Genomic DNA, 53,122 nt, shown 5'->3' with positions numbered 1-53,122 from the left:
AAATCCATTCCAATTAGTACATCATCGCGAATGGGGGCAATGTACACTTTCTAACTGGTAGTCGACTTGCCCCAAGTTAATGCTTTCACTAACATTATTTACTGCTATCATCTTATTGCCAGTTTCTGCATTAAGAAGTGTAACTTTGTCAGAGCAGGAATAATCCAAATCTACTTTTTTAACAAAGTCTTCAGACAGGACTGCGATTTCTGCACCAGTATCAATTACTGCTTTTGTTTTATGACTGTTTATTTCAACTGGAACTCTGATTGAAGATTCCACTTCCTCCATTCCAATTTTGAGCATCTTTTTTCAGCGTCATTCTCAACCGGTAGTTCGGCTTTTCGTTTTGGTGAGCGTGATGGTGATCTTGGGCAATTTCTCTGAAAATGGCTTGTATCGCCACACTTAAAACAACCTCCTTGTAGAGATGACGATCTCGGCGATGTTTTGGATAATGCTATTTTCCTCTCTATTAATTTCTTAAGTTCCATTATCTCCCCCTTTTTTTTCTCTCCAGATGCAGCAGTTGACAAGGCTCTGACTTTTTCACCAAAATCCCCCTCTTCTTGACTGTCAGTATGCGAGTCGTCATACCAGGATACTCTCCTAGAAAACCTACGGTGCTGGGAATCTTCACGGCCTAAATTAGCCCGTAATAGTTTTAGGCATTTTATTCAGGGCATCGTATCCTATTCTGGCATTTTTATACCCCTTCAAAAAGGATTCAGCTGCAATTTCTCCTTAAAGTTCAATGCTCACTGATGGGAATGCCCTTGAAACCAAGCGTCTGACTTGTTCAGCAAATTCATCATCTGATTCTGATTTTTGCCTGACTTCCTCCAATTGCTTTCTTGCAGTGGTCGGAAGGTCTTTTCTATTAAAGCGATCTTCCATATGCTTAAGTAATCTAGCATAATCATCTGAACAGAAGATGGCAGGCTACATAAAAATTTTGATGCCTGGCCTCTTAAGCATTCAATGAAACGGTCCATTTTCTCTTCTGCAGACTACCCATAACGTTGAGCCACTCTGTGGAAGGGAACTAAGAATCCTTCCCATTCCCAACTGCCATCAAATGTTGGTAATGTCTGTCGAGGTAAATATTCCTGCCTTACTTGTCCCACAGAAGCTGGGTGACGGCTAGACTCAAAATTGCTAATAGTGTCCAATACTGGCCGAAATGACACATCACCTGAACCAGGTACAGGAGTACAGATAGTTGGCCTTAAGTTATGGCCTCCCAGTGTGCCTGAGGTTCTCGGTTGATTTGTTTGGTCTGATCGTGGCAGTCTAGGGCTGTCCGCTCGACTGCATCAGTCCCGACATGAGATTTTGACTAGGTATTGGCGCCTGCCTGGGGCTGTCCTCTCGGCACATTGAGCGCTGTGTGCAAGTCTCGGTCATTTCAGAAAACAGTCGTACCTTGTCTTGCATCATTTCAGATTGTTTTTCCATTGCTTCATCTTGCCTTCGTAATAAGGCATTGGTCATTTCTCTGACGTGAATTGAGAGACCCCCTAATTCTGATTCAACGCTCTTTAGCACAGCAATGGTCCTTTCTTCCACTAATGGCGTTAATGTGTTTTGGTCTTCTTGCACTTCTCCCATACTAGTCTTCAGTGTTATTGTATCCTCCTGAATGGACTCGGTTTTTTTTGACATTTCTACAAGTTGAGCAACTCCTGTGGGTCGACTGAAATTGTTAACACGTCAGGCGTAGGGTCACTCTTACACTCTTTGACAATGTCTAATTCTAGTCGTATCGACCATAGAATTTTACGAAATGATGACTTTAAACGAGACAGCTGATATTCTTGTTTCATCAACTTGTTTGTCAATAATTTACCTCGTTTTAGAAATTGTACATACGTAGAGCATGCTCTTCGTATCGAATCAACTGAGAGATATATACATGTATCTCATATATAAAATTATGATTTTTATTATGTTATAAAAATTACACATGAAGACAAGTCTCAATGAACTGTCTGCTAGAAATAAAGAAAAACAATTATCCCATGTTTACCCTTTTATCGCGTTGATATCACTTATTGCATTCTTTTTTCATATACCACTACTGTGAAGTCACAATGGGTTTTGCGTGAGAGGGATGAAGTAAAATGAAGTGCATTCCTAATAAAAATATTGATAGCGTAAAATATTTTTGATAGTGATGTATATCGTCAAGGCTCGGGGATAAAAAAAAAACCATTTATATATATATATATATATATATATATATATATATATATATATATATATATATATATATATATATATATATATACAATAAGGTGTGCATATGTTTTTTTTTTAATTTATAACTAAAGTTTGTTTATCTTTCCTACTTCTTTGAATATATTCCTTAGGAGTACGCATATCTGTAAGTACTAGAAATAATAAAAGCTAACTTTGTTATGGTGGGAAGATACATTTGTTATTTGTGTTTTTAATTTATTTTCTGTAGGTACACATGTAAATCAGCTGACATTTTTTCTATAGCTGCCATCACGGACTTCGTACCATAATATTCTTCCCAGGACCAATCGGTCATTATACTCGATAGTACACTTGTATTGATTAGAGCGTTTCGGATTTTACAGTATTGAAACTTTGTTCATGATTATTTTAACAATTTTTAAAAGGGAAATACTATATTCACGAAACATTTTCTATCATTCTATTTAAATATTGAAAAGTTTTAAATATAGAGCGTTCCACTATAAATAGGTGCTACATACAACGACTTCCATAATTAAACAAAATTAATCCTGCCCCTCTAATCGAGGAAGTTTCAGTGAATATCCCCTGACTTAAATGGAAAATCATTGACAATATTAAATATAGGACAACAAAAAAGTGAACAAAGTTACGAAGTTTTTGTTGTTATTCATCATTTTATCTTCTACTTTTGTTTAAATGGGTTATCTATAGATACTAGTACAGTCATGTGTATCTTTATCAAATCTTACCTCTAGGGAATGTTCACATATTTCACTTTCGCCAACCTCCGAAGCTAGACGACCAATCTAGGACAAATGAAAATCCACAGGCATACATGTATACTGTTCTAATTCTTCATTACTCAATTGGACAAGGTAAAATATAATTGAGTTTTCAACATTGCTTTGTTTGGAACAGATTTATAAATGAATGAGAAAGAATGGATTTGTCGAAACCACTGTAACGTGAAATGAATAAAATGTAAAAATAATTAAGTTTAAGGATGATTTGTAGAATGCTTTACTTAGCTCATCTTTGCCAAAGTCAAGGTGATTCACATTCATTAATATTACAGGCCACGTCGACTTCCCAAGGATTTAAAATCAACAGTTAATAAAATAAGGTTGGGTGTCTTAAAAATCCAAGAATCACCGGGGCAAAAAATAAAGAACTTTCGTGAAAGCTTTGATTAGAACAAACTGGAATCTACATTACCTGAGTGTGATTCTGTATAAATATGAATAATATAATAATTGCTATTCTTGAGAAGATTTTTAAAGATATTCCCTATATCTTCTTATGTAAAAGTTGATCCTCTGTTGTGGCACAACCCAACCCCCCAGCGGTCATGATTTGAACAATATTGAATCTCCACTTCCTGAAAATGCTTACACACACACACACACACACACACACACACACACACACACACACACATATATATATATATATATATATATATATATATATATATATATATATATATATATATATATATAGCTTTGATGTCAACTTTTATTGGGGTTACATTAGGGGCGCTCTGCTTATTTAGGAGTGTTATATAGAAAATCTTTTCAGACTTTTTTCTCAAGAAAAACATTGTCACGAATAGTAAAATTTATATGCAAATATTTCAATTAAGATAAGATATAATATCAGTTAATTTACAGCCAATTGGTTTAGAAAGGGCCACTATAGTCTTTCACACAAACAACACACAAAAATATTGGACCAAATTTTTTTATTCCGCTCATGAAGACAAAAGGCCGTCAATGAAATGAATTCACATGCAAGCATCTCCAATTAGTTGGGTCTATGGTATTAACAAGGTGTCGGTGTTTATCGTAATAAATAATCATTTATAGCTCAGCTTTAAAAATCTCTCTCATCTTCAGCAGGACAGCAGTTCGTGAAAAAGGGTAGTACTCCATGTATTTTCCAAAGTTCCATTTGCATAACCCTTTAAGCAAGGTAAAACTGGGAGCCCAAATTTCGTATAAAATAGATTTGATTAAAGAAACAAAAAAAATGACAGGAGAGGTCGTTAATTGCAGGACTAGGAGTAAAATTTGGGACATTACATCAAATCTGAATTGCAATGAAAAACTGCAATTAAAAACTAAAGGAATAAAAGAAGTTTAAATTTGAATAATTATTGTCTGTTGGGACTGCAAAAAAGTCATATGTACTAGACTAAGTCAAAAATGTTATGACATATACTTTGCTCCTGAAGATTCAGTTTCAGCATTTGTGTGGTTCACTGAACTGCAATATGCTCATTGCTATCGATCTCTTGATGAGAGCCTATACTTTATAGAACATGCACCACAAACCCCAATTTTCTTGCTTACGCTACCTAAAAAACAAAAGCATGACAAGTAATCATATATTGAAACTTCATGCGAGTGATAACATTTGTTGCTTTAGAAAAACACTACTTGTATTCTTTCACCTTTTCACAAGAGAATGGAGAAGACAAAGCTCATTATCGATTGTGATGCCGGAATAGATGATGCACAAGCCATAATGCTGGCAGTGTCTAGACCGGAATCGGAAGTCCTGGCAATAACCTGTGTGAGTGGAAACACGGAAGTGGATTATATCTGTCGAAATGTATTACGCGTGCTTACTGTGTGTGATCGCCTGGATGTAAGTTCTTTAATGCTTTCTTTTATTTGATATATTTTATATATACCCCTCACTTTAAACTTTGTTCATGAATATTCCAAAAATTTGTGTCTGTCGGTACGTCCTTCTGTCTGTGCGTCCTTCCTTTGGTACGCCTTTCCGTCCGAAACGCTTGGGGGTATCCATCTTTTATCCGCATTCCTCCTATACCATAGAATGAAATTTAATAAAACTCTCACAGAATCTTCATAATATAGCTGATCCCATTGTGCACCTCCTATTTTACGTTTGAATCAAACAGGTATTAGGGGTTTACCATAGCAAAACATGGACACATCCATTCTTTCTATAACATTTGGAGGTACCCATCTCTTACCCGCAAACTTCCTATACAACTGAATAAAATTTAATGATACTTTCAAAGATTCTTTTTTAAAAAGTATCATTGTGCATCTTCTTTTTTATGTTCTCCTTGGACAGATATTTGGGATTTCCCTTAGCAAAGCAAGGACATTGCCATTATTTCTATGATAATGGGGAAACCTATCTCTTATCCGCAACTTAAGTCAAGAGCTCAAGTGAACTTTTCTGATAGAATAGTGTGCAGCGTCCGTCTGTCCCCTGTCTTATCTCGAAAACCCTTTTTCCTGTGTGTATGTTTTTTGTTTGTTTTTGTTTTGGCATCATCGTCAAGGCAGAGAAGGCTTAACTCAAAACATTTGCTATTTTTGACTCTGTTTTTGAATTCATCTTGTTGTTTTAGATTCCTGTATATAAAGGTTGCTCAAAGGCCCTCGTGGACCATGGAAAAAACGCTAAATTTTACCATGGAAAAGATGGCTTTGGAGACATCACAGGCCTTCCGGAGATAGATCTTAATCTGCTTCAAAAGGAGCATGCGTCATGTGCTATAAACAGGATAGTTGGTGAACATGAGGGTAAAAAGGAGTTCTTAAAACTCATTATTGTACATGATGTTTCTAGATACTAATAGTAAATAGCAAATGCTTTTATACCGATATTAAGGAACTTTACTCTACAAAAAATATCATTCTGTTCATTTTCGACAAATTATTACATATTTATACTCTTTTTTTCCTGAAGGCGATGTTACACTGGTAGCCATTGGTCCACTTACAAACATTGCGGTGGCTATAAGACTCAATCCAAACCTAGGAAAACAACTTAAGAAATGTGTTATAATGGGAGGAAATATAGAAGGTATGATTTTCAAATCCCTCACTACATTTCACAACAGCTAGTTAATATTAAATACACCTGTAGTACAATGTAATATTTTGTTACTGGAGAATAATCAAGTTCTTCATGTCACATTTTTTTTCTGAGATTCATTTTTTTGTTAAATGCTGAATAAAATTTTCGAGATGAATGGAATGCGGAATCTTGAGAAATTACAAAGAAGTAATCTCGTTAAAGTGAAAATGATTAACCAAGGAGGTAGTTCTAGTTTGAATTGCACAATGATTCTGTTATAAGGTCAAGGCAACATAGAGGATGGCACTGCAGCAGAGTTCAACTTTCACTGTGATCCCGAAGCAGCTTATATGATTCTACATGAGTTATCATGTCCTCTCACTACTTTTTCATGGGAAGCCGTTCTAAAGAATACATATTCCTGGGTAATTAAATGATATTTCATATACATCAATTAATTTGTGAAATTCTTTTAAAATGACCATTTTACAGCAATAAACGGAGCAGTCGTTGTTAATTATATAAATTGCAGTTCTATAGCTGTGATACTTTTTTTTGTACATCATTATTTTTGTAAAAAAAAATTCCCTTTGTCGTTTGTTTATTTGACTTTTTTCTTTCTATAGTTTTGCTTTTTGTTTATATGTTTGACTTTTGCATGTTGTTTTTTCGGGTTTTTTTTTTTGGAAGGGGGGGGGATATATTGATGCTGATTGAATATCTCTGGGCTTCTATACTATTTTAACAAAGACTAAAAAAACGGAAAAAGAAATATTTATCTAATACATATCATCTAATCTAGTTTATTTTACTACGGTCGTTTATTTTATGTATCAAGTTCTATGATTTGGACAGCTGTGATCTCAAAATTTAAAATAAACAAATTTACTTCTTTTTTTTTTTAATCCAAATGCATTTTGTAACATTACAGGAATGGCTGAAAGATATTTTAAATATAAAGACTCCAAAAGGTGTATTCCATAACTCTATACTACGGTCTTCACTTGATAAACACAACGAATGGAAATATCCTGCGTACAACTTTTGTGACCCTACTGTTGTCGCGATTGCTTTACAGGAAGCCATCGTTACTAAGTCGCGTGATGTTTTTGCCACAGTAGAACTTCATGGTAGATTATCTCGAGGACAAATGATTTGTGATAATTTAAATTTACGTAACGAGCAGCCTAATGTTAAAATAGCATTAGAAATTGACACAGACCTTATGAAAAAAATGTTCACATCTGTGTTTAAAGCATTATAATTAAATGAATGCCACAAAATCGCATCACATAGCTATCGATGATTTGTCACAAAACATTTTTTTGTTTAGTTTGTTTGTTTTTAATAAGGAAATTCATTAAAAAGTAATCAGAAAGCAAAACATAATAATAAATAAATAATTCAATAAATTGCCCAAACCAAGGTTGACGAAAACATTTTGTCTGTGTGTCCAGCAAATTGCATGCTGCCTAATATCAATTATTAATTGTATTGTTGCTCATATCGGGTCGCCATTATATGAAAAGACAACTCGTGTGCATTCACTTCCGTCACGCCGGAAATTATGAGATTTTATTTTGAACCATATTTTATTTGAAAATTCAAAAATTGAGTCCGGGTATTCTCTGGCGGATGGAAGCGATTGCTTTAAGAACTTAACCCTACAGGCGCTGACTTAATCTCAGCGAGGTCCGTAGAGACTAAAAATTTTGGTCTGGTGTCTCTAAGGATCTCGGTACAGTATCACACAAACTGATTCGGGCTTTCTTGCCCCAACTTCGACCGCCTGTTTCAATCAATACGGGCTGAAATGAATTAGCTGCCCGCTTCAACTTTTTCCTTTGGACATCCTTTTAGGTCTCTATCACTATAAAACATTCATATCTTACCTTTAAAAGGTTTAAATCCAACAAAACATAAAGTTGTATATTTTTCATAGCTATGTGCTAATCGTTTAAACCTCCGACGCTGAAGAATTCCAGTCAAGGTCGCAAATAGTCCGTTTCAAAATGTTTCGTACTATGATTTATATAGAAAACGGTATCCAGAAGAACAGAACTTTTTAAAAACGCCCTCAATTTGCAATTTTTTTTGCACAAAACATTGAACACGGAAATTATACGCAATTAAAAGGAAACTTTGATAATTTTATACAGTCCACTTCATTTATATACATATTCTGGAATGCAGTTTTCTCAGTTAAATTTTTCTTTTCTATATCTCAAATCAAGGTATATAAAATGCAATTAAAGCCTCTCAATGAAATTTATACATACAAACAAAGACACACTTAATTAAGATTAAATTTTAAAAAAAGAATTTTTGAAAAGCACACATTTAGTATACAACTGGCTAATCTCAGTACATAATAATGATAATTTTATGATTTTGATTACTGAATTATGTACTTGAAAGTCTGAATTAAGGACCCAAGTCTGCATATCAATATGTAATGATATCATGGGATACCAAACTCATCTCCAACTTTGGATTGGTTACCACAGCTGCACTTCAAGGAACAGAAAGTGCAACACCTAGAAGCTAGGCACTGATCTTCATTTCCACTGCAACTTTGACCATTTTCCTGTAGGTGAGACAATGCCATTCCTTTTATCTCCATGTTCTTCAGAACAGAATATCGAATGCATGCATTTTTCTGCAAAGATGACTTGGCAACTGATATCATCTTCTCGTCCGTGATTTTCTTAATCAATGACCTGCCATATGCATAGCATATAGCATACGCATCCCTTCCATCCCTTCCTCCTCTTCCAACTTCCTGCCAATAACAGAGCACAGACTTGGGAACTCCCCAGTGAACTACAAGTTCCACATCTGGAATTTGAACTCCCATCCCAAATGCCACAGTAGAGAACAAACATTTAAGTTCACTGTCATTATCTTTAAAAGACTGTAATATTCTTACACTGCTGTCTTCATCGATGTTACGATGAAACATGTCAATAATTTGTACAGATTTTTTCTGCAGAAGTAGATGGTCTTTTACGTGATTGTAGAGAGTAGCAGTTGAAGTCACAGACATGAATTTTATAATGAAACATGTATTAATTATACAATTTCAGTAATGTCAACAGATTTAAAAATTCAATAACATATATAATAGTCATGCTTACCTGCAATACACAATTATTTTCTTTAAACAAATGGTGTCTCTCAATAGGTAGTCCAAAAGCTATTGTAATTCCTTTTCATGGTCCTGTTTGGATTCCCTAATGTCGAGGTATATGTTAGGTCTGCAAATATAACATAAAAGGCAAGGCAGTTCTCAAAAAATCAATGCATAACTAAAAAGCTTTGAACTCACATGAACAAAATTGAAGTTGATAACTGCACAATGGCATTATATATATTTGAATATCTTCCTACGTGTCAGGGACCACAGCCACTGTTAAAGATTCATCATCAAGAGCCAATGATGTGAAAATGTCTTTACGGACCTTTTCATCGCAGGTTGCTGTTACTCCAAGAACTGGAACATCAACAAACATGCTTCTCAAGTGTAAAACATCCTTATATGCTGGTCTGAAATCTTCTCCCCTAGAATAATTATGACAAATATGCAAGTATATACAGAGTTTCAACAAGTTGGTCAACTTCAAGAGCAATTTATATGTAACAATCTTTTCTGTAAGATAAAACTTCCATTATAATGTAATACCATTCAGATATGCAATGGGCTTCATCACAGGCCAACAAACAAACTTTCTTCTGCATACTACTACTAAGGAATATCTCTCTCCAGAATTTTGATCTTACTGACTCAGGGGATAAGAATAATATTGAGAACATTCCTTCCTTGATACCTGTAAAAAGAAATACGCATGTCAGTCAACCTAAATATCTAATTTGATCATAGATGTGATTTGGAAAAGTACATGCTAAAAAGATATTTACCAGCAATAGCTTCCGTGGACATATCTGGTTCTACAGCAGTTGACTGGACATTCATCTCCTTCAGCGTGTTTACCTGGTCAGCCATAAGAGATTTCAAAGGTGACACCACAATGGCTATATGGCGAATGGTCCAATCAAGCTGTGAAATGGACATTTTTTCATTATTTGTCTACACCATCAAACTTTTTTGCGGGGGTGGGGTTACATACTTACTTAGAAAATTCAAGTGAAACTTTCTTGACAACTCCCCCCCCCCCAAAAAAAAATTGTTCAACCTAAAAACCTTTCATGGGGGTTGGGTGGGGGTTCCTTCAACCCACCCCCCTTACCCCCCCACACACAAATGTATATATATATATATATATATATATATATATATATATATATATATATATATATATATATATATATATATATATATATATATATATATAGGGGCCAATGATTTCAAGGGGGTTAAACATTTTGACATCTCTAAAAATTTCTGGGACCACTGGATTAACACATTTCGTAATTTATTCGGATTTTAAATGAGAAAATTTGTAGAATAAAGAGTGTTTGCACATAATATAAGAACAAAATTGCTAATTAAATATAATTACCTCGTCAAGCAACAAAGGAGGTAGAGTAAAGCACATGGATTTTCCATAACCGGTAGGTAACAAAGCAAAAACGTTTCGCTTGTTCATTAACCCTTGAATGACTGCTAATTGTTCTTTTTTGAGATGAAATGGAAAATTGTACACGCTTTTCAGTGACTCAAAAGTTTCAGTTATATTCTTTACGTCCATAACTCTTTTAATCTTGACGTCGAACGTCAAACGTATTCTCATGACATTTGGCGCGAAAACACGCGTGTAACATAGCAGAGATGGAATACAAACGAAGGTTGACGCCGGTAAAGACACCGCGGAAAACAAAGGTTTTTCGACCGGTTGGCAGTACTCCTTCAAAGTTCAAAGATGTTAAAGTAAGATAATACGCACAATGTCAAAGAAATACTGTAATCACATACCGGGTAATATGAAAATGGTTTTTACAAAAGAAAATTAAATAAACTAGATGCGGATCCAAAAATTACTCAGAGTAATTAACTCAAAAAATATTTCTGAGTTGAAAATTTAGGCAAAGATATAAGAAGACAGAAATTAAATTTGCAATATTCAAACTTGAAAATCTAATTCTTGGGCCTCTTAGATTCCACAAAGTTACAAGAAATCTTTTTTTCCCAAAGGGAGTTTCCAAAGTAATTTTTTATGATTTCTTTTAATTGTTGCACTTTAATAATTTGTTTTATCTTGCCCATGAAAAAAGGGGGCAGTGTCCCCTTCCTCCGCATGCATACTGTAACAACATATTATCTTAAATACTTAATTTTACAAATGGAAAGTGCGGACAGTGAAAATTTTTTTAAAAAAGTGTCCAAATGGCACTGATACCCTTCAGAATAGTAATGTAAAATATTATGCTAATTTTAGATTAAAAGTGTCGGATATGCCTGTAGATGCATAGAGCATTATGAATATAAGAAAGCCTTCACATATTTATACAACAATTATGCTGGTGCCAGAAGAGCAGTGGAGAACTTGGTAAAGAAAGAAATAAGGAAAGGTGTAAAGAATCTCCTTAATGACAAAGAGGGAAGTCTTCTTAAGAAATGCAACTTGGAGAACATAAAAAAATTCAGTTGGTCAGCTATTCTGTCTGATGTTGCGAAGTACATTCCCATTCTGTATTCAGCATTAATTGCCACCGTTGCCAGTCCATCCAATGAGAAAAATCTTCGATCAAGGTTAATATAAATTCCTATGACATTAAGTATAATAGTAAAGCACTTCTGCTTTATATACCTGTACATGTATTTTGATGAATTAGATGTGTTTAACATGTATTACTACCAGGTGTATATCTTAAAATTGAGAACATGGAATTCTAGGTCCTGTTATAGTAACTGATATATATTATATTCATTTCATTTTTTTAATTGTTTTATAGATGGCAAACATTTCAACATTTTTTTTAGAGTTCGCAATAAACCATTGGCTCCTGGTATTGGACTAGCAGTTTCAGTCCTTCTCCATTTGTATTCCCCATTGAAAGTGAAGTTTGTGCAGGGGTTGAATTCTATTGAATTATGGAGATGTGGTGCACAAAGAAAGGTATTTAAAATTGTAATTTTTTTTATTATCAAGTCAATTTATTGTGTCAATTAACAAGAGAAACTAATTATGAAATAAAATTTCTTTAGGCATTTCTGCACTTGAATCAGTTGGGATTCTGCACAAGCAAGAACACAGCTTTGAGACTGATATCTCAATTAAGAGTGCATTCAGATGAGGATTTGTTGTATTTGAAAAGGGTCATTGAGGTATTTAAATTTATAATTTTTTGTTATGATTTATACTAACGTATTCTTTACAAGAACATGCTGCCCCTTTTTAACATTAGTAAACTCCTGTCATTTCATTGTGATTAATAGCACCAGATGGAAGCAGGTACTTTGGGAACATGTTTAGAGAGTGATACTGATATAGATATCAGTGAACTGAGCTCTGAGGAAGTAGTTCAGTCCTCAGGGACTGATGTAGGTACCTCATCAGGCTCTCTTCAAGAGCTTCCACGAATGGAGGACTCTGAGGAATCTGTTTCCGGAGATGATGAAGAACTGAACACAATTGAAAGTGTTTCGGATTTAGGTAGTACATGTATTAAATAAAGAATTAATTTATTCATTAAGAAAACCTTGTATGAAAATAGGAAACATTAAATTTAGCATGGTGTTCAACCATTTTTTAGTAAAAGTTATAAAATTAATAACTTTAAACAATGCAAGTATTTGTATTCCAGTTCCATATTCACGGGGATTTTGTATCACATGGGACAATGTTGGGAAAATGGTAAAGGCCTGTCATCAGAGTACAGAACGGCAAAATAAAATGATGCTATGGGCTTTGGCTTACTGTGCGGAGAACAGAATTCCTACAACACACTTAACAAACAGTTATGTGAATGCTTCAGATATACCGCTCCAGAAGTTTTTGCCAATGGAGGAAGACATCACCGAAATCAAACAGCGCATGGAGGTCATCGTAGCAAGGATCATACAGAAGGAGATGCCTTACTTTAATAGCTGCAAAGTTGTTCCTCACATCAGACACAAATTCTGGAGAGAGTCTAGCAGGAAGAGTAAAGTAGTAAGTTCACTTTTCAACTGTTGATTATGTGTTTTCAGTAATATAAATTTGCTTATTTTATCATGAAAAATTAATTCTGAACAATTACTGTCTGCATAAGAAGTATTTGAAATATATGCATACTTGAATGCAGATAAATCTTGGAGTCTGTCAGGAAAATCCCTCAACCACCACTGGGACCATCAAGATTATGGAACAACTGCATGAGTATGTTCCACGACAGGGGGATGAACTCTTCCAACTGATATGTTTTGGCGATGGATTGTCTTGTGAGAGACACAATGATGCTCACATGGCTCGTTCAAATGGAGAATCAATGCTCTCAAGACTACAGGGATTGCAGCCTCAGGTTCAAGAATTTCACAAGAGAATGCTACTTATGCAGGTAATTTCATCTCAATGAAAACTAAATGAAACTTTTCTCTAATTATATGGTAGCAAATATGTGCTATATCACTGTCTGTGCATTAACAGGATCTAATGGACACATTTTTCCATGGAAGCAGTGCAGCAGTAAAGGGAACTCTTTTCCATCTGAAAAATGTTTTTGGACACAGGTCTGTTAAGAAAGATGTAGGAGAGACATTTAACCATGCAGCAGACTTTATAAAGTTTGTAACGCATGGTTATGTCCTCCTGGCAACGATGGATATGTGTGGTATGGAGAGCATAGGGGACCCTCCTAATCTACCGGAAGATGGAGATGATGACACCCTCCTGACAGATGTTGCTAGAAGAGTTGTCCAACTCATCTGGCATAGTCCTAGAGTGGAAAAAATCCTTGGCAGCGATGCAGATGAGGAAGACAGCTATATTTACTGCCTTTGTAAAATAGGTAAGTTATACTCTCTCTCTCTCTCTGTTTCAATGTCTGAAATTTTCTTTCCCATTTTCCCATCATTTTTTTTTTTATAGATCTTGGAGATGATGTCCCAATGATCTACTGCTCCGGTATTCATTGTCCAGGGAATAACTGGTTCCATCTACAGTGTTTGCACATGGAGGATGATGATGTTCCTGATGAAGAGTTCTACTGTTCTGATGATTGCAGAAAACGTGCTGTTTATAAATACTGCAACTGCCATGTGGACATGGGACAGTATGAGCCGATGGTGGGGTGTGACAATCCGAATTGCAGGAAGGAGTGGTATCATTTGAAATGTGTAGGACTGAAAAATGCACCAGGTTATTTACTGTTTATATGTTTCAAATGAATGTGTTTTTAGAAACATTACATGCTGCATGCTGTGCCGTTTAAATAGTAACTGACAAAAATTCTTTCATAGCTGGAAAATGGTTCTGCAGTAAAGAATGTAGGATAGCAGGTTTGAAGAGGAATTTGAAGGCTGATACAAAGGAGGATGGTGTGTTCAATTACATAACAGCACTGATGTTTGTAGGACTGATGGATCTTGTCCGTCATGATGCTGTCCGGGAAAATGATGGAACAGCCATGATGTCCCATTGGCGACTGGATATGATCCTTTTCCATAACAACCATCATCCCAAATATGTCTTACTTGGACACAGACTGTTAGCAGGTATGGTAATCAATAAATGGTAATTTATGGTAGTTGTTAACTTTTAGTTTGTTAAATTACATGTAGATATTATATATTCTTGCTTTACACTAAGACAAAATGGCTATTATATATATATGTATTTATGCCAAAATTTAGGGGTGGCTGGCTGGCTTCCAGAGCGTCTTGCCATGGACAGTATCTGGAATAGAACTGTCAATTTAGCAGGTGGTCCTGGTAGAAATTTGGAATGTGATATGGTAAACGAGTTCTTGAACAAAGAGTTTAAAGGTATGTAATGCATTAGTTCTTCTTATTCTTTTGTTGAAAACATAAAGATATAGTTATATATATATATATATATATATATATATATATATATATATATATATATATATATATATATAGATAGATAGATAGATAGATAGATAGATAGATAGATAGACAGATATGTCTCAAGTTCCTTTTTTTTTTGTAACAGAGTCCCTGAAGGATGCAGGAGGCAATTTAACAGAGGAAACAATCCACAGACATAGCCAACTAGCTGGAGGTTTGGGCAGAGTCATTGACAAAGCTTATGCTGAGTCTGTTGAGGCACACCTCTCTGACTTCATTAGGAAAGACCATACAAGTTACACCAAGGATTTGGAACTGTTTGTTAAACTGCTTCTACCAGAACAGTTTTTTAGGTATAGCCTTGGAAGAAGCTTCAAAAGCTACCCTGATTTCAATTTCTCAATCGAATCCAGGCACCCGGAAAGATTGAAGAAAAAACTGTGCCAGCTTTCTAAAAGACTTGATAAAATCCGGAGGTGCACAGCAACAGATTAGAAAGGAAATTTAAGGAACAAGAGGACCCACATAATCTACTGTACATATGGATGCTTACATATATTAGATTAATCGGGCTCTTTCCTCTTCTTAATATTAAGTTTTTGAAGACGTTTGTCCTTTGATGAATGTTTACTTGAATGCAATTACAAAAAGATTTATTTGTATCATCTCTTTCAGTCATAATACACCAGAGTGTACAAACTTCAGGATTCTTCTTTTCAGCATACTGTAGGCTACTTCTTGTAAAGTATTATTTACCGTTAAAGAAAATTATTAAAATTATAAACATGTCTATTAATTTTTGAAATTATTTATTGTCTTATGAGCAACTTAAATTGTGGTGAGTAACGAAGTGAAAAAAAATGTCAGGTATAAAGTTTTAACAATCTTCTATTCAAAGACACCATAAAACTGCATTCCAGAATATGAATATAAGTGAAGTGGACTGTATAAAATTATCAAAGTTTCCTTTTAATTGCGTATAATTTCCGTGTTCAATGTTTTGTGCAAAAAAAAAATTGCAAATTGAGGGCGTTTTTAAAAAGTTCTGTTCTTCTGGATACCGTTTTCTATATAAATCATAGTACGAAACATTTTGAAACGGACTATTTGCGACCTTGACTGGAACTCTTCAGCGTCCGAGGTTTAAACGATTAGCACATAGCTATGAAAAATATACAACTTTATGTTTTGTTGGATTTAAACCTTTTAAAGGTAAGACATGAATGTTTTATAGTGATAGAGACCTAAAAGGATGTCCAAAGGAAAAAGTTGAAGCGGGCAGCTAATTCATTTCAGCCCGTATTGATTGAAACAGGCGGTCGAAGTTGGGGCAAGAAAGCCCGAATCAGTTTGTGTGATACTGTACTGAGATCCGTAGAGACTCCAGACCAAAATTTTTAGTCTCTACGGATCTCGCTGAGATTAGCGCTGACTCTCCGTAAGAGAAGAGGACAATGTGGTAGTGTTTGATAAATGACATCCTACTACATGTAGTTTGGGCTAGTGTCTCAAGCGAAGGCAAAAACCTGTCTCTGTTACATTTTGGTCGAGTCGTATCATGGTCAAGAAGTGATTGGCGAAAGACGTGCCGGGTAAAAACCTGGGTTGGTGGTCAGGCACGTTCGATCGCCGGTGGCCAGATAGCTGAATTAGTTGAAAACCTGCCTATAGGTAGTGATTTATGGGGCCCAGGTTCGAATCCTGGTCCGTCGCATTCCCTGTCCCAATTACACATGCACGTGTGCAGTGTATATGTTAAAACTGATGACTAGAATTCTGTGTTTAAGTTTAGTGTAATGTACTTGTGTATAATTGTAAAAATACTTTATTTCTACATAAATCTACTGGTTCATCGATAGGCGCGGTTAAAAAAAATCACGTGCGGGGCGGGACAAATAGAGACAGAAGCGGGGCTATTAGCACGTGAATTTGCAGAATCAGGAGCATGTAAATATAAGGAATAACTGTCAGATTTTTTGGATTCATGACGATGATCAATCGATTGGCTTGCGTGATAATTTTATGCATAAACGCTTTCGGCGTTTATGCAAATTATCACGCAAGCCACTAGATTGATCGCATCATGAATCCAAAAAATTACACAGTTATTCCTTTGTATTTCATTGAAACTAAACTGTAGGTTGAACGAGCACATAATTCTATTATCATTAACAACTGTATCATTGTTAATCGATTAGTTGATGCGTACCATGGTGTAATATACATGTGTTCCAAGTTTTATTTAGATCAATGGAATAGCGTTTTGAAAGAATTTATCTCAGACACCATGGCACCAACATTGGCAGAAATCAAAGTCCGATACACAGATGTATATTTTCAAGTGCAATCTTCTAGTATACCAAGAAATCGGATCAAAATCGTAGGAGGGGTGCCGTTCTGAATTCATTTACAGAAATTTCTATTTTAAGGAAGCATGACAACACTGTTCGTCGAAAACAAAAACCGATAAAAAAAAAAAGAAATTCTGTATCGAAGTGTAGGCTGCATGTGTGCCAGTTTTACTGAAATTGAACAAAAACCGTATGAGCAATTGCCGTTTGAAAAATTGGTAATGGAAAAAATAAAATTAACAGACAAATTGACTGACAGACGTATATGTGGAATGTATCATTATCGGCCGCAGCAGCGGCCGATCTATTTGTGGTTGTGTTAGAATGTGCACATGGGGAAATGAGGCGTTATTTTTTTTACTGCTTCGTGGGAATAATTCCTTATTGATAACAAACATAAAAGTTACAAATAAAAGCCTTTAAAAATGCATAAAACCAAGTCTAAATATTTTCTTATTATGTTTTAATTTGTTTTTCATTTCTCGTCAGATATTTATCAATTTAATGATTTTACAAAAAGTTCTTTCATAAACTGCTCCCTAACATGGGCGTGCGTACGATATAAAAAGAAAACGTATTGAGTTTCCGGATATGAATTACAGTGCCAAAAATAATTAATAAATTGGAATAAGAACTGAATTTTGTTTTGAATTTACGCTGCAGTTGCAAGTGACACAATGATTTTTTTTTTCTACACTTAACATACATTACAAAAATCCAGGGTATCAGCACGTGAAGCTTGTGTCCTTTTTGTCAGCATTCAGACATTCATAATCAATTATTTTAGATATTTGTTGCATTTATTTCTGAGTCAAATAATTTGATGATAATACATTCCTATCCTTTATTGCAGTCCGATTTTCATATTTAATTCAATGAATTTTTTTTTGAATAAAATATTTAACAATTGAAATTTAATCACTGAAAACTAGTGTAAAAATGCACAGAGAAGTAAAGCAATGTAAGTGTCTATTTGGATTTTTTCTTTCACTTTGAACTCTTTCTTGTGGAAATTCTTCAAAAGATATATACATGTATTTTTGTGGCCGATTTGATGCTTCGCATCAATTTAACTTGTTTGATAGTGTAATAAGCACACGTATCTTAGCTAAAATAAAGTCTTTTATATAACATCGTCAATCCTCAGATATGAAGTGATATGGAAATGTTATTTTAGGAAACGAAACACCTTTACTTAATCTCTAATGTTCATGTCGTATGTGGCATAGTAAGAAAGGAATATGTGGCATTTTTTCTCCTAATGTGTAGTTTATCGACACCTGAAGAAAAAATGTAATAAAGGAGTGCAACAACTTTGACGTAACCGGGATACCCATCAAAATCAAACTGTCTATTGCATGAAAATCTAAATTGAAATTTTTCAATGGTAGAAAGCTTATTTATTATCTATAGCTATTTGACGACCACAACTGTAGAATTTCTGCACGTGTCCACCTTAAAACCAGCTATTAGTGTTCCATTAGAGCGTCACATTACTTCTACGTAGAAAAATGACCCTCCGGTCAATATTCTACGGCCATGGTAGTAGGGTCATTTTCCGACCGAAGAAAACCCTTCTAGGTCGGTAATTCTACGACTCCACACACGTCAAAAAATGACCCCCATGGAAATCTGCCCCTTACTTTTATTACTATATTTATAATAATACCTATAGAAATGAGATGTGATACGTGTTCATTCAAGGGTTGGGGAGGCTCGGCGAAGGCTCCAGAGATAACTGCGTCTCCTGATCTTTTTATCAGCGGCACAATGAACGAGAATCGAACCTGGTACACCGTGTAACCGTGATTTCTGTCGCTAGTGCTCAGGGTCGCTCTTAATAGAATATATAGGGAAAAGAGCGACTCAAATCACTGGCCTCTGCGCATGCCTTGGGATTTTAGTCGCTTCAAATCAAAGCGGTGCTCTACTGGTTTTAAATCCACGGTAATAGTATCCGCAGTCATAGCTTCTAGTGTTTTATTTATTCATTTTAATCCTAAAAGTATGCAAAACAAGTATATATGTTAAACTTAATATTGAATTTTCTTCGTATAGGTTTATTAAATGATGTTTTAGATTTCTAAAATCTAATTATTTTCTCAAAGGAAAAATGTTACGAAGCGAACGTCAAAACGTTTCTGTTTTTATTCTAAAAGAGGTCTCCTATATATAGCCAATCAGATTAGCCGTCAAAATAATTACCTGATAAAAACACGATGTGTTCGGTCAATACGGGTGTTGTGATAATTCAACAATAGGGCTAGGTATCGGTTGGGAATTTCGTATTGCAATAAACTGCGATTTTTGTCCCCCGCTTTCACTGAAAGTGGGGGATATTAATTTGGGTCTGTCTGTCCGTCCGTCCGTCTGTCCGTCTGTATTTCTGTCTCTCTGTAACACTTTCGTTTCTGCGCGATATCTCGAGAACCCTTTGAGCTTTCGCAATGAAATTTTGCATAGCAACTCCCTATCGCCTAAAGAAGAACTGTATTGATTTTGAGGTCAAAAGGTCGAAGGTCAAGGTCATAACTTCATAAATTCTGTCTGTTTTAACACTTTCGTTTCCGCGCGATGTCTCGCGAATTCTGTGAGCTTTTCTAATGAAATTTTACATGACAACACCCTGTGGCATAAGGAAGACCTCTATAGATTTTGAGGTAAAAAGGTCAAAGTTCAAGGTCATAAATTCATAAATTCCGTCTGTGTGTAACACTTTTGTTTTCCGGGCCATATCTCGAGAAGCTTTTGAGCTTTTGCTATGAAATTTTATACCATAACTCCCTATAGCCTCTCTCGCCCCTCTCGAAGTGTCCCACCCCTAGACAGAAAATGATAAATATCCTACGGACCCGGTTTAACGATAGAATGCGATTCGTGTATTGTCAATGTAGCAGAAGAAAATACTGGAGATAACTCTAACTCAGTTCATTTACTATGAAAAATTCCGAGAGTTCAGAATGTCAACAAGGTGTGAAAATTTGAAGTGAGTAAAAAACGTTGGTGAAAAAGTGTTGAATTCTTCCATAACATGGATTAAATTTTTAGATGAAAGGTATTTACAGTCTCAAAAAGGTTTGTTATGATTAATTTGACTGTTATTTTCAATGCAACTTCATTAATTTTCTCCAAAATCGTTTCGGAGCGATTCTGCAATTTTCTGCTACATTACGGGTATATGGGGGGCATTCTAACTGTGGTGAGGGTCATCCCGAGACACAGTTAGATTATTCTAACTACGCACCCCGTTTTTTATTTTATTTATTTATTGTGTTAAAAGTCGTTTAGCACAGAGGCATGTGGAGTGTTATTACGTATAATACAGGTTGTCGGCGGACTTTATCTGTTTATATTCTAATTACATATATTAGAACTGTTTAGTAAAGGCTAAATTAGACACCATGTATTGATTAAAATTTTGAGAATATCGAACGTGAAAATAAACATTATATGTGACATAATGTTTGCATTTAATTTATTGTATATTCAAGTGCCTCTGTGATCTAGTGGTATGATGCTCGCTTAGCAAGCGAGAGGCCCGGGTTCAATCCCCGGACGATTCTTTTTTTTTTTTTTTTTGCATTTACTAAATGATACTATTCAACATGTGAAATGAAAAAGTTATGATGTCTGGCGTGTACAAACTCATAAAATCATTATTACAGTGTGATAAATATGCTGTATATATTAAAAAGAATCTTCTATGTACACATATTAAAGAATAAGCAATCAAATCTTTATATCCATATTGGCTTTTTTTAAATTTAAATTTGCTTCAATATACATGTATACATTTAATGATTCTACAAATACAGGGGGGGGCAATGTGACCCCCCCCCCCAGAACTGCGCATGCTCTTCTTTTTTCCCTAAGCGGGGGACACAAATTCTCTGAATTAGCTTGTTTTTTTTATTGTATTGCAATTTGTATTGTAATATTTTCAAAAACAGTTAAAATGATCTTTTGTTGTTTTATTAACCTCCATTTATAAGCAGAGTGTATAAAGCTATAATAATTACGTTGTAACAAAAACGTTCTTGTTGATTTGACTACAGTTTTTATGTCGGTATGATTGCGCAGCCCTATTCTACAAATGTGTTGCAGTGTAACAAAGAATATTGACCTGTTTTAAAAATTGACCCGAGGTTCATTTTTCATGTTTTTCAACGTTTCAATTTGAATATATACCCACGGTCATTTTTCAACAGCTTCATTTTTTTTCTAAATGGTGATGGCCTCACTGAGATATTGATAATGCGTCGTCGATATATCTAAATGTCGAGTTGAAGGCCACAGCAAGGGTTTCTTCTTCTCATGTATAAAATTTTGAATAAATTCTGCTTCATATACATACAAAAATAAGTCTACTAATAACGGGGCACAATTGGTACCAATGGAAATTCCAACAGTTAGTTGGAAGACCTGGTCTCCAAAAACCACATGCTATAACTGTCAATCAGAAACTCAAGTATCTTTATAATATCAACTTTAGAGTACTTGTATGTACAATCAGAGTGTTTTTAAACAAAATAATTTTACAAATGACCAATGACAATTTAAGTAAATTAACGAATTCAAATCTTATTGAAAAAGCAGCTTTCAATGATGTCAAAAAGCCCGGACTTTGATTTATCGTTGGGAATGTTTGTATATAGAGTTGAAAAGTATTAAGTTTTCATATTATTGATTTAGGTAAAATTTTGTGATTTTAAATTTTCCAAAAATTCCTTGGAGTTTTTACATGTAAGTATCCACATCTGATTTACACAACTTCTCGAATATGTTGTAGCACAATACTCCTGAAGTTTTTCCTTCACTGCTGTTAATATTTTTAGTGAGGAGTAAAGAAAGAGGCTTGGTAGAACTTTTACTGGAACCCGCTAATCGTTAAATAAAATGACATTAAGAACATGATATAAAATTGGAAAATTTAAACTTAAAGTTAGAATTGAAACAAGAAATAAAAATAAAATTTGAAAAACAAGAAATTAGAGAAAAAAACATTTAAAAAAAAACTGCGGCACTATTATCTTTTCATAATTTCTCATTATCAAAACTCGACAAACTTGTAGACTTTACTTTTGTAGACTTGTGAATATACATGTAGATACTGGGAAACATGTAACGAACTCATTGGCAACTTGCAACACATTTAAGTTAAATATCTTGTTTTATACAAGTAGACGAAATATACAAGTACATGTATGATATCAAGCGGGTCAAAATAAGAGTAAATTTTGAAGTACCCATGCCGGAGAAGCAAAGTTTACAACATCAAAGATACAAAAGATCCCCTTATTCCCTACTCTCTCCAACATCCCTCCCCACTTGATTCTCACCTCCCCTCTCCCTCACCTCCCCTCCCTCACTTTCTCTGTCTCTCTTGCTATCTCCGCCCGACTCTCTTTCCTCTCCCTCGCTCTCTCCCCAGTCACATTCTTACCACTCTCTCTCTCCCCACTTACTTTCTCACCATCATCCTCCCCATTCTCTTTCACCCTCCCCACTTTCTTTCCTCTCCCTCACTTTGTGTTTCCCCCTCTCCGCACTCTCTCTCCACACTCTCTCTCCAACACTCTCCCCCACTCACACACTCTCCTCCCCCCACACACTTCTTCTCTCCCCCCCCCTCTCTCTCTCTTTATTTACTTCTTGTTTGACTCAGTTACTCTTTACTTGACTTTGTGAAATAAATTTTATATATACCTAATACAAAGATGTTTAATAGTTTATTTACAATAAAAAATAATGGGGAAAATACTTATTCTATAACAGAGATAAAATTCTTATCGTTATTTTAAGAGAAATTATAAAATATTTATTCTTGATCTTTTTACTTTAAAATGAATTTATTAGAATTGTTTATCTATGCAAAAAATGAATGTAATTTAAAATTATAAGGGCGATAACTTCACACACAGAAAATACTGCTTCCAAATTCACAGTTACATTATTGCGTTGTTTGTTTGCGTATTTAATGAAGAAGAATTTTTATATGTTTGAGGAACAATGCTTATATGTTTACTAACATGCAAAGAAGATGATATGTCAGCTTGAAATCCCAGTTGGATATTATTTGTTGTATCGCTATATTAAAAGGAAATGTGCTGCTGATGCCCTAAATTATTCACCTGCAGAGAGGAGGTCTATAAAATATTCTTTATTTGACCAAGTATGTAATTAGGTTTTGATATTCACTATCCCTTTCCCTTGTATGCATTCAGTTTACTTAAATTTTATATTTTTATAATTTAAAGTTTTGTCCTGTTCAGACATCGTGTCGTTGCCTTGAATGTTAGCCAAAATGCATTTGCCTCATTATATGAACGCATTACGCATTACCCGGTATGTCATATTTTCTCATTGTATACAAATGTTCGTTTGGTGCTTTATTCAAATGCGTACTGTTAATAAACCTACATGTAACCCTTACTTGTTGCATGGTTCTACTTTACTAACCACTTAACGTTTTTGAATGAATAGTGTTAAATGATTAACCGTTGGGCCATCAGTTTAATTTGAGTAAATGTTCACCTTGGAACATGTATTTATTACAGTTATAGTAACACGTGTGTCGATCGAACACGTGTTTGTTTATTGATATTTATACCGGAAACCAATTTTCATTGGTTAGCTATTTTAGAAATAGAACCTGTTAAACAGGTTTATCTAGATATGACACGCCTTCTCACCAGTTTAACAAGTAAACCCCATTCGAAGGCTCTCTCTTCGTGCAGTTTAGACGTGGCACCCACCCACCCACCCACACTCACAGTATTCTATATGACTGTATGCTCATTTTATCTTTTTTCTCGTTATTACAGAGAATGGACTTTACAGAATTTCGATTTACAGAAGAATATATTTTTTTTTGTATGATATTGAGAAATAAACTGCACTCTTGAGAGCGCTTCTGTACCTACACACTGTGTTTATTTATGGTATAAATTATTTATGTTCGGTTGAGTGTGAACGAATTAGAACATAAAGGCCTTAGCCATGCTTCTGGGAAAATTACAATCATTCAATTAAGCAGTAGAACCAATCAACAAAAAAAGAGAGCCATGTAAAATGTGTCCTTAAAATTGTCACAAGGTTGATTGTCGCGCATAGCGCCCTCCTCAAGCCATGTAACATCATAGAGATAAAATTTGTAAAACATTTGAAACAAGCATTCAATTCTTAGTCTGAAGGAAGAATTTGTTAAGAAAAGGACCGGGGGACGAACATCTTAGAAATTTGGATTTTCTTGAGAAGACCAAAAAAAAAAAAAAAAAAATGCCCGCAGACTTTATTTATATGACAGGAGCAAAAATAGAAAGAATCACACAGCAGTGCATGATTTGGAGACAAGCTAATCTTATTTAAAATAAATTATCAATCCTGCGCTCAATGTGTAAAATAACAGTCATTTTACAGTTCGGAATAAGATTTTCGGTGAAAGGAACCCTTTTATATTTTTTAACCTCGTATCATACAGCAAGAACGCTTGAATTGTTTATAGGAAAGACGTACATGGCCAGAAGGAATTTCCCATATGTTAGCAAATCTAAAGAGTGGGTTACAACCCCGTAACCCCCTCCCCTCAAAACTCGCCACTATAGATACGCTCATACGATCTCGCATGGCAAACGCTTGGCGTCCCAAAATGTCCAAAAAATTCTCGAAGGAACGTAAATCAATCAACAAACCAAACAGTGTATGTGATGGACAGACATACAGTAACATCACTTGTTTTGTTGTGTCCAATTTTCGTGATTTGTGGAAAAATACTCAAGGTAACATATTTTTATGGATGATAGACATACATGGTCTCTTTATACCATGAAAGCACAATAATTGAACCCCCATAAAAAAATTGTGGTTTCACAGCAAGTCATTGATAATAATCGGCCGGAATTAAGTATGGTATTAAAATAAGATAAGTAAAAAGATGCCATTTCAGCAAGCATGTCACTATTTTTGCGGGCAAAAATGTACATTTGTACAGTAACTGCAAGATCAAATACATGTACCATGATAAATAAAGTGAAATAGTGCCTACTTAGATAGAACGTTCTATCGTTAAAATGATATTGTCCTATGGACCCGGTTTAACGATAGAATTTGTTCTGTGTATTCGCAATGTTGCAAAATAAACACGGGCGATAACTCGTACTCTGTGCATTTTCTATGAACAATCCAGAGAGTTCCAAATGTCAACATGGCGTTAAATTTGAAGCGAGGAAAAAATGTTGAGAAAATGAGTTGAATTTTCATATTTATATGGATTATTTCTTAGGTTAAAAGACATATACCATCTCAAAAAGGTTTGTTATGATTAATTTGGTAGTTATTTTCAGTGCAACTCCTTTTGTACTCTTCAAAAATCATTTTGGAGTGGATCCACTCCGATTTGCTACATTGCAAGTATATGGGACGTATTCTAACTGTGGTGAGGGCTTCTTCCGAGACACAGTTAGATTATTCTAACTAGTGCCTACTGTGTCCATCAGCGAGGAAATCGTGTTGCACTTTCGTATCAGTGAATTCATTAGCCTTTTCCTGGGAATGGAATCTGTATTATTACATAAATGCAGAAAATTTGTTGAAGAAAACATAAACAAATTCATAGGATTATCGTCTGCTGGAGTCAGCTACAAGGCTATTTCGATCATTCTGTGGCAGTAATAACTGACAAAACAAATAGCAATATTTGTCGCCACGTGAGCACGTGGCCTGTGGTGTGATATTAGCTAAAATTTATATAAGTATGATTTATAAAATCTGTAGACAATTTTCTTTTAACAATGGCCATGTACTATATGCCAGTATTTTTAAATGACTCGGGACAAATCAAAGCATAAGGAAAAGAAATGGTGAAAAAAGCTTACTTGCGCTAAAAGAGCTTTTTAGCTTTAACAGGATTATTTTCGGGGGGGGGGGTATTTATAAGAAACCCCCTCTAAAATTAAATCTTCTCAAGAACACAGGGCGATGATTAGTCATAGTGATATGCAAACATCCCCATGTTAATTAGGTTCAAGGTTGATCAATGCATGATACCGACTAGGTTGGACCACGCGCTCATAAATTTATATTTTTTTCTTTGTGTTTGCGTTCTTTATGTTTGTACTTATTAAAAACTCAGATGTTTTACTAATTAAAAACTCAGATGTTTTTACGAATTTAAAAATATTCAGATGCGGCGTTTGACCCTGGAAGAGCATGCTAAATCACTGTGTATGGTATCTGTAGGGAGTTCCTTTGGAGAAATTTGTATACATATAAAAATAAACAAATAAATAATAAAAAAAAATTAAAACACTTAAAAGATTTTTATTTCTTCTGGGGGAAAATTGTTTTTGACTTGCCCAGTTGGATGTCTAGCGCGCTGTGCCTGTACTGCTAGGAAACCCCTTCCGCAGATCGAGAGGTCAATACCGGGTTGGAGAGGGAGTAAGTATCCTTGTATAAGTGTATTTTTTCCATATATCTTTTAGATTTAAGTTGTAAGCCTGTTCTGAGTAATTTCGAGTTCGAACCTAACAATATGAGCAAAGAATAAGCAAAAAGTATTTTTCTTGTTTTTTTTTTTTTATTTATTTGACTACTTCACCATGTGTAAAATAAGAAAACATGGAATATATGAAGCATATAAAAATAGCCAATGTTTCTAACAAATTAAAGAAAAAATAGAGCAAATATCTATTATTTTAGATACAATATGTATCTCAATTTTGTATTATCATCTGATAGAACCTAAGTGATATCATCTTTTAAGCGCAAAGAAAAACGAAATATATGGAAGTAGGCATCACATGATTTGCAAAATTTTTAATATTAACGTCAAGCAAAAAGATAATGACCTTGATCCTAAAATAAACGGTGTCAATTTTAATCCATCCGATACCATCATTTAGTGATGTTTTATTGAATCTGTGAAAATTTCATTAATTTTTAAATACAATAAATATGAGAACTCCTCCTTAATAACAAACAATGTAGTCCATGAAGCAAATATAGCTAATATATTATAGACAGTCGCAAAATAAAGTAAAACATTTTTTTCTAGAGAACATGATCAAGTTTTCACATGAGAAGTGTGAAAAATACAGTACGTATGAAAAATTGTCCAATCCTCCTCGTAAACTTTTTGTTCATTCATTAATAAGAATGATATAGAATGAAATTTCCTTTTAAAAATCCTAGTAGTTATTTATGATGTTTTGGATCCACAAGGTGGTTTTACATTTTCTTTCCAATCACAAGTTTGTAAATCTTCATTAAAGACCAAATCTGCGGAAGGATACAATATATCACATATTTCATTATATTATGTCATAATTTATGCTAAATAATGATTGAGAAAAAAAAAAAATCATACGATGGGTTTACGACAATTAATTTCACCATATGAGTTTGTATCATTCACTTTTTAGTAAAGAATATTTATGTTTCCAAAACCCATTAGTTTTTAGCAGTGGTAAGTACACGTGTAATGATGAAAAACTTACAGTAGTTTCTGTACAAATGATTTTGAACGATATAAGATGAATTGTAGAATACAACCAATGGATTCTTTTTCATATATACGAAGATACAAAAGCTCTTACTTGCTGGACATGGGTTATGTCCTAGGAATTTTCCAGTGAAGCAGGTATAATAACTGGCGCAATGTTGATCCATATCTGCATATTTCCCATCCTTCTTGTTGGAGCAATCCCTCATGACGCCACAGGGAGGTGGAACGTTATGAGGACTGAAAAATGTTTTAAATAACTATGACATTTTACTTTCCATCCTTGTTCAGAGAGGGAGAGAGAGAGAGAGAAACACTACATTATACATATTACTTACTCGTCACAACTTCCGGTTGCATTGTTAAAGACGTTTCCTTTGTCACAGTCAACAATGGTAACCTCGGCCCCTGTACATCTGGCAAAGGACCTACATCCTGCCTCGTAGACACCGTCAGGAAGCGTGCTGCAGTCAACAGCCAAGGTAGCCACTATAAATTTAAAGGAAACTTAAATATAAGTTTGACACCTTCATATAAATGTGCATGTTCGGCCCATTCTAACATTCTAACTTGCTTGATTTGACTCAATTCAATATACATGTGTCTGTTCTTCTTTGAGTATTGTCATTATCTTTTCAGACTTCTATACTTTATTCATCATGAACGAAACCTTACAAATATTTGCAAGTATCCTTTATCCAGCTTTCCCTATATTTCCTGAATAATATAAGGTTATATATCGCAAGTGTAATTCAATATCTTTCAGAATTGTTTTAATATATTAATAGAAACTTTCAAAGTTGTTTTTAATATATGAATAGACTGCTTCAGAAAGAAATATATCACATCTGTATTGTAGAATGTATCCAGTAAAACTAATTGAAATACTTTAAACTTTTAAAAGGTATTTACATGTTTTTATTTTTAACCGTTGAAAATTTCATTGTGTGAGAATTCTTAGCATATTAAATTGAATCACGCTTCTGCAGATCAGAAATCAACCATCTCATAGAACGGCAACAGTTCTTTCCCATATAATGAAGTATACACATGGATAAAGAATATCCCATGGTTTTTATTTAAATCGATCCAATGAATTCTGATTTTTTCATCCTCGAGTCTTTGACCTGGGTTTAATAGATAGATCTCTTTTACGTTGCCGTCGGCTGCATTAAAGGACTTATCGCATGTTTCTAAATTATTTAAATGAAAAGCGTCGCCTATGACGTCAGAGCAGTATTTCGCCGAAATCCGACTGAAATATGCATATTGCCGTATTTGAATTTCAACTCTCAATATCTCTTAAAATACGCTTTCAACAACGTTTATTGTATTCAGAATTTTAATAAACAAGGTTGTAGATAATATTTTTCATAAAATTAAGATTTTTGAAAAATCATGCGATAAGTTCTTTAAGCCACAAAATAATAATTAAAAAAACCTTAAATATACACAAATATAGTGCGCATAGAAATAAAAGCAAGTGTAATCTTTTACATGCTATTGATTTTACTAAGCAAAGTATTATGAGTTCTATGTATGTCTTCCATGTTAGCATGCTTATGCGTTGATATAAAAAAATTAACAAACATGACATCCACTGGAGGAAGCTACAAAATTTGATACTAAGTATTATGCTTTGCATTTTTCCCTCACGTTTTTTACAACAAAAAAAATGGTATTGATATTAATCAACTTGAAAAAAAACAATCATTGTGTTCGTTTTCTTTTTAAACAAACATTATGTTAATAATCTGAATATGTTCGAATAATCTGCAAGAAGATTAAGACACATACCAACAACAGCTGCAAAAACCACCACTCGTAGGCCCTGCTCCATGTTTGAATTGTTAGATGTCCGATGTAGGAGGCACAGAGAGAAGAAAGGAAAGTGATTAAGGGTTTATATACAGTACGAGTACCTACTGTGATTTAGCTATCAAAGACAAGACACCCCACCTAATGTTATCTCAGTCTTAGATAACCTTAAAAGGGTGCAAATGTCTTGTGCCATGTGCCAAGTAGAAAGCTCTTCGGACAGTGGGTGTAAGGGTTGCTGGCGGTGTCAAAAAATTCAGAATAGTTATTTATTATTTACATCTATGTACTATATGATTGATTAAAGGTAATGAGATTACAGCCTGAGTTTAAGCAAACCATGACAGTTAAATTGATTATCTTTTTAAATCTCTTTTTTTGAATGCTATTTTTTTTTTCTATTTTACCATATAACTATCCAGGTTTTCCCCTGATATTTTGGATATTTGTTTTTCTTAAGATTATTTTGATTACATCAGAGAAATCAGTATTGAACAGTAAATTTAAACTATAAGTCTGCTAAATTCAGAAGAAAGAAAAACACTCAAATATAAGACTTAATTTTACGGAAAAAAGTAAGATATACTTATTTCAGCGTTAAAGAAGGGGATTTCAGTCTGTTTCATATTTTTAGTTATACATCTCTTCAGAACTTTCCTCTTCTCTCTATTTAATCTCAAATTAAATTAATGATTAAGTTTATCATAAATAAACTCGCAGATTCGATGGTCTTACCTCTGAAATCATAATAAAACTTAATCGAAAAAAATGTCTATGTTTTTTGCATAGTAATGTAAGATTGTATTGAAATAGTCCTTTTGCGTTAAAAATAAATCAACAAACACAATTCTGACACTTGTGGTATACCATACTATCATGTAACTTTCAGCGTAGACGGGGCGTCACACATAGAGTTCCAACGTTGCGTGGACTGGTGAAACCTGTTGCATAGGGCAGGACTATTTGTCCGGAGGATTAGGGTAAACAAACACGATAATTCTCCAAATGATGTCCCTTCTATCTTTTAACAGCAGCTATTTCGTGACATGGGTGGAAATTAACAGCCGATGATGGGATCTTTTCATCCATTACAAATCTGAAAGACCGATACTTCAAAGAACACACTAGTCTGAGGTGTTTAAAGGTTTTGAATTTGTGCGATGACTAAAGAGAACAGTCCATCAGTCGTGTCTGCTTTGGACTGAAGCATAAACGTAGGAAATATGGAAACTTTTTTAACATGTTTTCTTTTACTGATACATGTAGATCTATACTTATTAAGCATTGGTGCAACAAACATAGGTTTATTGGTAATAAAAAATATCCCAAAACAGTTCAAGTTTTTTTTTTCAAATTTGATTAGGAAAAAGAGTGTGAACAATGGGTTAACTATTAAATCAACAAAAACATGACGAAGAACCTTTCTGTTGTGTTTTTCAATTTGTTTTGATGAGTATGTGATAAATTTTGTAAAGGATTAGACATTACATTAATGTGAGATGATTATATTTTTCCTTTTTTATTGAAAAAAAATCCATTATGGGATGTCAATTGCAATCATGTCACAATTTATCGAAAAATAATTTTTTATTGATATGCATGTGCAAAGATTAAAATTATTTTTAAAGTAAAACAAAAGTGCTAAAATGATATATGAAAAAAGAAACCTTTTAATTAAATTGCACAATGTTAAATTGAGATACATTGTCCAAGAATCAACAATGAAGAAAAAAAATTCAACAATTATAACCTAAAAGGATATGTCAATCCTTATGGTTTGTGATTTTGTCATTCTTATTTTTAAATTCAAAAGGTTAATTCTCTTCTTGTAAAATAAATGAGGTCGTGCAAAGGGAAGTTTTCATTAAAATCGAAAAATAAAAATGTTTTTCTGCATGTTCTTACAATCTGCCACTAAGTTTGGAAAGAAGATCACACATTGTGTTTTAATGCAACGCTTAAATTGTTTTAAAGCCAAAATTATAATCACTTTTTGACGGTAATTATGCATAAAACTTGAAAGTAAGATTCAGTTTGGCTGCTACATTCGACATAAATACTACTAAATCAATTTCGCATCATTTATGAATAAAACGTGTCTTTGGTGCAAAACAGTACATCAGGTGATTAAATCCAATATAAACGTCTTATAATTAATTTTCATTTCTATGATTGATTAGAAAATCAAAATCCAACATGTTTGTCGTACCAGATCTACACAAAGCAAGCAATTGGTAAAATATCATCAAAAATTAAACCCTCAATCATTGAAATTGAGGTCAGTAATTTTGTACATGTCTCTATGTTATTTAAGATGAAATAATTATTGGTAATAGAGAAAAGAATATCTATCAAGAAAATTCTCTTTAATATCAACCCTGTCGACCTTAAGTGAGCAATATATACGAGGGGTGTCTCAAAAAAATGTAAACATTTTCCAATATCTTCTGTTTCCCTAATCTTATAAGGTTAAAAATTGGCATGCTTCATAATCACGTTTTTTCTAAATGCTACTTCGAAATTTCAATAAAATATCTTTATAAATAATGTATATTATATATGCATATGTATATATTTTATGGTTAACGAATCTTGAAAATCTTTTTTAAAAAATAGCTGTGGGCGCAACACTAAGGACGTAAAATGTCTGTAAATTACCGATTTATGACATATGGAGATAACGAACAGTATTCAAGCTCAAAGTCCATTAAAACAATACAAATCGGGAGCAGAGCAAACACGGACCTTCCAAACACGAGAGGTGGGATCAGGTGCCATGGAGGAGTGAGCATCCCCTGCCGACCGGTCACACTCGCCGTGTGCTTCTTGTCAGATCAGTAAATAGCGAAAACCTCCGTCGACAATTCAGTATGTAAATAATGGTCTAACAATTAGTATGAAAAACATCAGTCAAAATATGACTAAATGATAGATTGTATTTGCTGATAAGGTCATTGTATGGACCATAAATGTTACGAAATGATGACTTTAAACGAGACTGTTTATATTCTTGTTTCATCAACTTGTTTGTCAACAACTTACGGTACCTTGTTTTAGAAATTGTTCATAGAGCATGCTCTTGCGTATCGAATCAGCTGAGAGAAGTTCACTCCATATGCACGTGATAATGGTATATATATTGCTGCATAAGTAAGAGAAGTTGACGATTGAAAAGTCATCACGTTTATCATAAAGCTTTGTTGTTAGATTACCATTAACGTCTTTTTCTAGTAAAATACACAAAATATGAAACAGATGCATCAGACTCTGTGGTATCTTTTATTTCAAACTCACTGGGATATATCATGTCGACATATGAATGGAAATAACTATTGTTAATTGAATCTTACTTTCAAGTTTTATGCATAATTATCATCAAAAGTTTGCCATCGATATCTTTCTCCAATATAATATCATGAAAGTACCATGAGGGTTACTTTTAAAAGATAATTGAGGTTCTCACTGACAATATCAATGTAGCTTTTGGAGACAAGGTCTTCCAACAATCAGCTGGGATTTCGATGGGTACTTACAATGTCCCGTTATTAGCAGACCTGTTTTTGTATGTTTTGTATGAAGCAGAATTTATTCAAAATCTTCTACCTGTTCAAAAAGAAATCTCTTGCTGTAGCCTTCAATTCAACATTTAAATAAATCAACAATTAACGTTTTATCAATTAACAGTATTCATTTTTATACCTACGTTGATTCAGTATATCCCATTGAACTCGAAGTAAAAGACACTACGGAGTCTGACACATCTGTTTTATATTTTGATATTCTATTGGAGAAAGATATTGATGGCAAACTAACAACTAAAATTTATGATAAACGTGATGACTTTAACTTTTCTATATTCAACTTAAGGACATACGCAACGTAGTTTGAACTTTATTGTCTTTTTCCCTGGAGCTGAAGAGTTCCAATACTTAAAGGAATTGTGTGCTACATTTTATTGTCTATATATGCTGTTGTGCACTTCTTCTAGAACAAGTTTGGATGAACAAAACATCTAAAATATATGTTTAGTAATTTTTGTATATTTTTCTTTGAATTATACAAGAATTTTCCTCATTTGATATCTTTTCAAAACCCCTGGTAATGCATGCTGTTTTTTTTCTCTACGAACTTCTGATGGCACTTTAATCTTAAATTAAGAATATCTTGAAAAATTATCAGTAGGTAAGGTACGTTGCGTATGTCCTTAACTTATCTATATAAGCAATATACCATTTTCACCTTCATATGGAGTTATGTCTCCCAATGTTGCGATACGCAAGAGCATGTTCAACGTACCAACAATTTCTAAATCGAGACAGATTATTGAAAAACAAGTTGATCATGTTGATGATCAAATGACATCAACAATATCGTTAAAAGTCAATATTTAGCAAATTCTATGGTCGATATACATATGTAATGACATTGTTTGCAAACACATTCTGCTGTTATGTTAGGCCATTATTTTCACACGTTTTCCTATTTACCCGATCATGACAAAGGGCACCTGCTCCCACCTAGAGCTGTTTTCAGAGGTCCGTGTAAGTTCTCCTTACAATCTGTATTGTTTAGATGAATGTTGTTTTTAGCTTGATTACTGTTCGTTATTGGAATCTATTAGTTTAAAGAATAGATGCAATTATTTTATGAGGAAAATGTAGCTCCTGTTATTTTTAAAACTTGTGTTAGCTAGGAAATAAATTACATCGGGATCGGATCTATCAAATTCCTCCTCTTTGGCTTGGATCCAAAAATGGTAGGTACACAGATTTTTAGCTGACAGATTAATTTAAAAATATTCTTTATATCACAATATTTCTGAATTAATATCGTAAAATATTGATAACAAAATATCTTATTTGGTAATTTAGGGTATCGATGAATAATTCTTTTATGGTGTAATGCGCGATTGGCTTAGATTGAAAAGGTTCCAGGTGGCCTGATTTTTATTAAAAATTTGTTTTGCATTAAGCAAACATTTCAGGGATTTTATCGATTCATGTTCTCACATTTTTTCATTAATCGAGCATCATTTTTAAAAACATTTATGCTAGTTTTTCAAAACAAAAAAAGGGGGGGGGGGGGTCTTTGTGAGTAAAGAGTTATCAAAACCATAACCAGTGCATTTATATTTTTTTAATATACTTGTACATGCAGTAATGTTTGATTAAGGTTATTTAGAAACGGGGGGGGGGGCGTGGCTTGGATGGAAAAGTTCTAACAATTCCAGCTTCACTGAAGCATGAACATTCAATACCTTGGGGGTATGTTGACCAGAAATTATGCTTAGTTTCTTTAATGACCACGAATTATGGCTTATGTTCATGCCCCCGTTGTCCACAAAACACAACGCCGAATATCGCTGATATACTGCCATCTTGGCATTAAATAACAACTATTGAAATAAACAAACAACAAAGAAGACAAAGCGAATGCCTCAACGATTGCTTCGGATACTTCAAACATCAAGTGTTACCACTTGTGATAAGTTTAGACTAACTAAAATTAAAAAGACCTTTGTATTTGTTGTATTACTTTATATAATGATATGGTTTTCCTGTAAATTACACATTTTAAATAAATCACGTTTCGAAGATAGTAGAATTTTAAAAGAATGAACGATTTATTTACCGACTCCGCATTTAAATAGCTGACACAGTTTAAAGTCAATTTAACTAAGGAAACATGAGATTATTCAGGTTCAAAATCGGTAAAAATTTTAATTTCAACTTTAAAAAAAACAAAAACATATATCATGTTTATCTACACTCATCTCGTATTTTTATTTTTTAGTTCAGATACGCCATATATAGCTTTAAAATTTATAGAGCTCTGTTCTACAAGATTCAGAAGTGATGAACAATTTTGTGAATCAAATACTCTGAACCACCTGAATGTATTACCTATATGGGGCTTAGGAAAAGTTATTTACTTACAAATTAGGTATATAAGTACAATGTACATTGAGTGTACCAGGGATATTTTGATCTGCTTGGTTCAGATGATCTATTCTTTATTTAGGTTTTGCCAGTAGGATGTTTTTCTCAGATGTAGATAAATACATCGACTATTGCTTCCAAACTTTTTAATTACAAGAACACTTTACAGAGCCTTGATATCGAGTATCTGAAACATAATCCTTCTTCGTGTTCATGTTCTTCACCCTACAACTATAGTCCTGCTGGACACGTTATTACTGGTGACGAATATATACTTAATAATGAGGACCTCAAATCAATAATTTTAAAAGAGCCAAAATTTGGGGAACCCCGATCATTTAACTGCCGTCATAATTTCAAAAATATTATGGATTCTGTAGAAGATTACGCCAGGCGATGGGCCAGACATGAAAAAGAAGACACGTTGTCAGAATGGATTAAATGTATAAGATGTATGTTAAAATCTCAAATTAAGCGACTGGGGGGCAAAATGAAAACCAACTATCGTTCTGTGTTCAGTAATTCAGAAGTGAAAAAAGAATTAGATAGATTACACGATCAGTATGTACTGGTCCCTGATGACAAAGCAGGTAACAACATTGTCTTTGTATGTAAGGCTAATCATTTAAATGGTATTTTAGAGGATTCCCGGGATTTAATTCTACAAGTGGTAATCCATAGCTCCCTTTCTATAGAGGAAATTCTTCAAAATCATATGTCATTTTTGAATATTTTTAATATTCCCAACAATTAAAATGAATTTGAATTACCATATCTATATTGGATTCCGAAACTTCATAGAAATCCTTACAAACAAAGATACATAGCGGGTTCCAGTAAATGTTCTACCTAGCTTTCTCTTTCTTTACTCCTCACTAAAATATTAACAGTGTTGAGGGAGAAACTTTAGGAGAACTGTGAAACAATATATTCGAGAAGTGGTGTAAATCAGATGTGGATACTTAAAAATTCCAAGGACCTTTTGGAAAATTTGAAATCACTAAATCTTACCAAAATCAACAACATAACAACTTACGACTTTTCAACTTTATAAACAACCATTCTTCATAATAAATTAAAGTCCACTCAGGCTTTTTGACATCATTGACAGCTGCTTTTTTAATAAAAAAGGAACTCGTAAATTTAGTTACCTTGTCATTGGTCATTTGCAAAATTATTTTGTTAAAAAACATTCTGATTGTACACACAAGTACTCTGAAGTTGATATTAAAAAGATGCTTGAGTTTCTGATTGACAATATCTATGTGGTTTTTGGAGACCAGGTCTTCCAACAATCTATTGGAATACCTATGGGTACCAATTGCGCCCCGTTATTAGCAGACCTATTTTAGTATTCATATGAAACAGAATTTGTTCAAAATGTTATATGATAGTGAAAAGAAGAAAACAATTGTTGTGGCCTTCAACTCGACATTTAGATATATCGACGACGTATTGTCAATTAACAATGGTTATTTCCATTCTTATGTCGATACAATATATCCCGGTGAGTTTGAAATAAAACATACCACAGAGTCTGATGCATCTGTTTCATATTTGGATATTTTACTAGAAAAAGACATTAATGGTAATCTAACAACAAAGCTCTATGTTAAACGTGATGAGTTTAACTTTTTAATCGTCAACTTCCCTGACTTATGCAGCAATATACCTTTATCACCTGCATACGGGGTATATCTCTCAGTTGATTCGATATGCAAGAGCATGCTCTACGTATGACCAATTTCTAAAACGAGGTAAGTCACTGACAAACAAGTTGATGAAACAAGAATATTAGCAGTCTCGTTTAAAGTCATGATTTCGTACGTTTTATGGTCGATACAATGACCTTGTCAGCAAATATAATCTATCATTAAGTCAAATGCTGACTGATGTTTTTCATACTAATTGTTAGGCCATTAGGAAATCACTGTATTTGTCGACAGTTTTCCCGTTATTTCCCGATCATGACAAGGAGCACACGGCGGGTGTGACTGGTCAGCAGGGGATACTCACTCACCTGATCCCACTTCTGATGTTTTAGAGGTTCGTGTTTGCTCTGCTTCTGATTTGTATTGCTTAATGGACTTTTGAGCTTAAATACTGTTCGTTCGATGATCCAAAGAAATATTGATGCTGTGCGTACAATCATAACAGAAGATGCAAGATACACAGTAGAAGACGTTGCAAGAGCCTTCTAGATTTCAACGGGGGCAGCACACAAAATTCTGACAAAAAATCTTAATCTTAAGAAAGTTTCATCATCAGGTGGGTGCCTCATTTACTCACTGAGGAACAAAAGAAAACAAGGGTAAAAATGACGAAAGAATTCCTTAAATCATTTAAGAATTGTGACAAAAGAAAAATATCCAGCATCATAACAGGTGATGAGACCTGGGTCCATTATTTTGAGCCTCAAAGAAAAGTAGATAATAGAATGTGGCTTAGAAAATGCAACAGAAGGCCCGTTATTGCTAGAAGATGTCAGAGTTCAAAGAAGGTTTTGTTTAGCGTTTCTTTGACTCTAGAGGTGCAATCGTTCAAATTTCTATACTAGTACCGAAAGGAAGAACCGTTAATTGCCTTTTTTTTTTTTTTTTTACAAAAACAGAATATTGAACAAAGTGAAACATATCTTCTGTAAAAGACGTCCAAAGACGGGCCTTCGTGGAATTTACTTGTTGCATGATTGACAATACTGCCGCGCATAAACATAAAGAGGTTAAAGCGTTCCTGAGGAAGGAAAGAGTTACAGAGTTACAACACCCACCCTATTCGCCAGACCTGAGTCCATATGCGACTTCTTTCTCTTCCCTAAACTAAAGAAAATGCTGTCGGAAGGACGCTATAGCTCCAGATCGGCCATTGGAAGCGCCATTTATCAGTGCCTTTTAGGTATACATACATGTAAGGATGAGTACGCCGAGACTTTCCGGTCTTGGATAAAGAGACTTGAAAAGTGTATTAAAGTAAACGGGGAATATTGTGAAGGATTAATGTAATAAATTATTTGAATTTAAGGTTGCGTCATATATTTTTGTATCCAGTTGCATTATTTAATGATGACCCTCGTATTTCTGAGATAATAGTTTTTGAATTTTGTACTTAGCAAATCTGCTATAACTTTCGTTAATAGAAAACATATGATTGTCAAGTATTTTTCTTTATCTATATTTACATAAAATAGTACATGTAGCATGTCAATTACAGATGTATTCTAAAGAAGTTGTTGCCACAATTAAAAAAATAAATAACAACAACATTGTCTTTGTTTGTAAGGCTCATTATATTAAACGTATTTTAGAGGAGCTTGGATTTAATTCTACAAGTGGTAATCCAACTTATACTCATAGTTCCCTTTCTAAGGAAGAAATTCTTCAAAATCATATGTCAGTTTTGAATATTTTCAATAGTCCAAACAACCAAAATGAATTCGAATTACCATATTTATATTGGATTCCGAAACTTCATAAAAATCCTTACAAACAAAGATACATAGCGGGTTCCAGTAAATGTTCAACCAAGCCTCTATCTTTACTCCTCACTAAGATATTAACAGTGGTGAAGGAGAAACTTCAAGAGTACTGTGCAACAATATATTCGAAAAGTGGTGTAAATCAGATGTGGATACTTAAAAATTCCAAGGAACTGTTGGAAAATTTGAAATCACTAAATCTTACCAAAATCAACAGCTTAAAAACTTACGACTTTTCAACTTTATACACAACCATTCCCAACGATAAATTAAAGTCCAGGCTTTTTGATATCATTGACAGCTGCTTTTTCAATAAAAATGGAACTCGTAAATATACTTACCTTGTCATTGGTCATTTGCAAAATTATTTTGTTAAAAAACATTCTGATTGTACACACAAGTACTCTGAAGTTGATATTAAAAAGATGCTTGAGTTTCTGATTGACAATATCTATGTGGTTTTTGGAGACCAGGTCTTCCAACAATCTATTGGAATACCTATGGGTACCAATTGCGCCCCGTTATTAGCAGACCTTTTTTTGTATTCATATGAAGCAGAATTTGTCCAAAATCTTCTACGTGAAAAGAAGAGAACACTTGCTGTGGCGTTCAACTCGACATTTAGATATATCGACGACGTATTGTCAATCAACAATGGCTATTTTCATTCTTATGTCGATACGATATATCCTGGTGAACTTGAAATAAAAGATACCACAGAGTCTGATGCATCTGTTTCATATTTGGATATTTTACTTGAAAAAAACGTTAATGGTAATCTAACAACCAAGCTTTATGATAAACGTGATGACTTTAACTTTTCAATCGTCAACTTCCCTTACTTATGCAGCAATATACCTTCATCACCTGCATACGGGATATATCTCTCTCAGTTGATTCGATACGCAAGAGCATGCTCTACGTATGTACAATTTCTAAAACGAGGTAAATTATTGACAAATAAGTTGATGAAACAAGAATATCAGCTGTCTCGTCTAAAGTCATCATTTCGTAAGTTCTATGGTCGATACAATGACCTCGTCAGCAAATACAATTTATCATTGAGTCAAATGCTGATGACGTTTTTCATACTAATTGTTAGGCCATTATTTACACACTGAATTGTCGACGGATTTCTCCGTTATTTCCCGATCATGACAAGGAGCACACGGCGGGTGTGACCGGTCGGCAGGGGATGCTCACTCCTCCATGGCACCTGATCCCGCCTCTGATGTTTGGAGGTCCGTGTTTGCTCTGCTCCTATTTTGTATTGTATAATGGACTTTTGAGCTTGAATACTGTTCGTTATCTCCATATATTTCATACATGTAAATAAAAGAGCAAATTAAGATTCTCAGACGTTCTTTATTTTTAGTTAATCTATGCAGAATAGTTTCATACATGTATCTAATTGGCATATGGAGGGCAAATTAAATAAATAATATGTCATTTCAAACTGTTGATCCAAGCTTTTAGCATATGTTAAAGCTAATTTTTCTGCACTGGGACATTTGTCTGTTGTCATATATAATTTGAAAAATAATTAATGAAGGTAGGGAGAAATTAAGATGTTGAGCCCAAGAGTGACAACTGGTTTGTAAAAGTACTTTGTGTCTGGTTGGTTTTTCATATATAGATTTTGCTAAATTATATTTCTTTAGATTCAAATACTTCTAATTATATAATAACAGACTAAAGGTATATTCTTAATATCAGACCCCTTGAATCAAATGTATTTTAATGATGCCCTTTTAAGGAATATTTTTTATATTGCCGAAGATCTTCTGTATTACATTTACCAAACCAACAGGGCTTGAATTCTAAGTAGGGTAAGTCAGGGTAATTTCGACCACCGTTTAATTTCGACCACAGGAACACAACACTACACGAAGATCTACGGAAATGTTGAGACATGTTTAATTTATTCGGAATTATAGAAAACTTTTCTTCAAATTGTGTGTCCTAGTGTAATTATTCATCGCAAATATGGCTTGATCAGTGATATAAATAATATTTTTACTATTATTTATGTCTCCAGTTTGACGTTCGAAGTCCCCGTCTTCAATGCGCTTGATTTATCAAGGAAATGCAAGAGAGACAACTCGTACAACCTCTTTTTAATTTTAACCTTGTTCAACAGTCTACAGCATGAATTAAATTAAAATTGTTTTATTTTTTCTTGGAATATCTTTAAGTTGCAGAATTGTACAAATTTATCTTGGATATCTATCAAAATGCACAAGAAACGTCCATTTGATTTTGGTCGAAATTACCCCTACTGATTTTAAGGACGCGGGGTAAATTCGACCACTTATTCAGAAATATGTGTAAATTGTCTTTAACAGCTGTTTAATGCAATGCAGAGTTAGATCTTCAAAAAAAAAAAAAAAAAGAAAAAAGATTATACTGTATATGTACAATATTATCTACCTATAACCTTTTATATTTAAAAAAAAATATGTCAGATTAATTAACATATGCATACCTAGCTATATACTAGTATATTGTCCGGGCCGTTCACGAGGGTGCATCACTAATCGACGTGCAAGAGAACACGGAGTCGGCACTGGCTATGAAATAGCACATGGCGAGAGCAATCCAAAAGTTTCCAAACCCGTCAAATTAACAAAATAGAGGATGCAGGCAATATTAATTGTATGTAAAAAAAAAAAAAAATAAGGTTTTTGTAATTTTTTTTCATTATTACGAATGCCTAAACTTTGACGGATAAGACTGGGGCTATCGAAAAACCAACGAACCAGTCGTATTAAGATCGTATCACACAGTCCAGGTACACAAATCCAAATAGTACCCAAAATATCAGAACAACACCCAAAAGAGCCACAAGTATCTTGAAACAAAGGAACAAAAAACAAAACAATAAAAAAAAAAACACTATGATGTAACACGTTATTAATGATTTGTTTGAGTTTGGTTTTTTTTCGGGGGGGGGGGGGGGGGATTTAAGAGGACTTTGCTTTTGTAAATCCTTATTTAATTGACTTGATCGAATTTCTCAGGATTTATCTCTTCAGAATTTAAAAAAAACACGTAAAATACGTAATACAACGATTTCCAAATGAATGTGTAACTGGTAAAAATTAATGAAGAAAAATATACGCAATTCTAATGCTATGCTCAAACCTTATACATATATATACAATCTGAATGATTGTGTTGTGAAAAGACGATATTAAATAAAATCACTTTTGGGTTTTACATATTAAAAATCGTATCAAAGAAATTATTTGTGGAATCTGAGAAAATTTCATCTATTTGCATAACTATATATATCACAATTTTAAAATATGGAGTTGGCGAATTAAAAGCAGAATTTAGAATAAGGAATAAGAATTAAGACGTCAATAACACAGCATAAAAAAGCTTAAGTAACCCAACCCATTTCTTTACTGTATGGATACTAGTACTTATCCATTTTAATCTTTTTATTGAGAGAGATAGCGATAGATACACGTATTTTCTAAATAAGGCAATATAGTTTCTCGGACGGGACCATAAATTTTGAATAAAGTGCGACAGGTAAAGTTTACTTGCATTGCAAGAGTTATCTTTCTTTTTGATGTTTGTTGTGGTCGAAATTACCCCGAGGCCGGTCGAAATTAACCCACGCAATATGCTTACTTGTTTTTAAACCAATTCATTATTCTTTATGCATTTTTAACTCCTAAAGCAGAAAAATATGAAGAAAAAATCAATCTCAATCACTTTGAATCTTTTTTAGAATAGTACATTTGAAAACAGTCGTGTTTTGTGGATTGAAAGCCACAAATCAGCAGAAGTGGTCGAAATTACCCCACTCTACCCTACAATTATATACTAGTATATACGAGGACAAGTTAACTCGAGTTAAAAATACATTATCTTCTGAAGATTTGCATTAGGAATTTATGTCCAGTATATCCAACTAAATAGTTATCTTTTTTCTAACGATCTGCAATGAAAGGGTTTTTCGCTATTTCCATATTACCAACTTATTTACAGGTAGCTGTTCGTCCGTTTATGTTATTCTACCCCGGGATTCTACAAAAAAAGCTTACGCTTAAAATGCGCCATTTCTACTTGTGCACAAAATGTTGTTTTCAATTTTTTTTTATATCTTCTGTTATTCAAAGTCTGTAAAGGCGTCAATACTTAGTCAACATAAAACTGGACGCCGTAGCGAAAGAGTAGCAAAACTTTTAGATCGCAGTATTGATTAAATAAATGTATTTTTCACTCGAATTAACTTGTCCTCATATATACTAGTAGTAAATAATTTAATCAAACATCTTTTTTTTCTTGTGTTAACCACTTCACATTTCAAATACTCGGGAAACTGCCGAAAATTAAGGAAATGCCTTGAAATTTTCTAAATATCGACATAAAAGATGGCATCTTAAAAATATAAATTTTTTTACCTTAACGATATATATTTAATACTTTAATTTCGAATTAATAACCGCCTAATCCCTGATGAAAATTTGAATTTTTGGTCGTGCGCCGTAGAACCAAACCCTCTGTACATTTAAGTGTAATAAAATTCTTATTCTTATTTTTAAAATAAGAATATACTCAACAATGATTAAAAACCATTTGATGAAAGTATCAGCTTAGTCTTTACTACATTATTTTCAAAAAAACAAAAACAACAAAAACAAAACAAACAACAACAAAAAAAAAAAAAAAAAAAAAAAAAAAAAAAACGCGTTGTCTACGATTATGCATCTATAAGATTAATTAAACAGTTCTACATGTTCTTCATCAAAACATGCAGTTTTAATTTATGAACCGCTTTTAAAGTAAGTAAAATTTTGAACTTGTACATTGTTCGCAATAAAGGGCCATGCTTTAGATCTATGCATCAGAATCTCTGTAAATACATTTTATTGCTTTGTGACAATAACCTTATAAACGTGTAAATAATTATCTGCATCGAGTAGTAGTTTTGAAATTGGCGATCATATATTGATATTGATGATGTAAATTGAAACTTTAAAATATCGTAATCTAACCTCCTATAACAGTTGCATTTTTAAAAGTGACTCTTTAACTCTAAAATGCACTCTGTAGTGTATTTTCTGATCACAATTTACCGTTCACGGTAGCTCAGTCGGAAGAGCGCTAGCTTCGTGATCGGGAGGTCGTGAGTTCGAATCTCGGCCGCGACTGACCTAAGTCGATAAAAATGGGTAGCAACTGTTCCTTCGCCATGCGCTCGGCACTTTGAAGTGAAAGTTGCGGGTCCTTCGGATGAGACCTTAAAAACCGAGGCACCGTGTCACGGCAGGCGTTGGCACTGCTCAATGGCCCTGACTACCGAGTAAAGGTCAAAAATTGATTACAGAAGCCCTTCACCGGTTTATGGTGACGTCTCTATATGAGTGAAAAATTCTCGAGTGGGACGTAAAAACAACATATAATCAATCAATCAATCAATCAATCTGATCACAATTGTACAAAGTATTGCTTCTCATGAAAAGCATTAAATATAAGTTGTAGAATATTTTGGAAAGAGTAATGAAAATGGGGAAAAATTGAAAATATGAAGTCTCTATAAGATTTTAACGAAAGAGAAGCTAGAAAATATATTTTTATATCAACGTAAAGTGTTTTTTTTTAATTGTCAATGTAGACGAACTAATAAACAAACCATTAAGAGATGAAACTGAAAGAAATAAGTACCAAAGAAATGAATCTTTACTTTTAAAATATTGGCATTGGAATCAGTAGAAGATGAGAAGAAAAGGACAAAGATACGCTTTAGTAAATATAAGAAGTTTATTGAGGTGTAGAACGATACAAATAACGCTGAAGGTGAGAGGTAGCTGTGTTGCAGAAGAAGGTAGCAAGGTTTTGATTTGTTCGTCACCTGATTCCGCATGGCGGCATTACGTTGAATGGCCAGTCACAGACTTGCTTTCTGACATTAAAAACCAGACCTGTAAATAACGAAAAAAAATCAGTGAGTTAACTAAAGTATCGGTGAAAATTTAAAAAAAAAGGAAAGAAACATTCAACAGGAAATATTTTGCTTAGGAGCAATCGATGGTTTATGATATAGACTGAAAAATTATCTTCTATTTCTGACATATTGTGAAAAACTTTTATGTCATTTTTTCAGAAACGGTACAACTATCCAATACACATTGTCAGGCTAAAGGTTTGACCCCTTCTTCCTATTAATTTAAACAAAATATGATTAAGGTTTTGTGAGTATTGGATTGGGTAGTAGGTTGCATGTATCAAAAAATTTATTGATTTCCCTCGAACAACCGTTTTGATTTATTTTGTGATTTGAAAAATACAGTTTTAGTGAATTTAGACAATGATGTAATTCTTTTACAAATAATCTTGCATAAACATGGATTTTTTTCGTGTATGTTTTTCTCCTACCCAGAGTGCAATCGGTAAATCCAAGGAAATTTCCTTTCCAGCAGGTGTAGAATCGCATACACTTCTGTTCTGTGTCAGGGAAGTGACCGTCTGGAAGCTTGGAACAATCCCGGAACACTCCACAAGGAGATTGGACGTTAAAAACACTAAAAGGTATCATTCAACGAAATCTAATTTATGAAAGTTTTCATTTCTTTTACTTTCAATTTTTCCAAAAAATTCTTAAAACAAGCTTTAAATCAATACCATTAGGTCAGTTAGCCTAACACTCAATGAAAAACCTTTAATGCTAAATATCAAGAAGATAAAAAGAAAATAATCTTTCAATTTTTTTGTTGAAATTAAATTATTGTTACTTACTATTCACATTTAATGGTATCTGTATTAAACACCATGTATTTATCACAGTTCACTTTTGTCGATGTTCCATTCACACATTTTATATAAGTTTTACACGTTCTGGCATAAATCATATTTTGCCTTCCTAAGCAAACGTCATCGATCCCGGACTCTGCAATGGCAAAATGATCAATTTCCTAAAAGTTAATTTCACATGTTAGCTTGAATACATAAACATATGATAATAATAAGTCTTGGCATGCTCGCAATATACAGTGGACCTTCAGATATCCGGACGCCAGATATCCGGACGCTTCAGTTTCCGGACTATTTTTTATGGGAACGAAATTTTTTAACGTTATTTTGTCTCGTTTAACCGGAATTCCGCGTTCCGTATCCGGTATTTTCTCACCACATAATGAATTCTTACGTTATATTTTGGTTCATTTATCCGGACGATAATTTTTTAACAGGTCTGTCAAGTCTGCTCAAATTTCTTGATCTGGGTGTTAATTGTTGTAAAAACACTGGTCTGTTTGTTTTAAAAGATGATCACCTGCGACCTGTTATCAATGGCTTGCGGCAAGGTTAATTGTAGTTCGATAGGTACGCAGAAGACTCTCGGTTCACTAACATGGTTTTGATACGTATTAATTAAGGAAAATAATTTTTTTTAAGTCTAGGATAATTTTTCGTAGTCGGCAAATATATTTCTTTTACTGTTAAAATACAGTCGTAACATGGTTTTATGTATTTATAGACATGACATCGGAGTTTTTTATGCACAGTATTTTGTGCGCAAAACGCATTCTATGATTTGATGACATTTATAAAATCACTTTCAAAATTACACAATCGTTAATACGATCTCGCATTGGATTATTACGATTACCGTTCGTATACATATGCAGATTATGTCACATTTAGCATTGATGGGCGTTCATATTAAATAAGACTCTATCGACAGTACCGTACCGACATGGCTACTAGGAGAAGTAGATTCATTAAACACTGGGAAGTAGAAATAATTAATGTGACCATATAAACACGTTTTTTTCCAATGACAAATTTACTTTTTTATTTAATTAAACAAGTATTGAGTAGTACTAACTTATATTAAAGTATTTAAACAATAAAACATATTGATAAAAAGCAACATTCTTTACTATTGAAAATGGTATGAAAGGCCATATAACTAAAATCAGCGCAATTCAGGTATCCGGACGCTTCACATATCCGGACAAATTGACTGAGAACCAAAGCGTCCGGATAAATGAGGCTCCACTGTAGTTTTAAAAAGTAAATATATACAGTAGTTTGCTAATGAAATAAATTAAATTCATATTCAGTGTACATGTATTAATTTAGGAGAAATAAATTTTGATTGAATAGTGTATATAAAAAAATTGTCCGGACAATATTCAACAATAGTAACTTTCAAGATTCAATGGTAAAGGTTTATATATGTTACATGTTTGTAGAAATTTATATTTATATCAACCTAAATAACATGTGTTTCGTGCTTAGAATAAATCGGTGCGATGTATATTACAAATTAAGCTTTTTACATATTAAACAATGCACTCAACTTTCTAATTTATAGTGGAACATTATCATTTCCCATGTAAATGAGAAACATTCGGACTGAAAAGACTTGTTTCTAACATATCCAATAGTTGACCTTCTAGATCCTATTTTGAATCTTTGAATGTATAAATATAGTACGGGATGCCTCCTCCACATGAAGAAATTACGTTCTGTTTTAATTATTTTTTTCGTGATTGACATGAAACGTGAAAAAGTAGGAAATAATATTCAATAATTAGTTATATACAAACTATATACCTTCCTGGCATATAAATGAATTAATCATCTATTGGAAATTTTAATTTTGATTGAAAGATGTTATCATTTTTTTTATAATTAAGGTAAAATAATTAAGTTTTTTAATACCATTACTTCCTTTTTCGATAGAAACCATCAATTGTCTGTCGCCCTGACATTGTCACGTACTTACTTGTAATTTGTCATTTTTCGATGAAGAAGATGTTTCCGTGTGTTAGTTTATTAATTAACAGCCAAATTACTGTCTCTTAACATAACTCTAAAGACATGGTAATGTACACCGGAATGTTTTTCTTAATTGTCTTCACAACCATTTTAATTTTTACTCTTGAAATAAAGTAGGACATAGTACATATGTAGGGCACAGAAATAAAAACCAGAAAATGTGTTGAAAATATACAAATATATGTTGATACAATTAAAAATTGTTCAGTTACTTTTATTCAAAACAGTTTAATAAATACATATTTTAACAAGAGGCTCTCAGAAGTCTGAATTGCTCACCCGATCAAAGCAAATTAAAAAAAAAAAACTCAATACTTTTCTGCACTTTGAAAAAATATGAATGTTAAACCTTTCAATATCTTTGGTCATGGATGCTGAGATGTTACAAATAATTGATCATCAAGTGACTGATATAATAATAATAATTATTATTATGGACGATTTCCAAGAGATTAAAAGATAATGTACGTGACAAAAATTGTTCAGGTGATCATTTTTGCTTCTTACCCTTTTCATCTGTCCCTATATAAATTTGAAATAAAAGGCCAAAAGCTGCACAAATATCATGATTTAGGGTCTCTAACTACAACATTCGGGGTCTAAAATTTTTGGAATTTGATACACATACAGACAGATCTCGTTATGTTATTTAACTTTCCACTTATCATAAATCTCCATTTGTTTTTAAGACAATAGTCAGAACGGCAAATATCAGAAGAGTTTAACATTTATAAGATATTTCAAATTTTGGAGCAAAGTTGCTAAGAAGCTAGATCTTGGCATCCTAACTAGTTTGTCATCCCCATCAGATTTTCTTTACTGCTTTGTTTCTCTGTTATAAAGTTAGTACGTCATCCTATTTTTTATGTATAGTCGCAGCGGCCTTGTTTTTATAAGATAAAATTGAAAAGTGAATCAATTGCAGAGGACAATTCTCACTTGTAAAGTATCAGTAAAAATTATACTCAGTGGTTCAGAGGATAGTTTAAAGGCGATGGGTGTAAAGTGATGGCATAACCGAACGTTGCCATCTGGGCTAAGTGAGCTAAAAATGTATATTTTTTTTTTTGTTACTTTGTAATGTACTATATATATTTTTTAAGAAACAAAAATATCAAATATACTAATATATTTGGTATTTGATATATATAAATATCTGCTTAAAACAGACATGTGTATATTTGCTTTGTTCAAAATAACCTTTAATTGCTCGTATAACCCTTTGCTATCTGTTAACGCAACCAAACTATATGTAAACAAAAATATTCCATAGGTTCCTATAAAATTGATCAGTGATCTTTTTTCTTCAGAAATGATGATGATCAGATTAGGAATAGTTATCATTTTTCTGATATAGTTCCTGATTAAATTGAAAACTAAAAAAAGAACAAATTAATATGTACATCTTTATTGCATAAATGTCGATCTTTCAATGCTTTTATGGTTTAACTTCCTTGAAGGTTGTGTTTTGCATTGAATTTCATATCAACCGTCAATTTTTCACAATCAAGTGCAACATATTCAAATTCATGATTTTTTTTTATATTTCCAACATTCAGAGATGAAACAAGAATTAGCTGCTTAGTTGTGACGCAGATTTTTGGAAATGGTTTTTGGATTTTTAACAGTAGATATCGTTATTAATTAATGTAAGCTGCTGTGGCAATTGTACATGTACTTGTTATGATAAATAATTAATTTCCGACGTTCCACGATACAAAAAAAATCATTTTAAAAGCTGAAGTTTCCTTCACACAAAGAAAAAAAATAAGCGTGGTAAGCTCTTGACTGTTACTACAAGGCTATTTTATTTTTCCAACTAAAGACAGAAACACAAAAGCTTATATGTATATTCTATGTCAATTTAAACATCTTTATGTGACCTTTCTTAGTTATATTTTTAGTACAGCTTTCCTATCTTACATGTTGACAGTCAACACAATTGCACTATGGTAAAAGAAATAAAAGTATGTTAAAATAATTAACATGATTGCTTCGCGATAGCTTCCAAAATTAATGTGGAAAAGGTAGTTTTTTTTTAGAGAAAGAGCTGGGAACGATGGAACAACATAAATACATGTATTGATCACAGGTATATACATAGTTAAAGAGGTTCAAAGATGAATGGATTAAGTATTTGTTGGAAGAAGTTTGTAGACCAACAAAAATGACGACAAACTGAAAAGGCTAGAGATGGAAGTCATACATGGAGACCACCGTTAAGTATTCGAGCAATTAGGTTTATAATTGGGGTTGGGAAATTGTCTATTAAAAGAATATATTCCTTGATTTATTCTGAATGAATAATTAGGTAACTAAAAGAAAATAAAATGCAGTGTCGAATTTATGCTTCGAACAATTTTTTTTAAAGACGCACGATTCCTGAACAAATTGAAAAACTCCACGAGCTACGTTTTGACGTCGTCGATGTTGTGCCGGAAGTTATTTTGAATGATTCGTTTACCAAAGAGAAAAATATTATTTATAGAAATATTCACTGAAACTGTGAATTATTTTAAAAATGATGAATTTTTTGCATGCCAATTTTTAATTTTATAATATTGGTGAAACAAAAAATATTGAAAATGTTCTCGTTTTTCTGGGACAACCCTCGTATCTTTTCTCTGTTAAGTATATTCTTTAAAGTTTTTCCCTTTTTATATTATCACTTTCTGAGAAAATGCTTATGAACTTTTGAAATGCGTTTTTGACAACAAATAGGTGCATGATTATTCCAAGGTTTTTTCCGGGGAATTCAATGGAGGAGTGTAAAACTGTAAGTTAAACATTTTTTAAGGAAACATGCTTATTTATTACTTATGAAATGCAACCACAAACTATTTATTAATTATAATATTGTCATTACAGCGATATAGGATATATTACCCTTCTCTGCTTCAATGTAAAGAGATTTCACGACATATTTTGACACCTTATTATTTTTATTGACATAATTGCCAAAATATTTATCTTTGATCAATAGGTTACATTATGACTGAACATCAATCATATTAAAGTACAAGCTGTAGAAATAGATAAATCACTTGTTTTGTCTAGAGCAAAAGTTACTTTTGACCTATATATATATATATATATATATATATATATATATATATATATATATATATATATATATATATATATATATATATATATATATATATATATATATATTTTATAAAATACTAGTATTTACATTTTTCCGATTTCTAGTTACATTTTGATTATCATGCAATGGTAAATTTGGAATGCAAATCTGTGCATAAAATTGCAGGATAGTTTAAAGGAAAAAAATTTAAAAACTTTATAAAATCATTGCACTCTAATCATAAATCAAAATCAAATAATTATACATATATAGTTATATGTTTGTAACAGGATTTTTAAAATCTTTTATAACAAATTTATTTATTTAAAAAAATTACATCATTAATTTTTTTGTTATAAATTATTGAAAGTTCTTTGCAATAATGATTTGAATAAAGTTCATTGATCAATTCTACCACATCGGTACGTACGTGTGCAAAGTGTAAATGATTACCGTGTAATTGTAAATTCAAGTTTTTATTTCTTTAAGGCGCTGAACATAACCTAAACAAAGGGGCTGAAAGCGTTATAAACAAGAACGAAACATGGACGAGGGGAAAAAAATTTCAAGGACAAAGTGGATTGCAATCCGTACGTAATTCAAGATATTGTATTTTTTTCATATCAGAAATAACTAGGAGAGGAGGAAAAGTGTAAAATTGTGTGTAAAATTTACATACCTTGATAATAAGCTGTCACTATAGAGAGTCCACAAATCGCACTAAATATTGTGTATATAAACATTGTCATCAGCTTGTTAAGGACTAACCTGCAGATTCAACACAAACACGCAACATTGACTAAACTTCAACCGAAATTAAAGCTTGTTCTGTCCATACTCAAAGTAGTAAAGGGAATTGTTTTCAAGTACAGATGCAAAGTTCTTTTGTAGAATTAGACACCCGGTTTCTATCAAACAAAAAGTTGTTATATGTAATTGGTATGGACAAGCAAGACATTTTATATATAAACTAGTTTGCATAATCAAAAGACAAAAACTTCTACAGTATTTATAAAATTATGGTAAATAGGGGCATTCATAGCAGACCCGCATGACAGATGTCACTCAACTATTTGTCTCGAGAATTGGCAATTTTGTATTGTTAAAACTTGGAGAACTTTGACAGGAAAGCAAGAAACTCTGTTCTTTGTAGTTATCGTGCGGTTTTCGTCTGACCTTTAACGGTAATAATCATTAATTGGTTTCATGAATTCATTTGCATGTTTTAAATTTCCAATCGTTTTACCTTTTCGCTCTCTGGGATTTGGTTCGTCGGTGATTTGTCAATGCTTAATTCTATGATTAATTATACTAATTTTTAAGATTTTTATCTTATTTCTTATTTACAATTTAGAAGAGCTTTACACTGAGGAGATTTCACATCGTCGCAAACCACAGTTTTGAGTCCACAAGCTATATGTACCTCAAACCCCGTGATGATAGAGAAAATCGATGTCAATCACCCGTGTAGATTTCAATGCCTTTGAAAAAGGATATGAGAATACTGAAGATAACGAACAATAATCGATTTAATAAATCCTCTGACAATTTGTATCGCTCCTCATTAAGAAAGCACATTAAAGTTTAACATTTATTATCAATTGATGCCCTGTCTAAGAAGTAACATTAGAATTTGCTGACTATATTAATGCTGTATATCAGCTATGAAGTTATATCATTTTACAAAATGTGAATGCAACATAATAAAAGATTTCATTTGACAAATCAATTACAATTAGTATGGTTCCACTGGATTCCTAAATTTTATAAAAATCCCAACAGACAAAGATGCATTGCCGGGTCTAGCTAGTGCTTTACTAAAACGTAACCTTATCTTTACTCGTTACAAAAATATTAACTGTTGTAAAGGAGATACTTTAGAGGTACTGTTCTACAGCATGTACCAGAAGTGGTGTTAATCAATTATGGATTTTGAAAAACTCCAAAGAACTTTTAGATAATTTAAAATCATAGTTATTTTTTTTCAAAGTCAGTAACATCAAAACTTATAACTTTTCCATACTGATAAATTAAAAACTAGGCTTTTTGATATCATGGACAACTGTTTCTTTAATAAAAATGAACTATGAAATATTGATATCTTGTGATTG

The 53,122-nt window shown here is 33.2% G+C and overlaps 4 protein-coding genes and 1 pseudogene across 5 annotated transcripts; 2 read left to right on the top strand and 3 right to left on the bottom strand.

Annotated features, from left to right (window-relative positions):
- The first annotated feature begins 4,632 nt into the window (after positions 1-4,632).
- Positions 4,633-7,368, top strand: LOC133171780 (nucleoside hydrolase-like). Its single transcript, XM_061306579.1, has 5 exons — positions 4,633-4,875; positions 5,618-5,792; positions 5,959-6,075; positions 6,352-6,494; positions 7,001-7,368. The coding sequence occupies exons 1-5, from the start codon at positions 4,693-4,695 to the stop codon at positions 7,331-7,333; spliced, it is 951 nt and encodes a 316-aa protein (XP_061162563.1). The 5' UTR covers positions 4,633-4,692; the 3' UTR covers positions 7,334-7,368.
- Positions 7,369-8,530: 1,162 nt separating this feature from the next.
- On the bottom strand, positions 8,531-10,140 carry LOC133171693 (uncharacterized; annotated as a pseudogene).
- A 718-nt stretch (positions 10,141-10,858) lies between these two features.
- On the top strand, positions 10,859-15,532 carry LOC133171838 (uncharacterized). Its single transcript, XM_061306635.1, has 11 exons — positions 10,859-10,957; positions 11,466-11,779; positions 12,011-12,146; positions 12,467-12,683; positions 12,835-13,181; positions 13,315-13,566; positions 13,656-14,034; positions 14,097-14,387; positions 14,468-14,722; positions 14,861-14,992; positions 15,183-15,532. The coding sequence occupies exons 1-11, from the start codon at positions 10,859-10,861 to the stop codon at positions 15,530-15,532; spliced, it is 2,772 nt and encodes a 923-aa protein (XP_061162619.1).
- Positions 15,533-27,041: 11,509 nt separating this feature from the next.
- LOC133171836 (chondroitin proteoglycan-2-like) lies at positions 27,042-29,729 on the bottom strand. The gene is made up of 4 exons (XM_061306634.1): positions 29,687-29,729; positions 28,228-28,378; positions 27,984-28,129; positions 27,042-27,666 (listed from the first exon to the last, which is right to left on the bottom strand). Exons 1-4 carry the CDS (start codon positions 29,727-29,729, stop codon positions 27,587-27,589), a joined length of 420 nt encoding a protein of 139 aa, XP_061162618.1. The 3' UTR covers positions 27,042-27,586.
- A 15,151-nt stretch (positions 29,730-44,880) lies between these two features.
- LOC133171579 (uncharacterized) lies at positions 44,881-51,894 on the bottom strand. Of its 2 annotated transcripts, none has more exons than XM_061306348.1 (4): positions 51,691-51,894; positions 45,875-46,025; positions 45,515-45,660; positions 44,881-45,060 (listed from the first exon to the last, which is right to left on the bottom strand). In XM_061306348.1, the coding sequence occupies exons 1-4, from the start codon at positions 51,758-51,760 to the stop codon at positions 44,987-44,989; spliced, it is 441 nt and encodes a 146-aa protein (XP_061162332.1). In that variant the 5' UTR covers positions 51,761-51,894; the 3' UTR covers positions 44,881-44,986. The 2 variants fall into 2 exon arrangements, with proteins under 2 accessions (XP_061162332.1, XP_061162333.1); XM_061306349.1 differs by having other exon boundaries at positions 51,780-51,894.
- Positions 51,895-53,122: the final 1,228 nt, after the last annotated feature.

This window comes from Saccostrea echinata, unplaced genomic scaffold (assembly GCF_033153115.1).
Source record: "Saccostrea echinata isolate AGI-Se365-2 ecotype Australia unplaced genomic scaffold, CSIRO_AGI_Sech_v1 ptg000054l, whole genome shotgun sequence".
NCBI classification, from domain to species: Eukaryota; Metazoa; Mollusca; class Bivalvia; order Ostreida; family Ostreidae; genus Saccostrea; species Saccostrea echinata.
Note: the sequence above shows the minus strand (reverse complement) of the source record. Positions and strands in the feature narration are given on the sequence as shown.

What these genes read in the sequence shown, in the direction of transcription:
- LOC133171780 (XM_061306579.1), top strand. Translation starts at nt 4,693, where the DNA reads ATGGAGAAGACAAAGCTCATTATCGATTGTGATGCCGGAATAGATGAT. An exon ending in GATAGTTGGTGAACATGAGG is followed by an intron (nt 5,793 to 5,958) that starts GTAAAAAGGAGT and finishes TTTTTCCTGAAG; the next exon opens with GCGATGTTACACTGGTAGCC. An exon ending in AATGGGAGGAAATATAGAAG is followed by an intron (nt 6,076 to 6,351) that starts GTATGATTTTCA and finishes TTCTGTTATAAG; the next exon opens with GTCAAGGCAACATAGAGGAT.
- LOC133171838 (XM_061306635.1), top strand. Translation starts at nt 10,859, where the DNA reads ATGGAATACAAACGAAGGTTGACGCCGGTAAAGACACCGCGGAAAACA. An exon ending in AGAGAATGCTACTTATGCAG is followed by an intron (nt 13,567 to 13,655) that starts GTAATTTCATCT and finishes GTGCATTAACAG; the next exon opens with GATCTAATGGACACATTTTT. An exon ending in TTATTTACTGTTTATATGTT is followed by an intron (nt 14,388 to 14,467) that starts TCAAATGAATGT and finishes ATTCTTTCATAG; the next exon opens with CTGGAAAATGGTTCTGCAGT.
- LOC133171836 (XM_061306634.1), bottom strand. Translation starts at nt 29,729, where the DNA reads ATGGAGCAGGGCCTACGAGTGGTGGTTTTTGCAGCTGTTGTTG. An exon ending in GGTTTTTGCAGCTGTTGTTG is followed by an intron (nt 28,379 to 29,686) that starts GTATGTGTCTTA and finishes TTAAATTTATAG; the next exon opens with TGGCTACCTTGGCTGTTGAC. An exon ending in GCAACCGGAAGTTGTGACGA is followed by an intron (nt 28,130 to 28,227) that starts GTAAGTAATATG and finishes AACATTTTTCAG; the next exon opens with TCCTCATAACGTTCCACCTC.
- LOC133171579 (XM_061306348.1), bottom strand. Translation starts at nt 51,760, where the DNA reads ATGACAATGTTTATATACACAATATTTAGTGCGATTTGTGGACTCTCT. An exon ending in GATACCATTAAATGTGAATA is followed by an intron (nt 45,661 to 45,874) that starts GTAAGTAACAAT and finishes GATACCTTTTAG; the next exon opens with TGTTTTTAACGTCCAATCTC. An exon ending in ATTTACCGATTGCACTCTGG is followed by an intron (nt 45,061 to 45,514) that starts GTAGGAGAAAAA and finishes CGTTATTTACAG; the next exon opens with GTCTGGTTTTTAATGTCAGA.